This window comes from Rhinoderma darwinii, chromosome 13 (assembly GCF_050947455.1).
Source record: "Rhinoderma darwinii isolate aRhiDar2 chromosome 13, aRhiDar2.hap1, whole genome shotgun sequence".
Lineage (NCBI taxonomy): Eukaryota > Metazoa > Chordata > Amphibia > Anura > Rhinodermatidae > Rhinoderma > Rhinoderma darwinii.
Window position 1 is genome coordinate 42,206,256 of NC_134699.1, and position 56,331 is coordinate 42,262,586.

Sequence of the window (56,331 nt, forward strand, 5' to 3'; positions counted from 1 at the left end):
ACTATTTTATCTTTAGGTCATGTTGTATATTCTGAGTATCATTCTTTATGGTGCTAGAACATTTCTATGGGAGTCCGTGAAATTGTGAGGTCTTTGATTGAAATTTTTTATGCTCCGTGTGAAGGCTTTAAAATCCGCAGCCGCACATGGCCAAAACGTGCTATTGCCAGTAAAATCACGCAGCCATTCGACACTGCATGTGGGTGTGCTATTAGCTCCCATTCAGTGTGTACTCACCCTTAGGGGGGATTCACACGAGCGTGTATTCGGTCCGTGCGGGCCGCGTGGTTTTCACGCGGCACGCATGGACCAATACAAGTCTATGGGGCAGTACAGACAGTCCGTGCTTTTTGCGCAGCGTTTGTCTGCTGCGCAAAAAGCGCGACAGGTTCAATAACTCTGCGTATTTCGCGCATCACGCACCCATTGAAGTCAATGGGTGCGTGAAAACCACGCAGGTTGCACGGAAGCACTTCCGTGCGAACTGACTGAAACAGCACACCAGCTGTCAAAAGGATGAATGTAACCAGATAAGCACCACGTGCTTTTCTGTTTCCGAACATCCAAACGGAGTGTCTTTGCGATGAGCGAAGCCGGACAAGCGAACCGAACTTCACCGGGTTCGGCCGAACTAGTTTTGGCCGAGAACGGCAAAAAAATTATCGGTACGCGACGTCAGGAGATAGTCACTGTCCATGGTGCTAAAAGAGTTAAACTGTTTCAGCGCCATGGATAGTGACTTCCGATCCCAATATACATGAACCTGTAGAAAAAAAACCGAAGTTCTGACTTACCGATAACTCCCGGCGTCTTCCTCCAGTCTGACCTCCCGGGATGACAATTCAGTCTAAGTGACAGCTCCAGCCAATCACAGGCCAAGCACAGGCTGCAGCGGTCACATGGACTGGCGCGTCATCCAGGGAGGTGGGGCCCGATGTCGAGAGGAGCGTCACCAAGGACGCGTCACCAAGGCAACGGCCGGGAAGTTCTCGGTAAGTACGAACTTTCTTTTTTTTTTTTTCAACAGGTTTTTCGATATTGTGTTCTGCATTCACTGTCGAGGGTGCTGAAAGAGTTAGCTCTTTCAGCACCTTGAACAGTGACTGGCGTCGACTAGCCTCATCTCTATGATGGCGGCTGCGCGAAAATCACGCAGCCGCGCATCAGACACGGATGACACACGCAGCTGTCAAATGTTTTTTGCGCGCGCAAAACGCAGCATTGTTTGCGCGCGCAAAAACGCAACGTTCGTGTGTATCTGCCCTTAGGCCAGATTCACACGAGCGTGTGCGTTGGCGCACGCAAAAAACACAGCGTTTTGCGCGTGCAAAAGGCACTTGATGGCTCCGTGTGACAGCCCCGTATGATGTGCGGCTGCGTGCTTTTCGTACTTACTGTACATTACGGCTTTTGTTTTTATTTACCATTTTTCATAGTAATATTGTATTTCATTATAAATATACAAAAGAGAACATCTGGTACGGTACAAAATAAATTCTAGGATTAAAACATTTTAAAAGTATAAACTTTTCACATCTATGCAAAGGTGTGTACATAGCACAGACCATATTCAACTCTTCTATAAATCTTGAGCCATACATCACATGGATATTTCACACACACTTGGTAAACCACACATTCAATGAAAATAGAGAACATATTCATATGTTCAAACTGAGCGCGAAGAACCTCACATGTATTAACATAACTATAGCAGTAATGTAATAAAAATTATCTCTATCTCTAATCTCTAATCTGACATCATGTAATTGTCAAACAAATCCAACAGCAACCCCTATAATTTATTTCCCAAGGACTTCTCTCCTTTTTAAGTCAAACTTGTTTTTATATAAGGAATTACTTCAGCCACCAATGGATCCTGTGTACATTCCTCAAGTACATTTACAATGCAATAGCCTATAGATCAAGCTCCCTAAAGAAAACGTTCCATACTTTTTTTATTTTTTTTCCTTCAACGACCTTCTCCATAATATACCTCATGCCCTATCTTCTGTACCATTACCTATGTATCCTAGCCCTATTCAACCCCACCCACATCTCCCTCCCCAACTTTTCCGCTCTCCATCCTAGACCTTACTTATATCAACCAAATTCCCCACAGTTCCTCAATCACTTGTTTTTTTTCTTGTGTAGTAAATTTTTTCGTACTGTCATCTTCATTACATATTTTCTCCAACCTCCCTTAGATGGTGGGTCTTCCCAATCCAATTTGCCAAAATTATCTTACAAGCCAAATAAGTTTCAATATTACCCCTCTGTTAATAACCCCGTAGTTTTTAAACCTGTCCTACCCCAAAAACGCATATAATCAGACCCCAAGGGATTTCAATCCCACATTTCTCCAGAATTTCTTTCAAAATATCCTCCCAAAAATCCTTGCTTTGTGGGCATATCCATTGTATTAAATCTTCTTTTTCTCCTTCACATTGATGGAATTTTGCTTCCTGACCTTTTATACATCTTAGTCAATCTATAGGGGGAATAATGTTCCCTATTAACAATAAAAAGCTGGGTAATCCGAAGTTGCGATCCACATGAAATCCTTGGAGTGTTCCCCCGGATTCTCATCCATTGGGGTTCCCTTATCTCATCCATATTTCTTGGCCATCTCCCTAAAGCGGGCATTAAGGCAGAGTTACTCTTCCCATTATGAATGACTCTATATACTTTTTTTTAATCTCTTTTTACCCCATATTTCTCCAATCCTTTTAACACCTTTACAAGTGGACTTTCAATTTGCTCAATATTGAGCCCCCCCCCCCCCTTATACCGTTGTGCATGTCTAACCTGCAGATACCATATTTCCTTCTCCCCCAGTCCATATTGTGTAATCTCCTGGAATGGTTTTAGACCTCCCACTTTGTAGACCTGCTCCAATTTATTTACGCCCCTCACCTAACAAAATTTATACCCCCCCTTAAAAAAAATCAAAAAATCCTCCCCATCTCACATTTCCCCATGGGGTAGTTCTATAATATATCCAACCGCATTCAATCTTCTGGCTAATGTCTTCCATACCAAAGTAACATGTAAAGAGGGATGTTCATCTCTATACCTACTCCCCATAACAGTCTCCAAGATTTCATAAATATCATTTTTTGACACACTTTGCATCTGCAGACCAGACCCTGCCCCAAACCACATTCAATATTCATATCCAGAATTTTCTTAATTTGGGCTGCCAACAAAATACTCCCTAATTGCTGGAACTGCCGCCCGCCCCCTGTTTACGGGCTTTAGTTGTTAACCTTTTTAATTCTAGGGTGCCTCCCTCTCCACACTAATTCAGAGAGTAAACTATCAATTGTTTTATATACCCGATCTGTCAGCCAAATATCTGTCAACCAAATGGAGCTGTTTGTCAAGACACAATGTTTGGTGGTAACACCATTTGTATGAGGGCCACCCTCGCTGCCAATCCCACATGAAGTTTCTTCCACACCTGAAGCTTTTCTCTCTGGTTTCAGGAGAGGTACTACATTTAGTTTAGCAAACTAAGGGTCTCTGGAAACCTTTTATCCCCAAATACTTAATGTTTAATTTTTTTTGTTATCCTTTTCAATTGCCCCATGGGAATATGTTCCTTCTCATCAATTGGTAAAATTGAGGATTCCCCCCAGTTAACCTCAATGCCTGATAATTGTCCAAATTCATCAAACTTTAAAGACTGTCTTAATGGAGGAATAGGAGCCCAGAAATAGTAGGACCTCATCTGCAAACAGTAGTGTTTTTCTCCATATTTATATCCCACGACCTCTGGGCATGTTCTTATATAATTTGCCAGAGGCTTAACTACCAAATCAAAGAGTAATGGAGACAGAGGACATCACTGTTCCAGTTCCTCTATTCACTGTAAATGGATCAGATACTATCCCACGTATATTTTTGCCACTGGCTCATTATATAGTAATTTTATCCACTTAAAAATATTTGTGCCGAAGCCCATATACAGTCGTGGACAAAATTGTTGGTACCCTTCTGTGTTAGATAGGAAAACTACCTGAACTCTGAATGAGACTTCTGCACCTGTCCAAGGGTATTTTGGGCCACTCCTCGTGAGGACACTGCTCCAACTGTCTCCGGTATGAAGGGTTCCATCTCCAGACTGCAGGTTTCAGTTTTTACAGGTGTTTAATAGGATTTAGATCATGGCTCAGAAGCCACTTCACAATAGTCCAATGCTTTGCTCTTAGCCGTTCTTGGATGTTTTTAGATGTGGGTTTCAGGTCATTATGCTGTTGAAGGACCCATGACCTGCGACTGAGACCAAGCCTTCTGATACTGGGCAGCACATTTCGCTCTAGAATGCCTTGATAGTCTTTCATTTTACCCTGCACAGATTCAAGACAGCCTGTGCAAGATGTCTGAAAGCAGCCCCAAAACCTAACCGAGCCTCCTCCATGTTTCACAATAGGTACAATGTTCTTTTCCAGTACATCCCTCATGACCGCACCAAAAGAGGTTGCCCTATTGACCTCTATAGGGACAGGATGACAGAGGTTAAAAGGCCCCTCCCACCACCCACTTGCCAGTGTTCTTCCTGTCCCTACAGGGTCAGGAGCAGAGAGACATGGCTCCTGGATAAACTCGAGCAGGGGGTGAGATCGGGGAGTCTGTGCACTCTCCCTTCTATTCCCCCTATGTGCCTAAGCTAATTACCTCTCTAACGAAAGGTCCCTTAGCTTCCCAACCAAAGCACCTACCTTAGGAATCCTAGGCGGGGTCCTGGTAGTGTGCAGGATTTGGGATTCCCAAGCCAGGCTTCAGCCCGGGCTGCGAGACCATACGAGGACCGCCAGCTCCATAAGGCTGGTAGCGCCGGTGATATCCTCGTGAGCGGCCGCATAGCCGGAAGTGTTGTCGCCTTCTATGACGCGGCCAAATCTCATGGAGAAGCTGCGACTGGAAATGACGCCGGGCTACTTCAGGTCTGCGGCCTTCTTGGAAGGTGGGAAATTCAAAAGGCCCACATTTAAAGGGACCCGCACAGGTATGTAGTTAGCGCTAATACCTCTACCGTGGAATTATTTATACAGCCTTAAGCACATATCTTGTTGAATTGGATATTGCATTTGCTTGTTGCGGTGATGGAACTACCTCGTTCTGACGGAATTCCAGATATGTCCCAGGGTCATGGGAGTCTCACCTGTGGGGTAAGGGTTACGACTCCGTATGTAAGTAAACCTTACTTTACCTGTCTTTGTTTTCTCTAGGATAAAGATTCCTCTCAGAGACAAATTGACCCTAAAAAGGTTAAAAAATGTGCGACTTATGGGAAAAAACTGGTAGTCCCGTAAGAAACCGTGTCAAGATTGTATCGCAAAACTACTAAAAGAGGAACAGCCTACGTTTGTCTGAACTAAAATTTTATTTGTTTTTGCATTGTCTCTTTCCAAGAGCCGTCATTTTTTTTTTCTTTTTCTGTCAATGTAGTGATGAAGTGGGCATGTTTTTTTGCAGGACGTAGTTTTGATTGGTACGGTTTTGGGGTACATGGGACTTATTTATTAACTTTTATTATGACTTTTTTGGGGGGTAATAGAAAAAAAATAGCAATTTTGCCATTGTTTTTTGCAGGTTTTTTTTTAACGTTATTCACTAAGCAGTTTAAAGAGGCTCTGTCACCAGATTTTGCAACCCCTATCTGCTATTGCAGCAGATCGGCGCTGCAATGTAGATAAGAGTAACGTTTTTATTTTTAAAAAACGAGCATTTTTGGCCAAGTTATGACCATTTTTGTATTTATGCAAATGAGGCTTTCTAAAGTCCAAGTGGGCGTGTTTAAAGTAAAAGTCCAACTGGGCGTGTATTGTGTGTACATCGGGGCGTGTTTACTGCCTTTACTAGCTGGGCGTTCTGACGAGAAGCATCATCCACTTCTCTTCAGAACGCCCAGCTTCTGGCAGTGCAGACACAGCGTGTTCTCGAGAGATCACGCTGTGACGTCACTCACTTCCTGCCCCAGGTCCTGCATCGTGTCGGCCACATCGGCACCAGAGGCTACAGTTGATTCTGCAGCAGCATCAGCGTTTGCAGGTAAGTAGCTACATCGACTTACCTGCAAACGCCGATGCTGCTGCAGAATCAACTGTAGCCACGATGCAGGACCTGGGGCAGGAAGTGAGTGACGTCACAGCGTGATCTCTCGAACACGCTGTGTGTCTGTGCACTGCCAGAAGCTGGGCGTTGTGAAGAGAAGTGGATGATACTTCTCGTCAGAGCGCCCAGCTAGTAAAAGTAGTAAAAACGCCCCGATGTACGCACATAATACACACCCACTTGGACTTTTACTTTAAACACGCCCACTTGGACTTTTGCAAGCCTCATTTGCATAAATACAAAAATGGTCATAACTTGGCCAAAAATGCTCGTTTTTTTAAAATAAAAACGTTACTGTAATCTACATTGCAGCGCCGATCTGCTGCAATAGCATATAGGGGTTGCAAAATCTGGAGACAGAGCCTCTTTAAATGGCATATTAACTTTATTCTTTGAGTCATTACGGTCGCGGCATGTCTATTTTTTTTTTTAATTTTTTGACACTTTTACTAAATAAAACCACTTTTTATGGAAAAAAATTGGTTTTATTTTTTTTACTGTCATTTTTATTTCACGTTACTTCTTTTTTTAGTCCCACTAGGGGACTTTACTATGCGATCTTCAGATCGCTGCTTTAATGCTTTGGTATACTTAGGCAATAATGATTTGGTATACTGTCAGCGTAAAGGTATGTTCACACGCGGAGTCAAAAACGTCTGAAAATACAGAGCTGTTTTCAAGCGAAAACAGCTCCTGATTTTCAGAATTTTTTTAAGCCACTCGCGATTTTCGCAGCGTCTTTTATGGCTGTTTTTGGAGTTTTTTTCAATAGTCAATGAAAAACGGGTCCAAAAACGTCCCAAGAAGTGACCTGCACTTCTTTTTCGCAGCTGTTTTTTTTACGTGTAAAAAATGCAGCGAAAAACGCTCCGTTGGGACAGAACGACGTTTTCCCATTGAAATCAACGGGCAGATGTTTGGAGGCGTTCTGCTTCAGGTTTTTCAGCTGTTTATGGCCCGAAAAACGGCCGAAAGTAGGCAGTGTGAACATACCCTCACTCTGACAGGCAATCTATTAGGACGTGCCTTTGGCACGTACTAATAGGCATATGCCCAGGGCAGACCTGGGGGCTTTTATCACGCCCCCGGCTGCCATTACACCCCATTGGAGGCCTGCAAACGCCGATGGGTGACAGAGGGAGCTCCCTCCCTCTGTAAGCAAGTTAAATACCGCGGTCGCTATTGACGGGTTAAATGGCCGCGATCTAAGTAACCTTCGATTGCGGGCTGTGGAGCAGGAGCCCGGCTGTCATTAGACAGCCGAGCCCTGGCTCCAGCCTGCACGGGACACCCGTGCAGGGCTTAGACGGGACTGCCGTGAAAAGGCCCCTTAGCGTCTGCTGTGAAAAGGCGTATTGGTGGTCATTAAGGGGGTAACCGTAAATCTGCCATTTAAGAAGGGCCCACAAGTTCTCAATAGGGTTTAGGTCATGTGAGGAAGGGGCCATGTCATTATTCTTTCATCTTTAAGGCCTTTACTGGCTAGCCATGTAGTGGAGTACTTTGATGCATGCGATGAAGCATTGTCCTACATAAAAATCCTGGCTTTCTTGAAAGATGCAGACTTTTTCCTGTACCACTGCTTGATGAAAGTGTCTTCTAAAAACTGGCAGTAGGTTTTGGAGTTGATTTTTAGTCCATCTTCAACACGAAAAGGTCCAAAAAGCTCATCTTTAATAATATCAGCCCATAGCAGTACCCCACCTCCACCTTGCTGGCGTCTGAGTCGAAGTGGAGCTCTGTGCCCATTACTGATCCAGCCACGGGCCCATCCATCTGGTTTATCAATAGTCACTCATCTCATCAGTCCATAAAACCTTTGAAAAATCTGTCTTCAGATATTTCTTGCCCCAGTCTTGACGTTTTAACTTGTGTGTTGTTCAGTGGTGGTTGAGTTTCAGGCTTCCATTACCTTGGCCATGTCTCTGAGCACTGAACACCTTGTATTTCTGGGCACTCCAGGGAGGTTGCAGTTCTGGAATATGACAGCACTGGAGGATAATGGGTTCCTGGTCGCTTCACGTTTGATTCTTCTCAAATTTTTGGCAGTTAATTTGCGTTTTCTTTTTCTCAACACGTTTCTTGCGACCCTGTTGACTATTTGCAACAAAACGTTTGATGGTTTTGTGATCACACCCCAATATCTTAGCAATCCGTTAAAGTGTAGCTAAAGTATAGCTAAACAATTGACAAACTTCTGACGTGACTTAGTGACATGTCAGAAGTTTGGATTGGTGGGGGTCCGAGCACTGAGACCCCCACCAATCACTAGAACGAAGCAGCTGAAGTGTTCGTGTGAGCGCTCAGCCACTTGTCTGTTCAGCTTTTTCCGGAAATAAATGTATTGGTGTACGGACTCAATAGAAAGTCTTATGAGCCTACATCGGCTTTCCGGATATACGGATCTGTAAAAACAGAGGGAACATACAAATGATGTCATCAGCGTGTTGCATAGCAATACTTCCGTAAATACGGACGGTATACAGATGCACATCCGTCGCCGTCCGTATTTACGGAAGCTCCCATAGGCTTCTATGGGAGAGTCTTTGCTGTAATTACTGACAAGAATAGGACAGATTCTATAATTTTATCAGCACGGACACCCATCAGTAAAAATACTGGAAGGTGTCCGTGGCCAATAGAAATGAATGGGTCTGTAATTACTGATGAAAAATACTGTTGTGTGCATGGGGCCTTACGCCCCATGCACACGACCGTGCCCGCAATCACGGCCCGCGATTGCGGGCACGGCTGGCCGCTGACTGACAGCCGCATTTTCGCGCCGTGCTCCCATACAAAGTATGGGAGCACGGCCCGCAAAATGCGAAAGAACGGACATGTTCCATAATTCCCGGAACATTTCCACGGCACTGAGACCCTTCCGTAGTGCTACGGAAAGGTGTCAGTGTTCAATGAAAGTGAATGGCTCCGTTTTTGCGGACCGCAATTGCGGTCCGCAAAAACTGAGGTTTTTTGCTGTCGTGTGCATGGGGACTTACTCCTTTCCTGAGGCTTCTATTCCGCTTCCCAAACATGCCTGACACCAGTGATTATAAGCCTCTCGCCCAAGGAATGTTGTCAACATAGAGTTTTGGAAAAATTATAATTACAGATGTTTCAGTGTTATCTCAAGCAATATTTGTAAAAAAAAGAAAAAATTGTTTTTTTGACAGCAATATTGGGTTCATATTTTGGCAATTTTTAAGAATACTCTTGTAGCACTAAAGAACTAATGTTTTGTACTCCGGGAGTAGCGGGAGCTCAAAAATCTAGCTTTAGTAATAGACACAATTTTTAACAATACAATTATGCAAGGAATATGGCCTAATTGCATTGATAAATCATCACCACACACATCCTATGGGCCTTTTACAGTATGGTAAGAAAGAGGACATTACGAAGATTGGGATTTTTATACAGAGTTGCCAGAGCGCAGGATATGAAGTGTTGTCATGGGGACACTGGAGCAGTGAGGCTGCATGTGTATATAGCTTGTAATTTAGTGATATCCTCGCACAGCAATAATGTAATGTCTCATTTACTGCTTTTTCAGTATATAGTGCTTTACGTAGTTAATTCTACTCCGATACTTTGCTTTTTATCATGTTTGGTTGTAGAGTGAAACCTATACTTAGTACAACTTTTTGAAACATACATTATGTAGTTTTATAGTGCAGGAATTTGTGTGAATATTCACTGGCCTGTGGCAGTCCTGGTATCAACTGGATGTTTAATTATGTTTTTCTACCATAGGCCCAATGTGAGCCACTGGCAATACCATTAAAAGTTACCGCTGGTCACCTTTATTCTTCGAATGCTGTACAGTCATAGCGCTAGGCCAGTAGATATAGGCGGAGTGCCCTTAACAATGAAGTGAACAGGCACAGTGGTAGTAGCCATGGTTGTGGGCTGTCACTGTAGTACCATTAGGATGGACCGCCAGTGGTCAGCAACAGAAGAAGTAATCGGGTACACAACAGTATACAGAAGGTTTCTCTAAAGTTTCTTTTTGCCTTTCAACTGGATCATTGGGCTATGGCTTAACTCAGGATCCAATAATTATTATGCGTTTTCATTATCATTTATGTCAAATTAAGGAGATTGTTACAAGATAAATGGACTCCTAAACCATTATTGAATTAAACCCAAGTAATATTTTTAATTGCATGTTTGCTTATTACTAATAAACACAAGTGGGTGAGGGGAACACAGTGATCAGGCTCACCAAACCCTGTGCTGTATATACTTCTTCCACTTAATTTATATAAATTATCACCGGATGGGAAGATAAAACATTCAGTTTGGAAACAAAACTACTCACTAATGACAATGTACAAATATGTAACTGGACAGTACAGAGATATTTCAAATGATCTTTTTATACATAGGCATATAACCATGACAAGGCGGCATCCACTACTTGTAGAAGAAAGAATGTTTTACCATCATCATAGGTGGGTATTCTTTACTGTGAGAGCAGTGAGATTATGGAACTCTCTGCCACAGGATGCTGTGAAGAAGGGCCTGAATGCCTTTGTTGAAAGATATAATTTTACAAGTTATGAGTACTAGATTTTGGAGATGGGGCATTGATCCAGGGATTTATTCTGATTGCCCTAATTGGAGTCAGGAAGGAATATTCCCCCTAATATGGGGTAATTGGCATCCATCTCAAAGGGGTTTCTGCCTTCTTCTGGATCAACATGGTAGAATTACAGGTTGGACTTGATGAACCTGTGTCTTTTTTCAACCTTATCAACTATATCTAAAAGCCATGGCCCTTGAGATCTCATCTTTGGGATATAATTCTCAACATACATTAAAAGCTTTTACCAATTTGAGTCATTTTTTGCCTGAATTGCTGAAAGTTTGTATCCTCATCGAGTTACTGCCACTGCTTTTACAGTAAAATGTCTTTTTGCTTTCTTTAATCCTATTTAGATTTTCAAGTTGCATATTACACAGTCGAGTCACATTATTATGACCACCTCCTACTTTCGAGGATGGCAGCGTGTAACACATGAAGGAAGTGATGTCGTGGGCTGGCTTGGTGGGTATATAAGGTGTGCGATAGGTTGTTTGAACATACATTACTCGTTGTTGCCATGGGTAAAAGGGGTGATATATCAGAGTTGCAAAAAGGGATGATTATTGGCTTTCGGGCCAAGGGTTGCAGTATTTCTCAAACAGCGCAGTTTGTGAACTGTTTGCATGCTGCTGTGGTGAAAGTGTATCTTGAGTGGACAAATGGCATCATTGGGAATAACCAATGTGGAAACTGCAGAGCACCCCGTGCCATTGATGTGAGAGGTGAACGTCCGCTACGAAGATGCGTGATGGCCGAACGACACACTACAGTGGAGCAACTCACCGGGAAAATCAACAAGGGAGCTACTAGACGTGTCTAAAACAACATTTAAGAGAACCCTACTGTATATGGGACTCCAAAGCAGACGTATGGTCACTGCACCTATGCTAACAAAGGTGCATCTGAATAAAGGCTTCAATTTGCACGGCAGTTTCGGAATTGAACCACTGATGATTGGCAAAGGGTTGCCTTCTCCGATGAGTCGCGTCTTCTGGTTCATCGAATGGATGGACGTTGGCATGTCGAAACATCGGAGAACAAACACCCTGCAACCATTGCTGGAAGAACACAAGTTGGTGGCGGCAGAGTTATGGTCTGGGGAATTTTTTCATGGCAATCTCTGGCCCAGTCATCCATGTGGAAGGCACTCTGAACCAATTTGGGTACGAATCCATCGTTGCAGATCATGTCCACCCATACATGCTGTTTGTCTTCTCTAAGGCAGATGGAATCTTCCAGCAAAACAATGCGACATGTCACACGGCTAGAAATATCTGACAGTGGTTGGAAGAGCACGACCAAGACTTCCAAGTACTTCCCTGGCCTCCTAATTCACCAGAATTGAATCCAATAGAGCTGAGCATCTGTGGGATCAGCTGGATTGTCTTGTTGGCTCTATGGATCCTCCACCACGCACCCTCCAGCAAATGTGGGATGCACTGCGGTCAGCATGGCTCCAGATACCTGAGACAACCTACCAGCACCTTATTGATCACTCCCAGCCCGTCTAGCTGCTGTCCGTGCTGCACACGGCGGCTACTCTGGGTATTAGCTGGTAGTTCTAATAATGCGACTCGACTGTGTATATACAAATGTTATTTCAGTTTATCTGTTGATTATCAGTCAGTCACATTATAACGTGTCTCTGATAAGATACCATTGATTTCTGTCATATGATAATACTGGATGAAACAAAGCTTTAGCACTTTTATGCATATACTGTTTTCTTCTATAAGGATTGTAGACAATTTCCTGATGTGTTGATAGATTTAGTGTGATTCCTATTATAGATATGAAGTGGTTTTCTTGCATATGACTGATAACTGGTTTTGCTATTAGTGGTGGACTATAAAGGCTTTATTCTTAAACATCTTAGTCATACTGTGCTGGTACCAAGACCAGGAGATGGTAAGGATTCTAAACATTTAGGTGGCTCCTATTTAGCTGGAAATACATTGTTGTTTATGCAGTTTTGTAATATAGAGGTAAAGTTTAATCAATGATCAACCTACACATTAATAGTTGGAACACTAGAGTATACGCTAGCATTGTTAAGGAAAACAACTGCACATATTATAGTCCCTTTATACGTTAGATATTTGATGGGAGATTCCTCTGCAAGCAATCTTATGTGTAAAGCTGGTCATACACATGCAATAGCTGTCAGCCAAACACTCATTGTAATAACACCTATACTGACACCACCATAAACATGCATGCTCGGCTTTGCTGAGGTTGCATGTTTGTTTCAATGGGGAGAGTAGAACAAGGGATCCAATATGATCAATCTCTCTTTCCCCCAATTTCTGCCATCAGGGGACAGCTAGCGGGACCCCAAACATGAGATCTTTCTGTCATGTGTATTGCCAGCTTAAGAGGGTCAATAGACATTAGATGGTCCGCTATTTAGGCCAAAATTGGTGGGATATACCAACAACTATGTAATATGGCTGTGTATCTTGTTTTTTTTTTACCATTTGTTGTAGATGTTCCCATTATTGCTTTGCGCCCTGTTTCTGGGTTTGCTTCCAGCAGAAGCTGCTCCAGAGGACGATAAAATCTCCATCCTTCCTGGTCTGAATAACCAACCCTCATTCCAACAGTTTTCTGGATTCCTCAATGCATCCAGTGGAAAATACTTCCATTATTGGTGAGAAATCAATGTCCACTACCCTCCAGCTCTGTTCTGTATATATCTCTGCTATTTTACTCTTGCAGGTTTGTGGAGTGTCAGGAAGATCCCAGGTCTTGTCCTCTGGTCTTGTGGCTGAATGGAGGTCCTGGCTGCAGCAGCCTCGCTGGTTTGTTAACTGAACATGGTCCCTTCCTGGTGGGTCTAGTAGATCATACTACAAAATATATTGGTGTTTGTATTTTTTTGTGAGCATATAGATATATCATGCTTCTATTTACCTTGATAATAGATTGAACCAGATGGCAGAACCCTGAAGAACAACAAACATTCCTGGAATAAGGTGATAATTCTTAAGTCTGTTGTGTACATTTGGTATGTAAAAATTCTTCACTGTTCTCATGTGCGGTGGCATTTTATCTTCATTTTATGTTGTATATTGTATGATCTCCTTATGGGCTTTTAATATATCTGAGTTTCATACAGTATTGTATTTTAGTCAGAAAACAGAAATGTTCCCAACGCATACGCCAACATGCTTATAGAGTGTTCTTTTTGCATCTGCTGGACTGGTATACATCGGTATAACTTACGTTTCATTGCATAGAAAAGTGCACCTGCTGTACCTCTATACAGGCACTGAAAAATATGTATACCGCATGGTATACATTATTTTACGATGGGGGTATATGGGCAACCATACAGTTGTATACCATAATGGATGCATAATCATAATGTAAATGGAGTCTAGCCTATCACTGACCTGGTCTGCTTTCAACCATGCAGCTGTGCTAGCTGTTAAGACTCCTTGGTACAAACATTTGTTTTTCCATATATCTTTTTCTGTTTCAGATTGCAAATGTTCTCTATCTGGAATCCCCTGCTGGAGTTGGATTTTCCTTTTCTGATGACAAAAACTATAAAACAGGTGACACACAGGTAGGAGTTAATTATGTGTCTGACCTGCAAACACATTAATATATATAATTTTTGGGAATGTCCTGCAATACACTTACTAGAATACTGTAAGCTTAGATTTCCTGTTTTCTGCTTCTCAATTGACATCTTTGCTGTGTAGACTGGAACAGGGTCAGCAGAGGACAAGGGCATTTTATGAGCCAGAGTGGAGAGCTGCAAAATATCAGTGGCCCCCTCTGGTGGGCCCAGCCACACACCCTTTTTACATTCTTTTACTTCCCAAGTCTTTTTTATTTATTTTTCCCCATATTTTACTCCTTATCTGCATGAGTTTCTCATATTCCTCTCTATTACCATTTTCTAAACACTTTCCATTTGTTCTTCTATACGTTTCCCTCATACGTCTTTCTTTACTTATACTATTCAGGACTTGTAGACCCCTCTCTCTTACTCCAGTCATGGATCTCCCATACAGTACCTCTCCTTACATACACTCCTTACAGGTTCTCATCATGCATGGTTTACTCTCTATATGCTTGCACTTTGTCTCTCTCATACCCCACTATATTCTCGCTCCCAACATATATCTCTTCCAGCTCTCTTTTCTCTAGCTTCCAACATGTTTGTGACTCGTACCTTTCTCATACCTTTCGTGTACTCGTACCTAATTCTGTCTCATGCCTTTCTTAATTCATGCTCCCTACATGCGAGACTTTTGTATGACTCTCATACATTCCTTTTATTCTTACTCCCTAAGGTGGCCATGCACATTATATCGCTATCCCCCCCCCCCTCCATACACAGGTACATTTGGCTTGGTCGAGCATTAATGTGTACTCAATGGAGAGAGGGGATTAAACCAGACAGCTTTAGAGGCAGGTTATGTGCTGTGAAAACAAAGGATCAGACATATTTTTTCCCCCAAAATCTTCATTTGGGAGAGTCAAGGCACCCCCATACACATTAGTTGGCGGGCCAGTGCCACCAAAATTGGCGTGTTTGGCTAGCATTCATCTAATGTGCATGGGCACCTTTGCTCCTTACATGATATATTTTCCTTCTTTTTACCCAGGCTGCTCAGGACAACTACATGGCACTGAAGGATTTTTTTCGCCTCTACCCAGAGTTCATGGAAAATGATTTTTACATAACAGGGGAGAGTTATGGGGGCTTTTATGTTCCTTCTCTGGCATTGGAAGTGTCAACGGACAGCAGTATAAACTTGAAGGTAAGAAAATATCTTATACGTACTTTTTTTTTTTTTTACTTTTTTTTAATGTAAAGTTTTTCTTTATTATAATGATATTAGTAAAAATACGAATCAGTACGCATACATTGCAGGACAACATATAGTATATCAATTTACTTAAGGAATCTTTAACACCAATTTCTTTCCTATACATTTTTAATCTACAAAGGGGATATAGGAATGGGACTCTTGTCACCGAACCAAGCCAATACTTTTTAAACTATCAAAAAAAACTACTTTTCCCATAATAAGGATTCATTCAGACCTCTAAACCCATTCTTAAATATTGTCCACCCATTCATCTAGACTTTTTCTTTTCTCTATATATTATCATCATCCCCTTTATATTTTGATACTAGTGAGTCCCATTATGATATCCCCCTCACAGTAACATACAACAGGAAAAAACTTTAAATATACGTCACCCTAATAAAGATCCCACTACAGGTACACTCGTATGAAGCGTCCTTGTCTATCTTACCATATTGCAACCTTTTTCTTTTCTTTTATTCTCCCATCCCCAAACAAAAAAAAACAACATATCCATCTCTCTCTCCTCCCCTCCCCTCCCCTCCACGTATGAATACATCCAACCTCGCATTGCAACCAACTTACCCACAACTCCTCAAACTCTACGTTCCTACTGTTTGCTAGGTAGTACATTTTTCGTATTTCCTCCAGCAATTACCCATAGGTGGATCTTGCTTGATCCATTTAAACATAATGGTCTTACGCGCCAAATATAGCAGTTTCAATAGGACTTCTTTCTTAATATCCCTTGTACCCTTAAATCCATCATAACCCAATATGCAAATAACTGGATCCCAGGGGATTTCAACCCCATATCCCCCTACAATTTCTTTAAGGATATCCTCCCAGAATCTCTTTATTTGGGGAAATTACCACAACATATGGAATAAGTCTGCCTCTTCCCCTGCACACTTAGGACGATTTTCTTCCCAATCTTTAAACATTTTAGCCAACCTATATGGTAAATAATGCGTCCTATTAACAATGAAGAGTTGTGTGACCCTAAGCTGTGTGTCCATGAGACAGTTTAGGAACATTTCCAAGTATTCTCTAACATTGGAGCTCTCCTATCTCCCTCATATCTTGTATCAATCTCACCTGAGCAGGGATTAGAATAGTTTGAATCTTTTTATCACTCATTACTTTATATATCTTTGAGAGTCTCCCTTTCCTACCACATTCCTCTATTCCCAACATCAAGTTTACAAATGGGTTCTCGTCCAACTCCTCTGTCATTTCCCTCCATTTATGACCAAGTGCATGTCTGAGCTGTAAGAACAGATGGGAGGATGGGATTAGTAGCACTGTTTCTATTTTTGCAGATGACACCAAGCTATGTAATATAGTTCAGTCTATGGAAGATGTTCGGAAATTGCAAGCTGATTTGAACACACTACGTTTTTGGGCATCCACTTGGCAAATTACATTTATCTACATTAAACTTCAAGTTATTCATCTGGATACCAACAATCTGCATGCATCATATGTCCTAGGGGGAGCTATACTGGGGGAGTCACTTGTTGAGAAGGATCTGGGTGTACTTGTAAATCATAAACTAAAAAACAGCATGAAATGTCAATCAGCTGCTTCAAAGGCCAGCAAGATATTGTCGTGTATTAAAAGAGGCATGGACTCGCCGGACAGGGATATAATATTACCACTTTACAAAGCATTAGGGACAGAATTTGTCAAACCAACCTAATTTTGTTTTTATGAAGAGGTGAGCAGAAGCCTAGACAGAGGGGCCGCTATGAATATAGTGTTTTTGGACTTTGCAAAGACATTTGACACTGTCCCTCATAGACGTCTAATGGGTAAATTAAGGACTATAGGTTTAGAAAGTATATTTTGTAATTGGATTGAGAAATGGCTCAAGGACCGTATCCAGAGAGTTGTGGTCAATGATTCCTACTCTGAATGGTCCCTGCTTATAAGTGGAGTACCCCAGGGTTCAGTGCTGGGACCACTATTATTCAACTTATTTATTAATGAAATTGAGGATGGGATTAATAGCACTATTTCTAGTTTTGATGGCACCTAGCTATGTAGTATTGTTCAGTCTATGGAAGATGTTCGTAAATTGCAAGCTGATTTGAAAACACTAAGTGTTTGGGCATCCAGAGAAAAATGTAGGAGGGTTCCTCCAGCTCACCTATCTTGCAGATATGCTGAGTCACTCTAGCACGGATCCCCGTGTCGGCACACGTGTAGACATTCTTCCTATGTTTGGGCATCCACTTGGAAAATTAAGTTTAATGTAGATAAATGTAAAGTTATGCATCTGAGTACCAACAACCTGCATGCATCATATGTCCTAGGGGGAGCTATACTGGGGGAGTCACTTGTTGAAAAGGATCTGGGTGTACTTGTAGATCAAAAAATATATAACAGCATGCAATGTCAATCAGCTGCTTCAAAGGCCCGCAAGATATTTTTGCGTATTAAGAGGCATGGACTCGCGTGACAGGGATATAATATTACCACTTTACAAAGAATTAGTGAGGCCTCATCTAGAATATGCAGTTCAGTTCTGGGCTCCAGTTCATAGAAAGGATGCCCTGGAGTTGGAAAAAATACAAAGAAGAGCAACGAAGCTAATAAGGGGCATGAAAAATCTAAGTTATGAGGAAAGATTAAAAGAACTAAACCTATTTAGCCTTGAAAAAAGACGAGTAAGGGGGGACATGATTAACTCATATAAATATATTAATGGCACATACAAAAAAAACGGTGAAATCCTGTTCCATGTAAAACCCCCCCCAAAAAAAAACAAGGGGGCACTACCTCCGTCTGGAGAAAAAAAAGGTTCAATCTGCCGAGCTGACACGCCTTCTGAACTGGAATAGTCTACCACTGTAAATGGCTTTAAAAAAAGGCTTAGATCACTTCCTAGAACAAAAAAATATTCGCTCCTATGTGTAGAAATTGTTCCCATCCCTTGGTTGAACTTGATGGACATGTGGCTCTGTCACCACATTATAAGTGCCCTATCTTGTACATGATGTGATCGGCGCTGTAATGTAGATTACAGCAGTGTTTTTTTATTTAGGAAAACTATCATTTTGAGTTATGACCTATTTTAGCTTTATGCTAATGACTTTCTTAATGGACAACTGGGCATGTTTTACTTTTTGACCAAGTGGGCGTTGTAAAGAGAAGTGTATGACTCTGACCAATCAGCGTCATACACTTCTCCCCATTCATTTACACAGCATATAGTGATCTTATTACATCACTATGTGCAGCCACATACACACACTATAACGTTACTCAAGTGTCCTGACACTGAATATACATTACTTCCAGCCAGGACGTGATGTCTATTCAGAATCCTGACACTTCTGTAGTGTTTGTGCGAGATTTAGAGCAAGACAAGCGTAATCTCGTTTGAAATGACAGGTTACATCGTAATCTCGCGAGATTACGCTTGCCTTGCTGTAAATCTCACACAGATGCTACAGAAGTGTCAGGATTCAGAATAGACATCACGTCCTGGCTGGAGGTAATGTATATTCGCTGTCAGGACACTTGAGTAACGTTAGAGAGAGAGAGAGAGAGAGAGAGAGAGTGTGTGTGTCTGTGTCTGTGTCTCTGCATCTGCAGTAATAAAATCACTATATGCCATGTAAATGAATGGGGAGAAGTGTATGACGCTGATTGGTCAGCGTCATACACTTCTCTCCACAACGCCCACTTGGTCAAAAAGTAACACACGCCCAGTTGTCCATTAAGAAACTCATTAGCATAAAGCTAAAATAGGTCATAACTCCGTCAATGAGTTTTTCTAAATAAAAAACACTGCTGTAATCTACATTACAGCGCCGATCACATTATGTACAAGATAGGGCACTTATGTGGTGACAGAGCCTCTTTAACCCCTTCCCGCCGCAGCCATTTTTCGGATTTTCACTTTTGTTTTTTCCTCCCCACCTTCCAAAAGCCATAACTCTTTTATTTTTCCATCAATATTGGCGTATGGGGCTTGTTTTTTGCGGGACGAGTTGTAGATTTTCACAGCACCATTTTTTGTACCATATAATGTAGTGGGAAACGAGAAACAAAATATATGTGGGGTGGAATAGGAAAAAAACAGCGATTCCTCAACCTTTTGGGTGGTTTTACAAGGAAAAAACTGATTGTTAAAAATAAAATATGAGTTTTGTCGCCACATTCTGAGAGCCATAACGTTTTTATTTTTCTGTCGATTTAGCCGTGTGAGGGCTTATTTTTTGCGGGGCGAGCTGCAGTTTATGTTGGTACCATTTTGGGGTACGTCAGACTTTGCAAATCGCTTTTTATTTCATTTTATGTGGGAGAAGGGACTAAAAAACAGCAATTCTGATGTTTTTAATTTTTTACAGCGTTCACCGTGCGGACTAAATAATGATATATTGTAATAGTTCAGACTTTTACGGATGTGTCGATACCAGTTATGTTAGCTTTTTAATTTTTTTACACTGTGCTTGAGGGAAAATGGGAAAAGTTTGTTTTTTTTTAGCTTTTCATTTTTTTAGATAGGTAAGGTCTATGATAAGCCACCAGTGATGATCTGGCTTCGGAATAGTAAACACCCTTGAATATACCCCCAGGCCTCTTTGATGAATAGGAACCTCATCTAGAGCTCCTTTCACGAAGAATTCCTGCAAAAGGTGGAGAACCGTTAGATCTTTTGGAGAATTCAGTAGAAATCTGTCAGGCGGAGGGGAGATTAATTCCAGAGAATATCCTCTTTGGACACCAGAAAGCACCCAAGAGTCTGAAGTAGTTTTCTCCCAGACTCTGGAGAGTTTTGAAAGCCTTGTGCCCACTTGAGGAGGCTTGAATTATGGCGTCATAATTGAGGATTTCTGGAGGAATCATTGACGCTCTTCCGCCTGAAACCAGGGTCTCTATATCCTGGTATAGATTGGAATCTTCTTTGCCTGTCAAAGGGTCTATAGTTCCTTCTGAACTTAGGGGAAGATCTCCTTCAGGGGTGAAAATTACGCTGTTTGGTTCTCTTAACTTGAGGAAAAAAGACACCCTTATCTTCAGTTAGAGATTCAAAAATTTTATTTAGTTCCGGCCCAAACAATCTCCTAGTGACGTTGGTGAGGGCTTGGTTTTTAGATGCCAATTTAAGGGTATCAATAAAGAAATCAGGAATAGACTAAATTTTCGTCCCTAGGGATCCCTTCTATGAGGTCTTTAGTAAGTTGGCTAAGTAGAACACGTAAGGTTCTAGCAACTGAGACTGAAGCAAGGGAGGCTTTACAGACTGAGGAGGAGGCTATATAAGACACTTTAAGTAGAGCATCTGCTTTCCGATCCATTTCATCCTTCAAAAGTGATGACTGGTCAGAAGGAAAAATAGATCTTATTGATAAGCGGGCAACCGCTATATCCACTTTAGGAGGATCCTGCCATTCCTGAGATATACTTGAGTCCACTAAATAGACAGATTTAAACCTAGCCCCTGAATCTGCACTTTTCTCTGGATTCTTCCAGTCTGATTTTAAGAGATCATCAAGAATGGGGTGGTGAGGGAGTACCTGTGCTTTCTTTTTGGGAAAATAGAAGAGCCTCTCCTTCTTTGAACTGAACTCTCTGAGATCATCCATTTCTACGGTCTTTTTTTTACCAACTTTTCCAGAGAACTAACACTATCTTTATGAAAAAGATGGCAGTCTTCTCCTGAGGATCTATCTGAGTCTTCAGATAATAATTCTCCCTCAGACCGTGGGGCAGATGGTCCAGGGGATTCGTCTGAATAGGAAATTCTACTTGCTGCTCTCTGAAAACCTCTATTTTTATGTGAAGAAGTTACTTCCTGGAAGGCTTGAGATAAATTGGTTTTAAACCATGAAAAAAATTATTTGGCTTCTGAACCCAAGGAGGGATCCTCTGGAGGAGTTCAGCTGGAGCATAAGTCTGACTCTACATCATCAGGTAAAAGCTGTAGGCATTTAACACATTGTCTGTGTCTGCTTTTACATTTTCTTTTACCACTAGAGTGGCTGGACATCTAAAAGAAACAGATAGGAAACATTTAGGGATTCTATCCTGGATTACAAAAGCTCTATATATAAAGAGCGCATCAGTCAGAGCTCTAGGGCAGAAAACGCTTACCTTAACTGCTTTAAAGGTAATGTGTCGCTAGAAATATTTTTTTTTTCTTTAAACATTTAGTATATAAATGATTAGACATTGTTCTAATTTTTTCACAAGTAAGGAAACAAAAAATTATGTGTTAATGTCTTTAAATGTGGTACAGCACATTTGTATGTGACTTTGCCGGAATATACTCCACTTAGCGATTTATCAACTTAAGCGTGAAACAATATACAGGAACAAAATAAGATCTGACCAGTTTCCTTCTTTTCTTCTTCAGCACAGACTTTCACATAGATATAAAATGCGACCAGTCCATTAACTAAGCACAGTCCAGTATAATTATTTTTTCCAAGTCCTATAATAAAGAGACCGCTCCAAACATACAATTGTATAATGGACCAGGCTTGAAAGTTTTGCTACTTTGCTATAGTCTTCCAAAAGGAGATACAGGCCGTCAAAGTAACATAAATTAACTAGAGGTGTAGTTAACGGGATAAATTTGAGGCCTTAGTGTTCACTGGCCAACCTTTAGAGAGTATCTCTGTATCGTCTCGCATAGATGAGCAAACAGGAGGAGGAGGCAACGGGAGACAAGACGAAGCATTAAAACACCTGAAGCCGCACAAGGATCACTGAGGCTGATGTACACCCAGCACAGATCAATGCCAACATCCTCCACCCCAAAGACCATGACCTCCACGTTCCCTGCAAACACTCAATCTGGCATGCTGGAGTGACACCGGTTCTGTGTGACATCACACGCTCACATGCTTCCTCCCTCCGCTTCGTCTTATACTTACTTAAATATTAGTATTAAATATGAGCATTGTAACCCCGGTAAACTAGAAAGATTCTGACAATACAGACAGTTATGAAGTATATAAAAATTAATCAAAATAAATCAGAAAGCCCCCCAGCGAGCATATCTTTCTGATCCATGGATTGATGTTCCCCATTTCTTCATTTTATAGGCCAGCATTATCAGACAATGCACATTTCCATAGATTTGTAAATGCCTGCTTCATATTAGCCTGTGAGTTTTTTTCTGATTATCAACTATATAACTTTGGTCCAGAAAGGGATCTATATAGGAATGATCTAGTGATTACATGTGGCATTTACCTCCACATAGCAGGCAGTGTAAATACCAGTTTCTGTCTCATACACTCCGTTGCTATTAATATTAGACTTGTATCTAATATCTGCACATCCAATGAACCTATTACCTAAACATCAATAAAGCTGTTTAGCCCCATAACAGTTAATTTGCTCATTTGATCTAGCACCATCTGATTTTGTGAAAACTACTAGGTGGAACTGACTGCAAACCGCTTCAATTGAAGATTAAAAAAATGTATATGCCCTAAGCTCCCCCTAGTAGTGCCTTCAGTGGGGCTCTTTATCAAGAATTGTAGATCCAACCCCTGTAAAGATATATTCTAAAATGAATCTGCTCAGTTTATTTCGCCTACAAATAAACGGATGTGGTGGACCTTCATTTTAGGCCTGGACTTTGCTATTTTTGTCGGCCCCATAGAGAATGAATGAAGCATAATGCATAACCACCATATTAGGGGACACAGCTCATTCTCATGATCACTGTGGGGTCCCAGCAGTTGGAACCATAGCGATCGTTCATTTATCACCTATCCTGTGTATAGGTGATAAATAAAAATATATTGCAAATCTTTTGTCAATGAAATTTTTTTAAGTTTAATAATGTGCTACATAAAGTAAAGCTTACATTTCAGAATGCTAGTAGTATGTAAGTGAAAACCCTGGAGATGCTTTGTATATATTTTTGAAAGCTATCCATAGAAGATAGTCTTAATTTACCCATGAGGCTTAGCACTACAGTTAAAACTATAAAGTTCTATTAATATGTCCAGCATACTGGAATATATGTTATACTCTTATCAAGTTGCCAATATTTTACTGTATCCACTGTATCATGCACAAATAGAAGTGTGAGCTGCTATAGTGATCAAGAATATACTTACATATTGCTAGTTGCCACCCAATCGACAGAAAAAGTGGCCATACACATGAAATAACTGTTATGTTTTGCAAATACACATTTTGTCTGACAGCTGCCCCCACTAAAATGGTGTCCATACACATTAAAGGTGTCCATACACATTAGATGACAAAGTTTCATCCAATGTCTATGGATTGGACACCTTTAGAGAAGTGTCCAATATTTGAATATAAACATCTGGATGACACAGACCGTAAGAAATGATGGGTCATGGCTTCTAAGGGATAAGACGAGGTAATGATAGATTCTAACAGATATTCGTACTATAATTTTATCTTTCAATTTTAGGGCCTGGCTATAGGAAATGGAATAACAGATTATACATTGAACCACAACTCCTTTTTATATTTTGCATATTACCATGGTCTGTTGGATTCAACGTGAGTGAAAAGAAAGCACCTATTCAGTATGTATGTAGAGGATGCCTATTTGTCCTTTCATTTAATTTATCTCTATATATACACTGCACTGTCTCACTATAGTGAAGGCTTGCTTCCTTGCCGGTACTCCTATGTGTTATATGGCCCTTCGTCCTTCTGTTTGTTCTTGTACCAATTCAGTTACTAAACCAACACAATTACAGGGAGAACGTGCAATCTTCATCCACATGTCTTCTTTGATAGATTCAAATACACAAAATCTGTTTAATGGCCATATACACTTACACATGATGGCCATACACACATTTTGGCAACAAACGCCTCCAAATTGCCCCTCCTCGTTGACATGTATATTTAGTTCAGCCTGTTCACACAGCATTGCCCCGTGCACACACCCTGTACAGCTTCATATAAAGTCCCCACAGGGCCATATTCTGGACCAATAGGCACTCCGCGTGAGACCCAATACAATGCTTCTAAGTTATACTATCCAAACCGATAAAAACAAGGGGACATATATACACAAAAACACAGAACAAAGGCCATACTTACAAATGGACACAGACAGGTCAGAAACGCTGATGAAGGAGAGTGAACAGGTGCATTAAATAATAATAGCCACTCCCACTAGTCTTGAGGGGAGTGGCGTGTGGTGCATGGGATGTGTAGTAAAAAATAATAAATTAATGGTGTATGTGCGAGTGATAATAATATAAGTGAAATATAGAGGGCAGTAATGAGTAAAGTGCATAAATAAAAATAAATGGATAATGGGGTGCAAGTGAGTGAAACATGGAGGGATAGTGTTTAATTCATGAGGCGCAGCGTGTATAGCCAGGTAGAAGCCTATTTGTGACGCCTTGATAATTCATAGAGCGGGCTACCCTGCTTGCTATGCCAAACAACAACACACCATACTCTCCCAGCATCAAAGACCCGGCTGTGTCCAAAAGAAGAAAATATAAGTAGGAATGAAAAATACCTGGGGTATTCGTAATCATTTTGGCCAAAAGGACGCAAGCTCGCAATCCACGACAAGGATCCCCAGACTTGCGAGTCCCTAACTCCCTAACTGGAACTAAATGTTCCTGATACACAAACACTGTCTGTGTCCATTTGTAAGTATGGCCTTTTTTCTGTGTTTTTAATTTATACTATGTCTATGATATAGCATTCAATGGAGCATGCCACAATTTATTTTCTTGCAGATGCTTACAGAAACCATGATAAAAAAAAAACCTTTGTATGCCTCCGTATAAAATCAGAGGCACATGGAGGGACAGTATGGAACCATAGCAGTCTACAGGTGCTATATGGATCCATATAACTCAGATTTATAATACAGCCGTATGCATGAGATTGCACTGGATTCTTGGTAGATGTTGTGAAAATGGCGGAAACCACCGACAACTGTTTAGATGACAACATAATATCTAATACTTCCCAATCCACCATTCTTCATGTATGTCCTGATATAGAACGTGGTCACATCTGGAGAGCGCTTGCTGTGAAAAAAAAGGTTGCAGTTTTCTTAAGCCCACCGGCACGTTGTGTAAGATTGCAGTAAGTATTATGGTGATTTTCTGCTGCCAAGCATTCTATGAATATTGCCATTTTATGCTACACATGGTAAATGGCAGGACTCTTACTGTGTTGTAAGTCATAGCTATGTACAAATACAATAAAAGATTATTTGATTGGACATGAGGTTTTAAAAGGTTATTTAAGGACACATCAACTCTCATGTCACAAATCTGCCATTTCTTGATGTAATTATAATGCCATTGTTATATAAAAATATGCTATAATATAATCTAAGTCATATATAATACAAAATAATAGTGTTGGGGAATGTAGCGCTGCTTATTAGTGAAAGACATGAACGCTCGTTTTCCCGATAATTGGTCCGTTTAAACAGGGCAATGATCAGCCAATGAATGAGCAAATGCTCGTTTATCGTCTGGACGTATCATTTATGCAGCAGAAAATATAATCGTTGTCGGCGACACGTCTCTTTGTGTAAACAGGGAGACGTGATGCCGACATGATAGAAATATATGGGGATATAGTAGTAACGAGCGCTCATCCCTATAAATAACCAATCATAGCTCCTTGTGATAGGAGCAAACGAGTGCTGATCAATGAGCTGTCACGTTGATTGGCGCTCGTTTACACGAATCATATCGGGCCGTGTAATTAATAGGACCCTTAGGCTATGTTCACTCTTTGTTTGTGAACTACAATCAGTGTATGTGCCGAGAAAGCTCCCAGCATATATACCGAACTTATTCATAGGGTTCCATTCACCCAGCATATACAAAATGAGTGTCCCTTTGGCATACACCAGGCTGGTATGCATTGGCATACTTTCTACTGTATTTTGCTGTATGGAATAGTGTAGTAGACTACGCTATTCCAATGCAGATGCAAACAGTAATACACGTTTTTTCTATGGGCAACATATGCCACTGTATACCTATATAGTTGCATACGATGCAACCTGCTGGCAGAGGTATACGTTAGAAAATCCTCCTAAGTATACCTCCGACAGAGCCTTACACAATAAATGTTTAGTAAAGCGTCACCTGAAGTTATGTCACAATGTTGGAAATCATGGAGTCTACATTTTTAAGCATCGTGGTTATTATTTTCTCTCCAGATTAACATTGCCAATTTTAAGGCACGCAACCACAAGCTGAATATTTACAATCTTTATCAGCCCTGTGTGGAGGGAGAACCTGGCGATATAAGGTACATTGATGATTTAAATTTATACATATTTTTTGTGTATGTTACATACCCTACAAATAACAGCTGTCTGCGAGCTTGTTAGACTTTCCATTTTACAGACCGCTCTATTTTACCTCAGGCAATGGGAAACCTCTCAAAATAATCTTATGATATGTCATAGAGACATATGAAAAGATCATGTTGTTGGAGTCTGATCTTGGGCCATCACTAATTTCCAGAATAAAAAGTCTTTATAGGCTCAAACTCCTTTTGGCACTGAGCAGAGATTTCTGTTACTAGAAAAATGACCACATTATAAGCAAAGTCTCATTGATATGGAAAAAGTTTTTTACAGCTCACCACTACTGCCAAGGGTCTCCTGTGTAGCGCTCAGATTTATGTCCTGGCTGACGTGTTTTCAAATTTAACCCCTTAGGGATAGCCTGTTTTCGCCAAATCTGACATGTCACTTTGTGATAATAACTTTGGAGTGCTTTTATTTTTTCAAGTGATTCTGAGATTGTTTTATTGTCACACATTGTACTTTAAGTTAGTGGTAAAATTTGGTCGATACATTCAGTGTTTATTTGTGAAAAATACCAAAAATTAGAGAAAATGTGCAAAAATTTGCGTTTTTCTAAATTTAAATGTTACATAGTTAGTATAGTTGAAAAAAGACACGTCCATCAAGTTCAACCAAAGGGAGGGGAAAAATTTCTACACATAGGAGCTAATATTTTTTCGTTCTAGGAAATTATCTAAGCCTTTTTTAAAGCCATCTACTGTCCCTGCTGTGACGGCTCCTGCGGTAGACTATTCCATAGATTCACAGTTCTCACAGTAAAGAAGGCTTGTTGTCTCTGTAGATTGAACCTTTTACTCTCCAGACGGAGGGAGTGCCCCCCTTGTTTTTTTGGGGGGTGGGGTTTACATGGAACAGGATTTCACCATATTTTTTGTATGTGCCATTAATATATTTATATAAGTCAATCATGTCCCCCCTTAGTTGTCTCTTTTCAAGGCTAAATAGGTTTAATTATTTTAATCTTTCCTCATAACTTAGATTCTCCATGGCCCTTATTAGCTTCGTTGCTCTTCTTTGTATTTTTTCCATATCCAGGGCATCCTTTCTATGAACTGGAGCCCAGAACTGAACTGCATATTCTAGATGAGGCCTCATTAATGCTTTGTAAAGTGGTAATATTACATCCCTGTCCCGCGAGTCCATGCCTCTTTTAATACACAACAATATCTTGCTGGCCTTTGAAGCAGCAGATTGACATTGCATGCTGTTATTTAGTTTATGATCTACAAGTACACCCAGATCCTTCTCAATAAGTGACTCTCCCAGTATAGCTCCCCCTAGGACATATGATGCATGCAGATTGTTGGTATCCAGATGCGTAACTTTACATTTATCTACATTAAACTTAATTTGCAAAGTGGGTGCCCAAACACTTAGTGTGTTCAATTCAGCTTGCAATTTACGAACATCTTCCATAGACTGAACAATACTACATAGCTTGGTGTCATCTGCAAAAATAGAAATAGTTCCATTAATTCCATCCTCCATATCATTAATAAATAAGTTGAATAATAGTGGTCCCAGCACGGAACCCTGGGGTACACCACTTATAACCAGGGACCATTCAGAGTAGGAATCATTGACCACAACTCTCTGGATATGGTCCTTGAGCCAATTCTCAATCCAATTACAAACTTTACTTTCTAAACCTATAGTCCTTAATTTACCCATTAGACATCTATGAGGGACAGTGTCAAATGCATTTGCAAAGTCCAAAAATAATATATTCACAGCAGCCCCTCTGTCTAGGCTTCTGCTCACCTCTTCATAAAAACAAATCAGGTAGGTTTGACAACTTCTGTCCTTAGCAAAACCGTGCTGGCTGTCACTTATAATACTATTGTCACATAATCCTGTATATAGTCCCTCAATAGCCCCTCAAACATTTTCCGCACAATGGATGTTAAGCTTACAGGTCTATAATTACCCGGGGAAGACCTAGAGCCCTTTTTGAAAATAGGCACCACATTTGCTCCGCGCCAGTCCCTTGACACTATACCAGTCACTAGAGAATGTCTAAATATTATTAAGAGGGGGACAGAAATAACTGAAGGGTGTAACCCATCTAGGGTGTAACCCATCTGGTCCCGGGGCCTTTTTTACATTTATTTTATTTACCTTAGCTTGCACCATATCTACATTCAGCCAATTCAGTATATCAACTGATATATTAACAGCACTGGCACCGGCTACATTAGCCGCTCTTTCTTCTGTTGTATATACAGAGCTAAAGAACCCATTTACTAATTCTGCCTTCTGTTGATCCCCTGTGACCAACTCCCCATTACCACTATTTAGGAGTCCTACATGTTCCGACCTTGGCTATTTTGCATTTATATACTTGTAGAATTTTTGGGGATTTGTTTTACTATCATTGGCCACCTGCTTTCATTTAGTATTTTTGCAGATTTTATTAAGCTCTTTATAATTTACAAAGGCTACAGCTGTACCCTCAGATTTGTATTTTTCAAATGCCCTTTTTTTGTCATGTATTGCCCTTTTTACAAAAGGTGTAAGGCATGTGGGGTTTAATTTTAGTCGTTTATACTTGTTACCTATAGGAATAAATTTTGCACTATAATTGCCCAAAGTATATTTTAAAATCTCCCATTTATCATTTGTGCCATTATTTGACATAAGTTCTTCCCAGTCTATATCCTGATTTGCAGCCCTCATCCTGCGGAAATTGGCCTTCTTAAAATTAAATGTTTTTGCCCTCCCAGCCTGCGTTTGTTTTTTACAGTATAGGTAAAATGTAACTATATTGTGATCACTGTTACCGAGGCTTTCACGAACATTGGCATGTCCAACCAGCTCTGCATTATTAGAAATGACCAGATCCAACAGAGCTTCACCTCTAGTCGGGTCTTCCACAAACTGGCCCATAAAATTTTCCTGCAACAGGTTGAGGAAATTTCTCCCCTTTGCAGTTGAAGCAGAACCATGACACCAATTAATATCCCAGTAATTAAAATCTCCCATTATTACTACAGTAGCAGCCTGTGCAGCCCGCTACATTTGTTTATATATTTGACCTTCTATCTACTCCGTTATATTGGCGGGTCTATAGAGTACACCAAAAGTAATTTTTCCAGTGTTTACCTCCCTTTGTAATTCCACCCACAAAGTTTTAATCTCCTCACAATCTTCACCCACTATTGTCTCCTTCACTCTCACCTTCATATCACTTCTCACATACAGACATACACCACCACCTTCATATCACTTCTCACATACAGACATACACCCCCGCCTTTCCTATTTGTCCTGTCTTTCCGACACAGCGTAAAACCCTGTAAATTTACAGCCCAGTCATGAGAAGAGTCTAGCCATGTTTCAGCAACACCAATTAGATCTATCTTTTCCTCCAGTACCAAGGCCTCCAGCTCCCCTATTTTGCTTACTAGACTTCTGCCATTTGTGAACATACACTTTAACTTGCATTTCAATTTTTCACTTTCAGTATCAGAAATGTGATTATTTGACATTATTTGGGCATTTTTATTTTCATTGCGGTTTTGTAACAAAAGGATCTCCTTATCCTGTTGTCTAGTCCTCTCCCCACAGTCTGTTTCTCCCCCCACCAATATAGACTCACCCCTCTCAAACCTATTTTCTACATTGACCTCCCTCCTCAGCCCTAGTTTAAATACTCCGCCACCCCTGCTAGAATTCTCTCCCCCAGCACAGCGGACCCCCTTCCATTTAGGTGCAGATCATCTTCAGAATACAGTTTGTACCCCAATGAAAAGTCAGCCCAGTGCTATAGGAACCCAAAGCCTTCTCCTCTGCACCAAGACTTAAGCCATGCATTTAACTCCCTGAGCTATTTGTTTAGGTTTTGTTTTTGTTCTCTATTATATGCACTTATTATGTGATCAGTGGCATAACTACCGCTGTAGCAGCCGTAGCAGCTGCTACGGGACCCACGGAATGAGGGGCCCCTTGCCACCCGCCGACATGGTCCCCCCATGCCCGGCAGCGCCACTAGCAGCCATTATAGCTGCTACAGCGGTAGCGACGCCACAATGGGGCCTGCGCCGCCCGGCCTCTAACATTTATGGTCCAGGTGGCATGGGCCCCCTCATGCCCAGTAATGTCGCTGCTAGCAACAGCCACATTCACTTGTATCTGCGTCCTCTGGACGTAGATACGAATTAATATTATAGGCTGCTGTTGCCTCTCTGAGGGGGCGGCGGCACCACGGAAAACAGCCGCCGCCACCCCCTCCTGCAGTAATTGTACCTGCGTCTTACAAAAAAAAATCAGAGGCACCTTCCCAAGAGCCTCATCAGCCAATTCCTGCAAATTGGTGAAAGCAGGGCATTGCTGCAGGATGGGATCCTGTGTCTAAAATACAAAGACAAAATAAACGTCTGCATGTTGACATCTATTTACAATGCCAGCTGCACCCCTGTCCCCACACGTGTAGGCACATCATCCACGATGAAGCCTGTGTATATACAAGCATAAAATAAATTTATGGGGGGGGGGGGGCGGTTGACCTGAATGATCAGGTTTTATCCATATAGTACCATGAGGAAAAGCAAAATCTGGTACATGAAATTGGCAGTGTACCTTTTCCAGTTGGCACTATATAATTCATCTTTAATTTTACTGAAAAGCTGGCCACCCTTGGAGACGAGTTGGGGGAAACCTCTGCTGCTCCAAGTAATGGTTCCCGTATAGTTCCTGAGCAGCACTTTCCAAGTCAAGTGCCTGCCACAGCAAAAATCTAGGGCACAAAAAAGGTGTAGTGTCTACACAAAAACGGGTATCCGAAAGGATACTATATATCAGTGTGACACTTGTCTATCCTAATCCGGACTCTGCATGAAAGACTGCTTCCGCATCTACCACACCTCCCTGGATTAAAAATGTGCTACTTTTAGAAGCCCCGCCCCCTCCCTTTATCATTCTGGTCTTTTACCAATTTTTAAAATTGGACATTCAAAAAAACCGTATAACAAAATTACAAATTCTAATTATACCCCTAGATGAATACACAATACAATAACAATGTGTATGGTCTACACAATTTATTTAGGCTTATGCTTGTGCCCAAAAATCAGTCAAGTAAAAAAAGGCCTCAAAATCCTTGTGCTGCTCCTTCACTTCCAGGCAATGCTATGTGTCCAGACAACATATTTAGAGCATTTTGGTGGTATTTCTGAACTCAGAAGAAATAGCCCAATAAATGTGGTGCTTTCCTTCACTTACATGCTCTGTGTCTGAAAAATCTGTCCTATCAATGACGCATTTGTGAAAACCAGAAAATGTTATTTTTCATGGCAGATCTCCACTAAATTCAGCAATAAAAACTATGGGGTCATAAAAGTGATCACACCCCTAGAAATATTCTTTGAGGGGTGCAGCTTCCAAAATGGGGTTACTTCTTAGAGGTTTCCACTATACTGGTACCTCAGGAGCTTTGCAAACACGACATGGCACCCGAAAAGCATTCCAGCAAAATCTGTGCTCCAAATGGCGCTCCTTCTCTTCTGAGCTCTGCCGTGGGTCAAAACAGCAGTTTATTACGACATATGGGGAATTGCCGTAATCGGGAGAAATTGCTTTACAAATGTTTGCGTTCTTTTTCTCCTTTAGTCCTTATAAAAATTTTAAATGTCTACGTCTTTTTCAGAAAAAAAGTAGATTTTAATTTGCACAGACTAATTCCAATACATTTATCAAAAAACCTGTGCAGTCAAAATGCTAACTATATCCCTAGATAAATTCCTTGAGGGGTATAGTTTACAAAATGGGGTCACTTTTGGGGGGTTTCCACTGTTTTGGCACCACAAGACCTCTTCAAACTGGCCTAAAATATATTCTAATGAAAAGGAGGCCCCAAAATCCACTAGTTGCCCCTTTGCTTCTGAGGCATTTGTCGGGTACAACCTTCTGTAGTACAAATAAAAATAATTGTATTACAAATAAATTTTGGCAAAAAAATAAAATTTGTAAATTTCACCTCTACGTTGCTTTCATTTCTGCGAAATGCCTAAAGGGTTAAAAAACTTTCTGAATACTTTTGAGGGTGCAGTTTGTAAAATGGGGTGATTTATTGGGACTTTCTCAAAGCCACTTGAGAACTGAACTGGTCCATAAAAAAAATTCTTGAAAATGTGAGAAATTGCTGCTAAAGTTCTAAGCCTTGTTACGTCCTATAAAAATAAAAGAATGTTCAAATAACGATGCCAACATAAAGTAGACATATGGGAAATTTTAACTAGTAACTATGTTGTGTGTTGATCAGACAGCAGGGAGAGAATTGCTGAAGCATATTTCATTTTATGTAATACCACTATAGACCCCCCTTTGTCCTCTCAAAATAATCTTCTGATATGTCAGAGCCATATGAAAAGATCATGTTGTTGGAGTCTGATCTTGGACCATCAGTAGTTTATAGAATAAAAAAAATCTTTATAGGCTCAAACTCCTTTTGGCACTGAACAGAGATTTTTGTTACTAGAAAAATGACCACATTATAAGCAAAGTCTCATTGATATAAATGGTAGTTACAATTTTCTTTTTTTATATATAAATTCACTTTTTATTCAGTAGATTACAAAAATACATACAAATGAGAAAACATAAATATTCATGTTTGTATGTATAGTTTAGTAACAATACAAGAATAGCAAATAAGCACAAAGGCATTCATAAAGTATGCAATACAAGTATGTAGTTGCAATTTTTTGTCAGAAGTTTAGATTCTTTCGTGGCGGGGTCCCTGTTTTTGCTGATGGGAATAATAGCGTAGTCCGCACTATTCTACCCAGTAAAGAAGAAAAAACAGAGCTTGACAAATTCCATTATAAGTTAACGGGATCCCTTAGGATCCATTACAAAACGGTTCTGACATATATCTCATGGATCCCTTAAAAACGTAAGTAGTTTGAACCTTTCACTGTGGAAAATAGTGGTGGCCCAATATCCCAGACATTCATGTAGAGAAGTATCCATTGCATTGGAAATCTTGATAAAGCTTAAAGGGGTTTTCCGGAACCAATTAACTAATTTCTATTTCACTGCACATATAAAAAGTGGTGGACCAGATACTCCCTTTTTTCTGATATTTTCCGGTCTGCTGCTAGGGGAGAGAAAATTACACGCAGGAGTGGACATGCGTTGTAAACACTGTTGGTCTCTGAGCATGCGTGGTTTCTGCACTAGCAGTGTTTACCACGCATGCCCACTCCTGCGCTATGACAGAGCCTGCGCGTCATTTTCTCTCCCCTAGCAGTGTACCAGAATCTATCGGAAGAAATGATGTCAGTAATTTCAGAAGCTAGTTGCTAGTAGCGCTCGGACAAGGACTCCGGCTCTGGGGTTAGGGGATTCCACAGAGTCCTGGAGCAGAGCCTATACTAGCGCTCTGCCCGGGGTTCTGGGGAAGCCCCTGACAACACTGTCCATATATGGACAGTGATGTCAAGGGATTCCACAGAGTCCCAGGGCAGAGCCTATACTAGCACCCTGCCCGGGACTCCGGCTCTGGGGAAGCCACTGACAACACTGCCCATATATGGACAGTGATGTCAGGGGATTCCACAGAGCCCCGGAGCAGAGCCTATACTAGCGCCTGGCTCTGGGGTCAAATTATTATTATTTTTTACCATTATGTAAGAGAGTGTTGCTTGGTACAGCGCTGATATGTTGCATGTTTATCGTTAGCCCTAACTGATCTAATGATAGCAGTAAAATGGCAACGGAGATTAGAAAATGTTTATAGCTGGGTGTAGTAGGCGTGATGAGTCCCTGCTGCCGGCGCATTGCATGCTGGGACAAGCGGTGCATGCCGGGAACTGTATGACCGGAAGAGCAAGACCACGAACACACAGAGGAAAACCAACCTCACAATGTAAACAAAAGAGAATAATGGTAAATTAAAAAATAAAAATGTAGATCACGATATTCAGGGGGCATTAATAGATAAATTGAGAAGCATTGCATTGATAAAAAAATAATGCATGGCTTTCTCAAGGCCCTGCATGGCTAAAACATCACCTATCTTTATTTTATTAAAGAATAAATGTTAAGGTTTATCAAGATTTTCAATTCCTTGTATATATTTCTATGTATTATGGTAAAGGGGGAATATTGCTCCAAGACAAGACTCTTATTGCTTCTCTAGGACATATTAAAGGAACTGACTGAGGTTGTCAAACAGTACACTGCCCAACAAGCATCCTCTCCAATGAAAGCCAACCCAACTCTCAGCCATATTGGCTATGTGCGTTACTTGACCCAAGCGGAGCATCCCTCCAAAAAACAAGATTCTTTGTAAAAGGGAAATCCTGCATTTTGGGTGGGTCTACATTGTGACTTTTTTCCCCCCAGTAATGTAATGGTTGGCATCAAGTCAAATAGGCTCAGTTCAGTGATGGTTTGCTGATATTAGGCCACACTTCTTTTCTTTTTGTAGAGACTTTGGGGACCATATCAAAGCCTATCACCCTGGTATGATGTCTGCCGAAATTCATTCCCAATTCAGCGAGGTAATTATATGAAGGCAATATACCAAATACCTAATATTCAAATAGATGATAGTATATACTGTAAAGTCTTCCTAGCGGTAGATATAACTGGTTCAGAATGATTGCACCTGCTCATGACTGTATTTATGCATGTGCCAAAAATTTATTTTAATGACTAAGGCCCCTTGCACACGGCAGTATTTTCATCTATCCAGAAATATTGTCCGTAAATACGGATCAGTAGGCATCTGTATTTCATCCGTATATACGGATCCTTACAAAAAGAGGGAGGTTGCAAATGATGTCATCAACATGTTGCCTAGCAATGCTTCCGTAAATATGGACGGTTTACGGATGCACATCAGTAGCCGTCCGTATTTATGGAAGCTTCCATAGACTTCTATGGGAGAGTCCTTGCCGTAATTACTGACAAGAATAGGACAGGTTCTAAGATTTTTTCAGCACGGACACCCATCAGTAAAAATACGGAAAGGTGTCCGTTGCCAATAGAAATTAATGAGTCCGTAATTACTGTCAGTATTTACTGTCCGTAATTATTGATGAAAAATACGGTCGTGTGCATGGGGCCTTAGTTTAATTTTCAAAATGTTCTTTTCCATTCAACAGAAGTTGAGAGATATGTCTCGATTAAACAAGACAATATCAATGGGTGTTCCATGTGTGAATAATACAGATCTGACTATCTACCTGAACAACCCAGAGGTGCGGTCAGCATTACACATCCTACATGAACTACCCCGGTGGGAGATCTGCAGGTAATTATTTTGGATTGCACTCTTTTTACCTATTTAATATTGAAATGTTTAACACTTGCCTAATCCTAATTTGTAGTAACCCATCAATTGACCTGAAACTAGGGTATTCACTGTTATCATGTGATTTGAGTGAATTGATGGTCTTCCGATAGGTTAGAGCTGTCAGAGGTGGGACCCACACCTATCAGGCATTTATGGCATATCCTGTGGATAGTCTATAAATGCTTACGAAGGGAAAACCCTCTTTAAATGACTGATACAGAACACTTTAAATTAGGGTATGGCCCTAATACCACCAAACTGGTGCGTGTATTAAGCAGACACTTCATGGCTGGCCATTCACATTCATACAGTGAGATATTGTGAGTGCACTGTGCTTTTTGAGCACTTGTAATTTTTTTTTTTTTAAGAAGCAGGATCAGAGTTCATTGCTGTCGGTAGAATCATGGACAGTCCGTAAAAGAAGTGGAGTATTAGCCAGTGTCCATGGTGTCTTTATTAAAAAGAATGAGTTTTTTAATGTTTTTACAAGCGGGGCTGGGGGCTGGTTCTTCTGCAGTTCTACACACGTCCCATATGGTGTATGTCTGTAAAAGCACCCCCTGCTTGTTCATATTTTTTTTTATAAAGAGCTACACCTGCCCTGTTGCACCTGGTCTGTGAGCTGTTCTTTAGTGATAACAGGTTCTTTTTGGCATTTACCAGGCACAGGGGCAATTTATTCCATGTGCTATGTTTGGTATTGGAGTTCTGTGTAATCCACCTAAATGGGGTTGAGTTGCAATAATAGAAGCAGTACATGCACAAAGGTGACCCTGTTTGGTAAAAGCTGAAGAGGATGAAGATAAACTTTTGGCTTTCTAATCAGTCTGTAAAAAATTGGCTTTGTCTATGATTTCAAGTTTCATGCTCTATACATGGCATCTGAAATTTTTGCCATTGACTTCCATAGTAAAGATAAGGCAGAAAGCAACCCATGGTGCTTTTCTCTACAGGGTACTGCTTGCAATTAACAAAACGAAAAAAATGTCTTAAATTACACATTATTTTTGTACATGACCCACGTTCATGGGCGCAACTACTAGGGTAGAAGACAAAGCAGCTGCTATGGGGCCCAGTTCCATTCTTATAGAAGTATGGTGGTATGTAGTGCACTAAGAGGCCTAGATGGGGAGGGAAAGATCCATGGGAAAGAGCAATGACCATGAAAATCATAACCTTTCCCTTTCTTGGACACACTCACTGCTAATAGTGGCCATTGTAGAGTGGGCTCCCACCTTTACAAGTTTATGGGGCCGCATGATTACTTGTTACACCCCTGCCCATGTTATATCCCCTTCTATTCTTTCACAGCGAGGAAGTGTTTCAGAACTTTAACAGAGAGGTTAGAGATGTACACGACCAATACCTTGAGATTCTGAATAAGAAGGTAAGCAAATTATGCATAGGAATATCCTACCTCTAAGGCAGGTTTAAGAGCTCTTATTCGAATGCGCGCTGTCTTTCAGACTGCAGATCTTACTCTCTAGAAAACTGTATCTTAAAGAGTGAATTAAAAAAAGAAATTCAATCACTACATAATTTTACATTGATGAAGGAACCTATAAGCCACCACATATTAAGACTCGCAAGTAGTAGAATGGAAACATAAATACTCAATGTCTTTTTAGTTAGGTCACATGAAAGAAAACCTTGGGGTCATACATTGTCTAGATCAATAGTGCCATACATTTCCCAGATTAATTATGCCATACAGTGCCCAGACCATAAGTACCATACAGTGCCCAGACCATAAGTACCATACAGTGTCCAGGTCAATAGTGCCCTAGAGTGCCCAAACAATTAGTTCTATACAATTCCCAGATCAATAGTGTCAAGAGTGCCCCAGAGAGACCTCATCCGGCCTGTGGTTTGCATGGGGTCTGTCATTGCACAGTTTGGCACCATGATATCGTTGACTATGACTATGTGGCCTGTACTCAGGACTACAGCAGGGAATTTGAAATCCCTGCACTATGGTGGGCTCTTTACCCGACTTTCTGCACAGAAAGGGAACGGTTCGGATAGTATTATTGGGATGTAGTAGTAATGCTAACAGAACAAGAAGAGTCCTCTCTGGGATGTGGGACTTCAGGGCAAGAGTCCACATTATTTTAGACATTGCTTGTTATAGTACTTCCACTTTCTGATCTCCTTCCTCTCATACACCACTATTGCTAGGCAGAATGTGCAAATTAGAGAATTGCTATAAATTGTTGTTATTTTTCTGTGCAGAAGTACCGCATGCTGGTGTATAGTGGAGATACAGACATGGCTTGCAACTTTTTGGGTATTGAGTGGTTCGTGGATTCACTTGACCTGGAGGTTAGTAAATTATATAAGATATGAAGATTTTCTTCTGAAATTTCCAAATTGTAATATATGTAGCGAGTTCACAACATGAAAATCTCTCCCTTTGTCGGTAGCAGGTCAGATCAATCTTTTTAAGATGATCATTCTACCTAAATTTCTATATGCATTAGAACATGCTGTTATTCCTGTACCACAAACGTTTTTGCAGTTAAATTCTCTGCTTTACCCTTTGATATTGGGCAGTGGCAGATCCAAACTATGTCGCCACCTTACAACACCCAAGAGATCAAGCAGGGGCTAAACTCCCTTGATTTGACCACTCTCTAACCGTTATTGGAACACTCTTCAGCTCCCCCGGCCCCACTGCTCGCTTACATAAGTTGGTTTGGCAAGTGTGGCAAAATGCAAGATCAATTGCCAAATTTCAAAATGTGATTGCCGAAACTCTTTTATGGCACAACCCTGTTATCCATCAACTATTAGGATCCCAAGACTCCAATTCTGGATGGAACACAGGGTTTTAACTTAAAAGTCTAGAACATGTATATGTTTCCAACATACTGATGACATTCGACACTATGACATACACTATATAACATACCTAGGACCGCTCTTTATAAATACCTCCAATTACTGCGTTCTCTGAAAGGGAAATTTAAAAATCAAAATACTCTAATCTCCACATTTCCCCCTGAAAGAGATTCTAAGAAAGGATGGTCCTAGGGGCTTAATATCTATTCTATATACCCATCTGACAACTACACAGTTGTCAGGAACATCTCTTTAACAGAGGAGGACATCCTGGAAGCCATGGAGTCCCATTTACATGTTTTACCTGCTGCCAATAACAAGTTGGTTCAGTTATAAATATTTCATCGGTGTTATGTAACCCCAACCTGCCTATTCAAAATGGGTGGATTTTTAGAGCGGGATAACTTCTATCAAATAATATGGTCTTGCCCTGTAGTTGCAGACTTTTGTAAGGTGATCTCCCTGCTTTTAGGCTGGATTTGCACAGGGCGGATACGCTGCTTAAAAAGTATTCAGTGTATCTCACCTGGAATCCGCAGCAAATTCCGCACAAAAAAACACACCAAATTGTGGTGCAGATTTTCAGGCGGAATCTCTGCTGCAGAAATAGTGCTAGAAAATTAACGTTAAGACTTATTATCCGGGTGTTGCCATAGCAAAGTGTCCCTCTGTTGGAATTCCTTACTGGAATGATGCTGCAGCCCATGTGACCACTGTGCCCTGTAATTGGCTGCAGCAGTCACATGGGTCAAACGTCATCTCAGGAGGCCGGCCTGGATGGAGAACAGAGGAACACGTCGCTGTGATAACACCCGGGGGTTAAGTATGAACCTTTTTATTAATTTTGAACAAAAAATGTTTGCAGCGAAATTGCAGCTTTTCCTTTCGGCTATTTGTTGTCGGTTTTACCTCCCCATTGGATTTTCCGCAGTGTTTAACCCCTTAGTAACTAAGCCTGTTTTGGCCATATGGACCAGACCATTTTTTCCAAATCTGACATGTATCACTTGAAGTGGTAATAACTTTGAAATGCTTTTAATTGTTCAAGCGATTCTGAGATTGTTTTCTCGTGATACATTGGACTTTAAGTTAGTGGTAAAATTTGGTCGACACATTCAGTGTTTATTTATGAAAAACACCAAAATTTTGAGAAAAATGGCAAAAATTTGAATTTTTTAAAATTGTAATGTATCTGCTTGTAAGACAGATAGTAATACCACACAAAATAGGTACTATTTCACATTTCCCATATGTCTACTTTATGTTTGCATTGTTTTTTGAACGTCCTTTCTCACATTTCCAAGAAAATTTCAAAAGCCTTATTTTCGGGACCGGTTCCATTCTGAACTGGTTTTGAGGGCCTTATATACTATAAACCCCCTATAAATCACCCCATTTAAAAAATGAACCCCTCAAAGTATTCAAAACAGCATTTAGAAAAATTCTTAACCCTTTAGGTGTTTCATAAGAATTAAAGCAAATTAAAGGTGAAATTTACAAATGTCATTTTTTTTGCAGAAAATCAGTTTTGATCCATTTTTTTCCTGTAACACAGAAGGTTTTACCAGAGAAACGCAACTCAATATTTATTGCCCAGATTCTGCAGTTTTTAGAAATATCCCACATGTGGCCCTAGCGTGCTACTGGACGGAAACACAGACCTCAGAATCATAGGAGCACCTAGTGGATATTGGGGCCTTATTTTTATTAGGATATATTTTAGGCACCATGTCCGATTTGAAGAGGTCTTGTGGGGCCAAAACAAAGAAAACACCCCAACAAAGACACCATTTGGCAAACTACACCCCTCAAGGAATTTATCAAGGGGTATAGTGAGCATTTTGACCACACAGGTATTTTGCTGAATTTAGTGTAATTAGGCTCTGAAAATGAAAATCTACGTTTTTTTCTAATAAAATGTCGTGTTAGCTCAAATTTTTCCATTTTCATAATAGATAATGGAAAAAAAGAACCCCAAAATTTGTAAAGCAAACTCTTACGGCAATACCCCATTTGTGGTAATAAACTGCTGTTTGGACCCACAGCTGTACTCAGAAGGGAAGGCGCGCCATTTGACTTTTGGAGCTCAAATTTTGCTTGATTGTTTTTCAGGTGCCATGTTTCATTTGCAAAGCCCATGAGAGGCCAAAACAGGGGAAACACCCCAAAAGTGACCCCATTTGGGAAACTACACCCCTCAAGGAATCTATCTAGGGGTATAGTGAGCATTTAAACCCCACAGATCTTTTGCAGAATTTATTGGAATTAGGCAGTGAAAATGAAAATCTACATTTTGTTCCACTAAATTGTAGAATGTCTTCATTTTCACAAGGGATACTGGAGAAAAAGCACCCCAACATTTGTAAAGCAATTTCTCCCGATTATGACAATACCCCACATGTGATTTATATACTGCTGTTTGGACACACGGCAGGGCTCAGAATGGCAGGAGCGCTATTTGTCATGCAGATATTGCTGTATAGGTTTTTGACCACCATGTCACATATGCAAAACCCCTGAGGTACCAGAGTGCAGTGGAAGCCCCAAGAAGTGACCCCATTTTGGAAACTGCAGCCCTCAATGCATTTATCATTTGCCTGGACAAGACAGGGCTCAGAAGTGAAGAGCACCATGCGCAATTGAGGTCTATTTTGGTGATTTTCACAGCATTGGCCCACAATTGCAGGACTCTGAATTTAAATAGTAAAACAAACCCCCAAGTAGTGACCCCAATATTGTAAACTACACCCCTTAAGGAATGTAGTGAGCATTTTGACCCCACAGGTGATTCTACATTAGAAATTAGTGCCCAGCGGATGGTGCAAAGTGAAAATTGCAATTTTCCACTGATATGCCATTTTAGTGCAGAATATGTTGTGCCCAGTTTGTGCCACTGAAGACAAATATCTCATAAACTGTTAAGCTAGTTCTCCCGGGTATGGCAATGCCATATAAGTGGACGTAAACTGGTGTTTGGGCACCCTTCAGAAGGGAGGGAGCGCCATTTGGCATTTGGAGTGCAGATTTTGCTTGGCAGTAGTTCTGTTGGGGGTTTTGCTGGTATTTCAGTTTACAATGTGGGGGCATATGTAATCTGTGCGGGGTACATCAGGACATAATAAGAGGGTATAATAATGGGGTAAATAAATAATTCATAGATATGTGGCCAGTGTCGCACTGATAAATGGTGCCCAATCTTATCCGCTTTTGGAACACACTGCATATTTTTCGTCGCCATATTCCGAGAGCCAGAGCTTATTTATTTTTTCTCCACCGGAGCTGTGTGAGGGCTTATTTGTTGTGGGACAATCTGTAGTTTTCATTGGTATCATTTTGGGGTACACGCAATTTTTTGATCACTTTTTATTCAATTTTTTGGGCAAGCAAGGTGACCAAAAACCATCAATTCTGACAATGTTTTTTTTTGTTTGTTTTACAGTGTTCTCCGTGCGCTATAAATGACATTTTACTTTATTCTGCGGGTTGACACGGTTACGGCGATACCATATGTATATAGTTTTTTTTATGTTTTACAGCGTTTGCACAAAAAAAATCCATATACATTTTTTGTGTCCCCATATTCCAGAGCCATAACTTTTTTATTTTTGCATTGACAAGGCTTTGTAAGGGCTTGATTTTTGCGGGACGGGTTGTAGTTTTTATTGGTACTATTTTGGGGTACGTGCGACTTTTTGATCACTTTTTATTCTATACTTTAGAAGGGATGGTGACCAAAAATATAGAGATTCTGGCATTGTTTTTAACATTTTTTTTGCAGTGTTCACCGTGCGGGAAAAATAACATTAGAGTTTTATAGTTTGGGTTGCTACGAACACACCAAATATGTGTACTTTTTTAACGGTTTAATTGTTTTCCTATAATAAAAGACTTATCATAGCAAAAAAGGCAGTGTTTAATTTTTTGAACTTTCATTTTTACACTTTTGTTGAACTTTTTTCTAACTTTTTTTTGTCCCACTAGGGGATTTGAAGACCTGCACCTCTCATCTTTATTCGAATACATTGCACTACCCACGTAATTCGTTGCATTAGAGCTGACAGCTATTCATTGACAGCAAGCCTATTAGGCTCCGCCTCCGGGTGGGGCCTAATAGGCTTCCGTACGTGGCAGACAAGGAAGCCACTGTTGGCCTCCCTCCGGTTCCCATAGCCATGATCGGCATCCATGCGACCACATCGCAGTGATGACGGTCTCCTGGAAGCCACTAAGATGCCGCGATCGCTTTTGATCATGGCATCTAAGGTGTTAATGGCAGGGAGCGGAGCTAGCTCTGTTCCCTGCCATTACAGCAGGATGTCAGCTGTAACATACAGCTGACATCCTTCGGCTGATGGGGCAGGCTCAGCTTCTGAGCCCACCGCCATCTTTCATCTGCGGCCTGAAGCCTTTTAAGCCCTGCCTCCGGTCAGGGCCTAACAGGCCGCTGTACTTGGCAGACAGGGGTCTATTGTTAGGCTTCCTGTTGCCAACACACGATTGACTAGCGTGGCTACCCGGCTCTTTTAGCCCAGTAACCATGCTGCAATACTGTGATTGGTCAGTCACTACTGACTGAACAATCACAGCAATCGCTGGCGGCACCGCGCCGTGATTTTTCCCCCGACAAGTCACAGTCAAAAAGTGGTATAAAAAAACAATGGCTGCTCAGAGTAATTTATGAAAGTGTGGGGCGAGTAATGTTCTTCCTCTAAAACCATCCCATGTACTCGTACCCTCTATACTGTAATGGCCTTTTTTTCTGGTAACTTGACCCTCAAAAAATTAGATCGGATTTTGGAGGAGTTGGAGTTTTTGTGCATATTATTTTTACTATGTCATTGATGCTAATACTGCTGTTTTGGTTATGCTGACCTTGTTCTTTTGTATACTAGAAACTGTCTCTCCTTTTTATTGATTGTTTTAATAAACCAATTTAAGAAAAAAAAAAAAATCTCCAAGTTGTATTTCTGCTGCTTATTATTTTTTTTAAATTTGTATTCTCTGTATATTAGCTCCTATGTGTAGATATTAGCTCCTATGTGTAGAAATTTTTCACTTCCCTTTCCCATCCCTTGGTTGAACTTGATAGACATGTGTCTTTTTTCAACCGTACTAACTATGTATACATAAACATCCTTAGGTCCTTAGGGCTCGTTAGGGCCTCTGTTGCAGATCCAGTAGAGATTACCAGAAGCAATATCTCAGAATGCTCCGCTATTGTTTCCGGTAAAATCACGGACACCCTGATGGAAAACCGGCAGAAACCATTAAAGTCAATGTGTTCCATTGGTCGCCAGCGGTATCCGTTCTTCAACGGAACCGTTGCTTCCAGTTTTTCCTTATGCTGCTCCTTTGACGGATCAGAACAATGGAAAGCCCCAACGCAGGTGTGAATAGGGCCTTTCTGTATCTAACAATTTTCTGTTCTGTAGTTACAGGAATCATACCACCCTTGGCTGTACGATGATGGACAGCAGTCACAGATTGCTGGTTATGCAAAACAATATACCAACCTTACCCTTTTAACTGTAAAGGTATAAATTTTTAAACTTTGGTCCGTATTTCATAACTGTACTACATGCAATATATTCTTTTACCTAATTCTTTGTTTTTATATTGTCCTACTGTATGTAATTTACTTTGTCATCATTGTCCAAAGTTTACTAACTCAGTTCCTTTCTTCTGCTAAAATAAGAGTAAACAATAAGGGTGAATTCACACCATCGTTTCTGCACTGAAAACTGCGACAATCTTAGTACAATGCATGTTGGATGGGGCTTTCAAAACCCTATCCACATGTAGCAGAAAAAAATCAGTGTGGAATTCATGGCTTGCAGAACCTAGCTGCTATAGGCTAAACATAGTATTACATAGGTGACCATCTAATACATGATCCTGCCGAGTCCTCTCAGAGCAAGATCCACTCTTTGCAACAATTCTCTGCTCTGGCTGATTGAGGTGGTCCCAATAGGAATATAGAGAATGAATCAATCTCATCATCATCATCACACCTTCTTCATTCAAGCAATTGCAAACTCATTCATATCTTCTCTTTTTCTATTTTATTTGTAAGTGTTTTTATTAAAATACAGATAAAAATGCCAACACCCCATTAATCCAACCAAAACGAAAAGATTTCGCTATAATTTACGCTGGTTACTAAGCTTCGTCCACTTTTTAGAAAAGTCCAGTAATCCGTGTAAACTGCCCAAAATGTTAAATTTTTCCTGCAAATTGAAACTTTTGAGTCGTCTGTGACTTTTCTATTCCAGAAAACTGACGTTAAAGTGGTTAAATTCCCCCTTGAGATAGAGAGATAGATAGATAGATATAAGATATAAGATATTAGATAGATAGATAGATAGATAGATAGATAGATAGATATGAGAGAGAGATATCAGAGAAGGAAGTGAGAGAAGTTTCGGTTCACATCTGAACCTTTCTCAAGCCAGATGTAAACCAAAACATCGCTCCCTTAGTTGTGATTAAACTAACTTTTTTCCATTGATTCTGATGTCCCAGTGCTGTTACACACACACACACACACACACACACACACACACAACATTGAAATTGCAACATCAAGAAGCGTAAACCGTAAGGTTATGCAAATTGAGGAAGTAGCCGGTGTTGCTAAGATCTGCAAAAAAATCTAATTTTTTGCCAAGTAGCTCCAATATGTGCCATGTGGGAAGGGCATAAAAGCCAGATTGAAAGCAAAGTTTTTTAGCCACATGAAACCTCAAGAATCAGATCAAGTGGTTTGGGATTATTGTGTGATGCCTCCTGTTCGTCGACATGCTAGTTATTGGTACTTTTCGCAAACTTAGTGGGACAGAATCCTTGAACTGAGAGACCGTGGTTTATCACTCTGGCAGATCACTACGCGCGTAGACAGAGAGGTCAGCACTCTTCAACTAGGCATGTCCCAGAGGTTGGGAGAACAACAACGAATGGGAATGACAGTAAGGCTGGGTTCACACACACGAATTACGGACGTTGCAATTTCAATTTTGAGTATTGTGTGCCCACCATCAAATCTTTGCCTTTCTGGAGCAAATAATAATAAAAAAAAGTATTAAGCAAAGGGAGCCCGCGCCATTGGGTTGTATATAGGTTTTAAAGGTGCAGTATAGAAATGATGTACTCACAAGGGGTAAAATGCAATCCTCAGTTGTTGGACCTGGGATCGTCGTCCTCATCTGTGGTCTGTAAATAGTCCTCCAATAGTCCTGTTGTATCACAGGTCGTGATGGGGTAAAATGTGATCCTCAGTTGTTGGACCTGGGATTTTTCTCACAGTCTGTGGTTTATAAATAGTCCTCAAGTAATCATGTTGTATCACAGGTCGTGCTGGTGAAGTGATCGTATAGATCAGTAAGGCTTTGTATGTCCATGAAAAAGTAACAGACCAGACCTCAGTGTTGTCAAAAGACTAATAAAGTACATAAAACAATGAATAAAATAAAGAAAACCAGGAGCTCAAACAGGACTACTGGGGGACTATTTACAGACCACAGACGGGAAGGATGATCCCAGGTCCAACAACTGAGAATCACATTTTACCCCATGTGAGTACAGGCATTTCTATACTGCACCTTTAAAACCTATATACTACACAATGGCGCGGGCTCTCTTTGCTTAATACTTTTTAGATATACTGAGGAAATACCGAATTTTCCTTGCGCCGCCAGCCTATAATTTAGGGAATGCCTGTGTACAAAAAAGAATCACTCTAACCCACCCAGTGAGAGAGTGCGGAAATACGTTGGCGCACCTTTACCAAACTAAAATAATAATCAAAAATGTTTTTTGTTTTTTTTCTTTACATTGTCATTGATTCACAGGGAGCTGGTCACATGGTGCCAACAGACAAACCTGAAGAAGCTTTTCATATGTTCAGACAATTCATCAATAATGAGCCCTTCTAGATCTCCAGCTTCAAGTCATGGCCACACTATATCACTCCGGACTGCTTCAGTGTTACTCTTTACATATATTGAACATTGCTTTGCTTTCACTCTGTGATGGTTAAATGTTATTGATTGCTTTCGAATTATTAAAATTGTTTGTCGCCTAGCAACAACAAATGGTTCTCATTTTAATATTAACTTTACTTTAATGCAATACATAATATCCCTCTTAAAGGTTGGCAATCATGCCATGTATGATGCCACAGGTGTAACTTGAAGCTTCAGGGCCCCAGTGCAAAATCAGTAACGGGGTCCCCAACTATCATGTGCCATTTACAGTTAGGTTCAGAATTATTTGGACAGTGACACAATCTTCATGATTTGGGCTCTGCTGCCACCACATTGGTTTGAAATGAAACAACTGAGATGCAATTGAAGTGTAACTTTCAGGTTTAATTCAAGGGGTTAAACAAAAATATCCTGTGAAACGTTTAGGAATTGCAACCATTTTTCTACACAGACTCCTCATTTCAGGGGCTCAAAAGCAATTGGCCAAATTAAAATTACCATAAATAAAATGTTTTTTTAAATACTTTGTAGAGAATCCTTTGAAGGCAATGACGGCCTGAAGTCTGGAACCCATGGACATCACCAAACGCTGGGTTTCCTCCTTTGTGATGCTTTGCCCGGCCTTTACTGCAGCGTCTTCAGTTGCTTGTTTGTGGGTCTTTCTGCCTAAAGTTTTGTTTTAACCCTTTGAGGACCAAGCTCATTTCTGCCTTCAGGACCATACCCATTTTTTCAAATCTGACATGTCACTTTATGTGGTAATAACTTGGGAATGCTTTTACCTATAAAAGGGATTCTGAGATTGTTTTCTCGTGACATATTGTACTTTATGATAGTGGAAAAATTTGGTCGATAAATTCAATATTTATTAGTGAAAGTCACCAAAATTTAGTGAAAAATTGCTAATTTTTTTTTCTAAATGTAAATGTATCTGCTTGTAAGACAGATAGTAATACCACACAAAATTGGTGCTAATTAACATCCCCCATATGTCTACTTTAGATTGGCATCGTTTTTTTGAACTTCCTTTTATTTTTCTAGGATATTACAAGGCTTAGAACTTTAGCAGCAATTTTTCACATTTTCAAGAAAATTTCAAAAGGCTATTTTTACAGGGGCCAGTTCAGTTGTGAAGTGGCTTTTAGGGCCTTATATATTAGTAACCACCAATAAGTCACCCTTTAGATGTTTCACAGGAATTAAAGCAAAGTAGAGGTGACATTTTCAAATTTCGTTTTTTTTTTTGCAGAAATTAAATTTTAATCTATTTTTTTTGTAACACAAAGTTTTACCAGAGAAATGCAACTCAATATTTATTGCCCAGATTCCGCAGTTTTTAGAAATATCCTACATGTGGCCTTAGTGTGGTAATAGTCTAAAACAGCGGCCTCAGAAGCAAAGGAGCACCTAGAGGATATTGGGATTATTAGAAAATATTTTAGACACCATGTCCGGTTTGAAGGGCTCTTGCGGTGCCAAAACAGTGTAAATACCCCAAAAGAGACACCATTTTGGAAACTACACCCCTTGAGGAAATTATCTATGGGTATAGTGAGCATTTTGACCCGCAAGTTTTTTGCAGAAATTATTGGAATTAGGCCATGAAAATGAAGATCTAAATTTTTTCAAAGAAAATGTAGGTTTAGCTAATTTTGTCTTATTTCCACAAAGACTAAAGGAGAAAAAGGACTGCAAAATCTGTAAAGCAATTTCTCCCGAGCAAAACAATACCCCATATGTGGTCATAAACGGCTGTTTGGACACACGGCAGGGCTTAGAAGGGAAAGTGCGCCATTTGGCTTTTGGAGCTCAAATTTAGCAGGAATGGTTTGCGGAGGCCATGTCACATTTGCAAAACCCCTGAGGGACCAAAACAGTGAAAACGCCAAAAAAGTGACTCCATTTAGGAAATTACACCGCTTGAGGAATCCATCTAGGGGTGTAGTGAGCATTTTGACCCCACAGGTGTTTCATAGATTTTATTAGAATTGGGCAGTGAAAATAAAAAAAATCCTTTTTATTCAATAAGTCGTAGTTTTAGCTCAAAATTCATTTTCACAACAAATAAAGGAAAAAAAAAACCCCAACATTTGTAAATCAATTTCTCCCGAGTACGATAATACCCCATATGTGGTCGTAAACTGCTGTTTGGGCAAAGAATAGGGCTCAGAATGGAAGGAGCGCCATTTGCTTTTGGAGTGCATATTTTGCTGGATCGGTTCCTGGGCGCTATGTCACATTTGCAAAGTTTCTGTGGGACCAAAACAGTGTATCCCCCCCAGAAGTGACCCCATTTTGGAAACAACACCCCTCAAGGTATTCACCTAGGGGTGTAGTGAGCATGTTAACCCCGCAGGTGTTTTGCAGAAATTAGTGTGCACTCGATGTTGGAGTGAAAATGGGAATTTTTCCATAGATATGCCAATATGTGGTGCCCAGCTTGTGCCACCATAAGACAACTCTCTAATTATTATGCTGTTTTTCCCGGTTTTAGAAACACCCTACATGTGGCCCTAAGCTTTTGCCCGGACATTCGATAAGGCTCAGGAGTGAAAGAGCACCATGTAAAATTGAGGCCTAATTTGGTGATTTACAAAGTATTTGTTCACAATGAAATAATAAAATAAACCCCTTAGAAGTGACCCCATTTTGGAAACTGCACCCCTCAAGGCATTTATTAAGGGGTATAGTGAGCATTTTCACCCCACAGGTCTTTTCCCTAAATGATTGTGCTGCGGAAGGTGCAAAGTAAAAATTAAATTTTTTCCCTAGATATGCCAATTCAGTGGAAAATATGTCATGCCCAGCTTATGCCACTGGAGAGACACACCTCAAAAATTGTTAAAAGGGTTCTCCCTGGTTTGGCAATGCCATATATGTGGAAGTAAACGGCTGTTTGGACACGCTGTAGGGTTCAGAAGGGAGGGAGCGCCATTTGGCTTTTGGAGCATGGATTTTACTAGGTAGTAGTTTTGTTTGGAGTCTTACTGGTGTTTCCGTTTTATAATTTGGGGTATATGTAAGCTGAGCAGAGTACATCAGGGGCATAGTGAGGTGGTATAATAATGGGGTAAAAAAATAATAAAATAATCCATAGATGTGTGTTACGCTGTGACACAAACCTTTCTGCACAGGCCGGTGTCGCACTGATAAATGTCCTTCCTTATCCCCCTTTTGGTCCACACTCTGCACCTTTGCAGTTTGGGGAATATGGCTGGGAAACTGTTGTCCTGGTATAATATGGGCGCCCTCGCTTCCAGCAGATATGTTTTGGCCCTACACTTCCAGGTTGCCTAATTTCAGGGCTTTGATAAATCGCCTCTTGAAACAGAAGAAATGTTCTCCTCGGGCTGCACAACAGGATATTTTTCTTTCCTGACTTATTGGAGCCTTAACTTATTTTATTTTTTGATACCCGTAGTTTATCACATGTACCATTTTGGGGTACATGTGACTTTTTTGATCACTTTTTATCCTTTTTTTTGGGAGGCGAGGTGACAAAAAAACAGCAATTCTGGCATCGTTTTTTATAGGGTTTTTTATACAGCGTTCACCATGCGTTATAAATTACATGTTACCTTCATTCTGCGGTTCAGTACGATTCCAGCGATGCCTAATTTATGGCACTTTATGTTTTACAACTTTTTGCACAATAAAATTACTTTTGTAAAGAGAATGGATTTTTTCTGTCGCCATGTTGTGAGAACCATAACTTTTTAATTTTTTCTTCGATGGAGCTGTATGAGGGTTTGTTTTTTGCGAGATGAGTTATAGTTTTTATAGGCACCATTTTTGGATACATGGGACTTTTTGATGACTTTTTATTTCAATTTTTGCAAGACAAAGTGACCAAAAAAACAGCAATTATGGCAGTATTTTTTATTTATTTTTTTACGACGTTCACTGCGCGGGATAAATAATATAATATTTTTATAGTTCAGGTCGTTACGGTCGCAGCGATACCAAATATGTATGGTTTATTATTTTTTTCAATAATAAATGACTTGATAAGGGAAAAAGGGGGCGATTGTGTTTTATTTTATTACTTGAAACTTTTATTGTATTTTTTACAACTTTTACTTAGTCCCACTGGGGGACTTGAAGATCCAACTGTTTGTTTGATGATCTAATACATTGCACTACCTATGTAGTGGAACGGTCAGTTGTTCACTGACAGCAAGCCGATCAGGCTCCGCCTCCGGGCGGAGCCTAATCGGCTTCCGTAATGGCAGACAGGAAGCCATTGTTAGGCCTCCTGTTGCCATAGTAGCAGTCGCCAGCCTCGCCATCACATGGTAGGCTGCCGATTTGCTACAAACCGCTAAGATGCAGTGATCGCAATGGATCGCTGCATTGAAGGGGTTAATGGCAGGAATCGGAGCTGGCTTCGGTTCCTGCTGAAACAACACCCACTGCGGATGACGCCGGCTCAGCTTCTGACCCGGAAGCTGAGCCGGCGCCATCTTGCCGATGGTACCGGAAGCCTTTTAGGCCCCGCCGCAGAGCGGGGCATAGGAGGCTTCTGCTGCTGTCCAACCGGGAGGTAAGTATTGGGCCTCCAATCGCCTTTGCAGCCACCGGCAACCCAGCGATTAAAGTGATCTTTGATTCCGCCCGTTGCAGTGAGCCCGCTCCATGCTTCCCCCTTAACGGCTGTCACGTGTACGTGGCATGTCATTAAGGGGTTAATATCTTTCAGGGAAAAAACATGTCTTCTAACGTCTGATTTACTAATATATGACCATTTCCACACTTTAGGTGAAAATACTCAGTAATGGCCAAATCCCTGTTGTGTGTACAGTACATCGACATCCATTTCTCTGGCAGTTTCATGATTTTAGGCAATGTCCTTTGATGATATTCTGGTTAAATAGTGGTGTTAGCTGTTGCTCCATTACTGGGTTATTATTTGGACAGGGTCCTTTTGTAGTAGGTTTAGAAGCCCATAGTAGAAAATGCCATAATATTTTATGTTTTCATTTCCCTTCTTAATAGAATCAACCAGATGCTGTTCCTTGAAGTGCAATAAACATGCCCGGAATAAGGTAATAAGCCATTCATTGCAGATATAAAAGGAATAATCTGTTAGGCAACTCATCTGTTCAGCTGGCCACCAAGGCTTTCTTTTTATGATCCAATCTGTATGCATTTCATCTTCTTTTTCTATTTGGATATACAAAGAAAGCACTTACGTTTCTCAATTTTTTTTCTGAAATTCCTGTGGCCAGTGATGAGACCTGGCACAGAACTTGTGCTGAAGGCATTTCTCTTGCGCTCTGATATCGCAAACATTGCTCAAATTAACACCGTTTTTACATAGTGCTATAATTTGCCCTTCTACAGTATTAAAAAAGCTGCAATCTGCACCACGGTACATTTATTAGCCACAATATTCTGCCAGAAATTCAGCGGTAAACCTAAGGATGTCAATTGAAGAATAGCTTTTTTGGGGAATCTAGTGAAATTCCTCTTACATGATAAACTGTATATACCTCCCAATATATTTCACACTTTGCCGGTCTTCCATTTTGTAAATAACCCTTAGGCTGGATTCACACGAGCATGTTCGGTTCGTAAAGAACGGAACGTATTTCGGCCGCAAGTCCCGGACCGAACACAGTGCAGGGAGCCGGGCTCCTAGCATCATAGTTATGTACGACGCTAGGAGTCCCAGCCTCTTTGCCGGATAACTGTCCCGTACTGTAATCATGTTTTCAGTCAGCTCCGTATTTTCAGACGTGTTGGGTCACTGCGTGTGAACATACCCTAACTCTTGTTCAACCGACAGCACCATAAACATGAACACTGGCAATGAATTATCTCTTTTGGGAACAAAGGATCGGGCATGTTGAAATGTGACCGTTAGGAGGGACCCCATACACATTAAATAGCCAGTTAATCCTACCAAATTCTGGGGGTTTGGCCAAGTTTTAACTAGATTGTATGGTCAGCTTGATACTCATGGTCTGCTGCCGTCTTTCGGTCAATTCTATGATTTTCCAACTTTGCTTTTACCCTGCATATGTCCAAGTCCACTTTTCTTCAATCCCACGTTATTCTCGCTGTAGAAAGCGGACAGATCAGAAGGTTGCTGTCTGGCTACACCCAGCAACAAGAAGTGAGCGTGCAGTAAAGTATTGTGGTCATGCCAGGCTACCAAGCATGCCATAAATATTTTGTCAAAGTATTGCTTATCTTACATGGCACCCATGATTGCTGTGTTGTGGGCTGAAGATATACATAGCAGATTGTTTAATTGGACATGAGGTTGTGAATATATTTCGTTCAAAGTGAAGGGTCTTTGAATGAGAGACTCACAACGCTGTCATTTCTTGGTGTAATTATAGAGTAGTGGATACTTGAAGCACATACTATATAATTTGTAACAGAAACCACCCAATACAAACCGGGTCTGGGATAAAGAAAGATATCCATATTCTGAAAGGGAAAAAAGCAGATGAGTTTTCTGTAAATGTTCATCGAAAGGGAAATTCGTTTCTTTGCCAGATTTAATGCAAATTGTACAAACTACTCTATGATGACTGACATTAGCAAGGGTTATGTATCCACTAACATGCAATACATGCATCAAGGGTAGATGGAACATGGAACATCACCACCCATTCTTGGGCCTTAAAAGAGACAATGTCACTATTATTGTCCAGTATGCCATTATTACACCTGATGCCGTACAGGGGGCCAATGTCCCTGACGAAACCCCCCAATGATTTTATCAGCGGTGACATCACCAAGACTGATGTTGGCCCCCATGATGTCACGTCCCCAACTTTATCACTTGCTACGGACTCTTAAAGCGGACGCACCACACTTCTGGCATGGGCCATCCCTGTTCAGGCAATGTCACTGACTGCAGTCACAGAACTGACCCATCAACCATCAGAGGCTCCTATACACACCTATTGAGATAAGAAAAAACGACCATTAATATAAAGCGTAACCAGAAGCAACCTTAGAGAGCAAAAAGAGGTATAATAAACCTCACTCAAAGTAAAACCGGTACTGCTTGCGTATCAGAGAAACAGACACTCTCAGGGTAAGGTAAACCCCACATGATAGTGCGTCTGGCATCCTGTTATTGGTGCAATGAGAGAAAGATGACACCTACACAAGACTAACAATGTAACACATAAACCCACACCCCCAATGTCCTTTGACTGGCGTACAGTAACTCGGACAAGCATGCCACCCATTTTTACAAACAATACCCGTTACACATATGATTCCACTAGGATCTGCTCAGATCTCAGTGTCTCTGCATTCAAACTGTGCATGTCCAGAAATGACAGAGGACAGAGCGCTCACAGTAACCCACATACAGGAATCTGACTGTCCACCCCTCTGAGATCACCACTCCTGTGACATCATTACCTGTATGATGTCACCACATGAAATGGCAACTTACAGGAGACCCACCAGTCCTGATGTCACATGAGCTGGCACCAAACAGGAGACCCATCCCCCAGCGGAGGGTTCTGCCACTCAATTTAAAGGATTGGAACCCCCTTGTTATGTCACAGCACACCATATCACCACCTGTGATGTCATCACCTGTAATATATCATCGTACGTGTCCTCCTGGGCCATGCACGGACCGTGAAAACCACGGTCGTGTGCATGGGCCCATAGGAATGAATGGCGCTGCAGTTCTCCCGTGGATTTTATGAGGAATTGCGGCCGCAAAAGCCCATTTGTGTGCATAGGGCCTTACCATGTGTAAGGATCTGCCAAATAAAAGCAAAATAACCTAATTCTAGCAGCTAAAGAATAACTTTATGAATGGCTTTGTATTTTAGGCTTAGCTATTCCTAATACCAAATATGTTTTTTATTAGGTTCTATAATCTTCTAGATTATAGTAGGAGTTTCTCTGTAGCTATGACTATTTTAGTAAAATAGTTCCATGTAGCATTGCTTTTGAATTTTTTTGTCAGCTTGGGACAGTTCTCGCTTGTTTTTGAGCATAATTTTTTCACACCACTGTACAGCAATCTAATGTAGGCAAAACTGACTAACTGCATATATATGGATACACCTAAATAAAATGGGAATGGTTGGTGATATTAACTTCCTGTTTGTGGCACATTAGTATATGGGAGGGGGGAAACTTTTCAAGCTGGGTGTTGACCATGGCGGCCATTTTGAAGTCGGCCATTTTGTATCCAACTTTAGTTTTTTCAATGGGAAGAGGGTCATGTGACACATCAAACTTATCGAGAATTTCACAAGAAAAACAATGGTGTGCTTGGTTTTAACGTTACTTTATTCTTTCATGAGTTATTTACAAGTTTCTGACCACTATAAAATGTGTTCAAAGTGCTGCCCATTGTGTTGGATTGTCAATGCAACCCTCTTCTCCCACTCTTCACACACTGATAGCAACACCGCAGAAGAAATGCTAGCACAGGCTTCCAGTATCCGTAGTTTCAGTTGCTTTACATCTCGTATCTTCACAGAATAGACAATTGCCTTCAGATGACCCCAAAGATAAAAGTCTAAGGGGGTCAGATCGGGAGGCATTTCTTCTCCGGTGTTGCTATCAGTGTGTGAAGAGTGGGAGAAGAGGGTTGCATTGACAATCCAACAGCTAAGCGGTTAGGAATGTGTTTGTCAACAGGCTTGTTGACTGTTTCCAATGACAACTAGCCAGAGTGTGCAGCTCTAGACTATAATATATCTACACTATTCAGCCTTAAAGAAGCACTCCACTTTATTTTTTTTATTGCACCCTCCATTTGTACATTGGTGTTTCAGTGGGGTGCTGTGTGCAAAAATACTTACCGATCCCCGCATTTTGTCTTTTTTGGGTCCAGCGCCACTCACGTGATTTTCCTCTGACTTGTCCGGAGTCAGTGTGCTATTGAATAAACCTGAACTCAGACTCTCAATGCATTGCTATGGGAGCCAGAACGAGGCTCTATAGGAATGCACTGAGATCCTTACTTGAGGTTTTCTGAAAAGCAGCGATTCTAGACCAGGTCAGAATAAAGATCACGTGAGCGGCGCTGGACCCGAAAAAGACAAGATGTGGGGATCAGTAAGTATTTCTGCACACAGCACCCCACTGAAACACCAATGTACAAATGGAGGGTGCAATAAAGAAAAAAAAAAAAGTGGGAGTGCTTCTTTAACATTAACCTTTTACCGCCGCAGGCAGTTTTGGCCTCTCTGACAGAGCCCCATTTTTCTAATCGGACATGTCACACTTCTTGTGGTAATAACTTTGTAATGCTTTTACTTATCCAAGCGATTCTGAGATTGTTTTTTCATGTCACATTGTATTTTATAATAATGGTGATTTTTGGTTGATGTATTCTGTGTTTATTT

General features: G+C 40.7%; 1 protein-coding gene across 1 annotated transcript; it reads left to right on the forward strand.

The window, feature by feature from the left end:
• The first annotated feature begins 12,538 nt into the window (after positions 1-12,538).
• LOC142666491 (lysosomal protective protein-like) lies at positions 12,539-47,077 on the forward strand. Its single transcript, XM_075846558.1, has 15 exons — positions 12,539-12,616; positions 13,195-13,358; positions 13,427-13,538; positions 13,633-13,683; positions 14,193-14,279; positions 15,331-15,486; positions 23,957-24,048; positions 25,527-25,611; positions 26,708-26,799; positions 35,295-35,367; positions 35,974-36,122; positions 37,476-37,551; positions 38,397-38,486; positions 44,438-44,539; positions 46,853-47,077. The coding sequence occupies exons 1-15, from the start codon at positions 12,614-12,616 to the stop codon at positions 46,934-46,936; spliced, it is 1,416 nt and encodes a 471-aa protein (XP_075702673.1). The 5' UTR covers positions 12,539-12,613; the 3' UTR covers positions 46,937-47,077.
• The last annotated feature ends 9,254 nt before the right edge of the window (positions 47,078-56,331 follow it).

Excerpts from the sequence above, each read along its gene's own strand:
- LOC142666491 (XM_075846558.1), top strand. Across the intron at positions 13,359-13,426 it reads GGAAAATACTTCCATTATTG|GTTTGTGGAGTGTCAGGAAG; the intron begins GTGAGAAATCAA and ends TTACTCTTGCAG. Across the intron at positions 37,552-38,396 it reads TTGAGATTCTGAATAAGAAG|AAGTACCGCATGCTGGTGTA; the intron begins GTAAGCAAATTA and ends TTTTCTGTGCAG.